The following is a 72089-nucleotide window of genomic DNA, read 5'->3' as shown; positions in this document are numbered from 1 at the left end:
CCTTGTTCCAGGTTTGGATCCTCCAGGGCTGTATTTATTATAAAACTTTAAAAATCAACTGTAACCATAGGTATTTAATAAGCATCTGATATTGCATGTGGGAATATATTTCCGATGGGAATGAAAATATATGCACATCTTCTAAAAATATTGATATGTATAGTTTATATATGTGTGTTATGCATATGTGTTGGAGTTGTCTATTCAATTATCTCTGTAGATAAGATAATACACATGGCACTAAATTATCCGTGAGACTCTGAAAGGAGGGTCAGGAAGGTGTGAACAGTGGTGAGGGTAGCTTGGTACCCATTCTATGACCAACCTTATGTAGAGAACAAGCCAGCTATAATTAACTGTAAGTAATGGGCAGAAAAATTGTTTTCATGATGTGTCTTGTAAGACCAGGAAGACTCCAGGTGACAAAGTTTAGCATAGAGCTGGGGTTCTAGAAAACTATGCTGCCCCCCACACCCATCCCATTCCATGGTGTGATGCCTGAAGGATGAGTAGTGGGTGAATTGTAGCAGTGTTGGCATAGTTTAAGCACTTTGCAGTTTGGGGGGCAGAAATGCACCATAAGCAGGAGCAGGATGGGCAGAGGCAACCCTGCTGAGGCTCCGTCCCCAACTGAGGGCCAGCAGATGCATAGGTAAGAGGCAAGGGGAGATATTTGATAGGGAAGTTTGTGAATGTATTTGAGGCACCTCTGTGAACTCCCCAAAATGACTGGGGAATATTTTGATTGTGTTGGACCATGAATTCATGACCTGATTGGTAATCCACAGGCAGTTCAAGAGGACCAGATTTTTCCCAGTAATTCCAGTCCTCATTCTTCCTTCCCTTGAGTAGTGCTTAGAAATTGTATCAGTAATGTTGTTTGGCATGCTCTCTAAGACCCTTCTCCATTTGTTTCTGCCTATATAACTTCATACTCAAACCATCTTTAAATTGTGACTTTTAGTTTTATTTTTAGTAACTAAAGCACATTATACAGTTCTAAATGGTATCAAAAGGTAGTGAAGAGTAATCCTTCCGTTCTTTCCCTTTACCTCCTCAGAAGCATCTACTATTAACAGTTTCTTATGTGTTCTTCTAGAGAAATGCTATGACTATCATAGTCTGTTTAATGTCTCTTGAGAGCACCATGTACCATATTCCTTAGAAATGACCCAAGCACATACACGGTGCTCAAAATATATGCATTGATTAATTGAAAAGATAAATTGTTTCTGTGTTTGTCAGGATTGTAGAATTCCAAGGATGGGTAAAACCATATAGGTGACAATACTGACCCCAGACTCTCAGGGGTCAGTAACTATACACATCAACACACAGCTCCTATGCTCCTGCGGGTAAAGAGTTAACACTGCTGGGGAATTCAAGATAAATTATGCTATGGAGAGTAACAGACCCTGAAAAAGGAAGCTGAGCTCTGGCATTTTACACCTTGCAGAGGCAAATGCTTTGCAATGTGTATTAAAAGCACTCTTTGGGATAAAGATTTGGCAAGTCACCCAGAATTCTTAACTTTCCCACCACAGCAAAAATCTCATTATGTATAACCTTTTAAATGGGACCAGAGAAACATTTTCAACTTGATTCTCATTGAGCACAACATTTACTAGGAAGTACAGTCCAAATGGAGACAAAATGTATATTATTTTTGCATTGGACATGTAGTGCCAAGAGCACTGTTTCACTGTCCCTTTTATTCAAGAACCAAGTAGCTAGCTCACACTCTCTCTTTCTTTCTCTCTCCCTCCCTACTTCCATCCCTCACACACACACACACACAAACACATATCCTAGAGGCCTTTTATACACTAGCTGGGCAATAATTCTTGCAAGCATGGCCCCAGTATGAAGGTTCACCACTCAGTCTGACCACAGTGGATGTAGTAAATTTTAGTTCTTATCTCCTGGGGGTCCTATAGGGCAAATGTACTTAAAAACATGCAAAGCCAAACCCAAGATATTTTGTGATGATAGTTTTTACCATTGTTTGTGAATTTATCTTGTATACCACCCTAGATTATCTCAGATGCTCATACTAGTTTATAGATAAACCTAGTTTTTTGTTGTAATGTTTGAGTTGTCATTACACTCTTTCACTTATAATAACCTTATAGATTACTACCAGCTACTTTGTCCAGGCTTGGTGCTAGGTGCCGTGAATTAATATTCAAGGCATCACCACAAAAGTCCCATAAGAGATCTGATTATGACCATTTTACACACTAAGAAACCAAGAAACAAATAAGGCCACTTGATAAAATTATGATGTAGTACACAAGATAGAATCTGTATTCAATTCTTCTAACTCCAAGAAAGAAAGGGAATTGATAAAACTAAATCCCTATTGTGTGTGAACCACTGAATGTGTGAGTATATCTCTTCATATGCAGACATATATGTACACATATCTTTCTTTTAATGTAGGTAATGTTAGTCATCTTTTCATCTTAAACTTTTGTACTGATTCAATATAGAAAGATAATTAGATGTTTTGACTTTTCTTGTTTCCTTCGATAACCATTTGGATTAGTAGGTAAACAAAGGCTGAAAGAGCTCTTGGAGTGGTAGATTTTAGGATTATGTAATCAACACATTCTTCAACAAATTCTTATTTAGTGTGCACCATTTACTAGGCAGCTAATAGTGGGAAATGCTGAAGATTCAATCTTGAAATAAAAGCAAAACACCTGTCCTCATAGAGCTTCTGGTCTGGAAGGGTTGGACTGGGAACTGGCGAATATTTTCTGCAAAAAAACAAATAACAAATGTTTTTGGCTTTGTGGGCCATATGGTCTCTATTGCAAATAGTTAGTCCTACCCTTATAGTGCCAAAACAGCCTTAGAAAATGTGGGAAAGAATGAGTGTGGTTGGGTTCCAATAAAAAGATAGTTACGAACATTACATCTTAGTTTCATATAATCTTCATGTGTTATAAAACATTATTTTTCTTTTAATTTTTTGAACAGTTAAAAATATAAAATGCAAACATACTTTCCCAACATGATAAAGTCCATTGATGAAAAAACCCACAGCTAACATCATTCTCAATGGTGAAAGATGGAAAGACTTCCCACTAAGATCAGGAGCAAGACAGGGATGCCCATTTCATTATTACCATTCAACATTATACTGAAATTCTACTCAGAGTAATTAGGCAACATAAAGAAATAAAATGTATCCAGATTGGAAAGAAAGAAGTAAATCTATCTCTCCTCTTAGATGCCATGATTCCATGTATAGAAAATACCAAAGAATACACATATCAAAATCTGTTATAAAGTTATAATATACAAATTCAGCAAAGTTTCATGGCACAAGATCAACACACTTAAAAAACTTGTTATGTTTCCATATACCAGTAATGAACAATCCAAAAAGGAATTTAAGAAAACAATTACATTTATAATAACATTCAAAAGAATAAGATACCTAAGAATAAATTTAACCAAGGAGGTAAAAATCTGTGCAATGAAAACTACAAAACTGACAGTATAACAAAAATTATACTGGCAGTAATAAAAGAAGATCTAAATCAATGGAAAGATATCTTGTGTTCATGGAAGACTTAATATTAAGAAGTCAAAACTACCCAAAGTGATCTACTGATTGAAAACAATTCTTACCAAAATTCCAGTGACCTTTTTTTCAGAATTGGAAAATCTAATCCTCAAATACATATAGAATTTTAATTTGTCCTAAATAGCCAACAAAATTGAAAAAAAGAATGAAAATCACACTTCCTGATTTCAAAACATCACAAAACTATAGTAATAAACAGTGTGCACAGTACTGGCATTAGGGTAGATATATAGAAAAGACCAGTGGAATAAAATTAAGAGTCCAGAAATAAATCCATACATCTATGACCAATTGACTCAATAACTCAATAACAAAATGATAAACAACCTAATTTAAAATGAGCAAAAAACCTGAAGGGCCAAAGACCTCTTTATCCAAAAAAGACACACAAAGGCCAATAAGCACATGAAAAAATGTCAACATCATTAGACATTTGGGTAATGCAAAACAAAATCACAATGAACTCCCACTTCACACCCACTTAGATGGCTATAATATATATATATATATATATATATTTGAGAGGATGTGGAGAAATTGAAACTCTAAATCACAGGCTTTCCAAATCAAAAAGCATTTTATAGACTATTGGATTCAAAATTTTATTCTGTAGTATTTGGGTAAGGTTAGAAGGCCTTGTTGGTGCATCAGTGGCTGTAGGAGAAGAAAAGAGGCAGGGGGGAAAAGAAAGCAAAGGAAAAGAGACAAGACAATGAGACTCTGGGTCCTTTACCCTATTTTGCTTAGATGAGATATCCTTTGCCCTAGGTGATGTAGGCCATCCTTGCTGAGATCTGATTTTGTTTTTCCTTGTCAAGAAAAAAAATATATATATATTTATGAATATGTGTATGTGTGTGCATATTAAATATATATGTATACATTATTGCAATTATACATAGGTGCGAAAATTTAGTATGGAACAATGGGTTTCAGCCTCAGCCATTATGCTCACCACTGGCACACTTAAAACATATGGAAAACGATATGCCAGGTCAACATACTTGGTCTGGGTTGGCCTAAGCATTGTTACACACATTCCTCAGGCAATTCTCATGGGCAGTCTTGGATGGAGACTCCTAGCAGATGCCATGGAACTCTCAGGAATATGAACGGACATAGTTGAGGAAGGCATCCCAGACTCCAGGAACAGCAACCTGAGCTTCAAAGTCAATAGTTTGCAGAGAGACCGGGAAAGAAAGAAGAGGTAGTCTGGAAAGAGCTTTCTGAACCAAGGAACAGATCTGGCAACACAATGTTCATTTGAAGGATAAAGCCAGTGGTTTTGACAAAAGGAGAGCAATAGCACAGGGAAGAAACACAGGCTTTGAACAGTAGATAGGAGTGGCATTTTTTAAACAGCATTTTAAAATTACAGCTATAATACCACTCTCTTCAAAAACCTGTGCTATGAAATTCTTGTAGAGCAACTGTTCTTCCATTGGAAGCTCTGATTTCCATTTTCTTCCAATGTTTTTTACAGAGCCAGGTGCCTGCGGATGACTTTCTTCCAGTCCCATGGTGATTTAGGGACTTGGAATAAACACAGGACTTTAGTTTCCTGTCTGGCACTTTTCATAGGCATGACATTCATTTTGAGATCTAAAAAGAAAAACAAAATAATAGGAGCTATAAATTAAACTCTTCCAGAAAACTGGCTTGAAAGGAACATGCAGCTGATAAATATGTTAAGACATAAACATTATTTTTTTTCTGTTCAAATGAAGTGAAAATTACAGAATTTCTTCAGTAATTTCTAAAATTAGAGTAAATCTATTTTTTTTTTGCTATGAGTTTCAGTACTCTAAAGAAGCTTCCAAAGAATGAAAAATAAAATTATATATGATTTGACATTAAAAATTCACTCATATTGTTCAAAGCACCTATAGATATTCTTTCTACGCTAGAGACATTGGAACGTTCAAGATAGTACCATCATAATGGACAGGGAGAGGATCTTATTCATGGATTTCTTCTGATAAATCTACTTTTTAAAAGTGTAACAGATGGGACTTCCCTAATGGTCCAGTGGGGAAGACTCCACACTCCCAATGCAGGGGGCCTGTGCTCCATCCCTGATAGGGGAACTAGATCCCACGTGCCATAACTGAAAAGATCCTGCATGCCACAACTAAAACCCAGCACGGCCACAATAAATAAATAAATAAATATTTTAAAAATTAAAAAAAAAAAGTCTAACAGAAATCATGCATTTCCCCATGATGGAGTTGCACAGAATTAGCTCACTTTAGTTACTTTTGCTTAGGCTGGAATTTTATCATTTCATTGTCCAGATAATCCATTTGGATATTTTTTATGTTTTTAAGTTACCTAGTTCTGGTTATTTGTTGATGCCATCTCAGATGTGTGGGGTCACAGGGAAATAAAATAAGGAAGGGTGTCTTTGGTGGTTAAAAAGCCTGGATAATGGTTATAACTATGCATAGTTCTTTGTAAATTCTTGTATGTAAATGGTTGAACTATAAAAACTAAATTTGACTCTAGTTTTAAATTCAAGCCTCTTTGGAAATTGTGAGATGACTTTATGACCATGCAATGACCCTTTCAAATCTGAAAATCTGAGAATCAAATCTGAGGATACATACTAAAGTTCCTAAAAAATGAGGGCTTCTGAGGTATTATATGTTGGTCCCAGAAAAATGAATCATAGGAAATTCACCATAGATGATATCCAGGGATACCATGGGAACCACAGGAAATCCCTAGCACAAAACTCTGTTAGGTCATACTCAGTCACCTGTCCATTCATTCATTATGAACAACTTTCAGGCCCTTCTAGATCATAGTTATTCTGCTTTGCTCCCAGGGGTACAAAATTGCAACACACATTGGCTGTCCTTGAGTTCACAGCCTCTAGGAAGTCTGATGTTGTTCATTTAGTTCACATATCGCACTATTCAAATCTTGCTGACATAAATTACTGGAGTTTTAGGATGGTAAAATTAACTAGAACAAAGCAGAATTTGAGTCCTAAAGGAAATGAGAGACTAGAAAGTGAATTGGAGAAGTAACACACACAAAGATTAACAAAGGTGGGATTCATCAGAAAGAATGAACCAAGAATTTTCAGATCTGAGAACTCACACAACATATCTTTCTTGAACTAGTAGTATTTCTGACAGTGCTTAGACTTTTAATTTTGGTCTGTTGTTCTAAAACTATTTATTATTGTGGATGGCATTTTTCTAGAACCTGGAATAGAACTAAACCTAAAATTATTGACTAAACAAAAAAACACATCATGCGAAGTTTGATATGGTAGACAGAACACCAGGCAAATGTGACAGAGGAGAGGTCAGCAGTATAAGCTTTGTGCTGTGGTTGAGTAACTTCACCCTGCATGGCCTGAGCTGGAATTTAGTTTAACTAAATGTTCTCAAGAATTGCATATACTTTATCCAATGAAGGTAGAAAAAGTAGAAGATTGATTCACTATCCCTAGCCCAAATCTGGTCACTTGATAAATGTTCAATCAATATAAAGTAGTATCACACGGTTGTGAATGTATTTAGAGGAATTATATCAGACTAATTATGTAAGATGTGCAAACAAAATTTTCCAGTTCTGGCCCCCAAATCTAGTCAAAATGTTATGAACTCCTTAAAGGGTAAACTAATATTCTGTTTGTCTACTAGACTGTACGAAGTCAGGGAAATGGCCTTAAGTATTTTAGAAATATTTGAAAGGGCAAAGAAAATTTTCTGGTTTGAAGCATAGTTATATTTGAATATTAAGCTAGCCAGAAGTCTCACTCCTTGGGCATTCTAATGATTTTAGTTTTAGTTCATGTAGATAACTTATGCTTAACTCTGCTCTGATAAAAATAGAATATTTTGTTATTTTGGGAGAAGGCAAAGTGGCTGATAGAGACTTAACTCTATGCACTAATTGTGGAAGCAAATTCTTCAGCAGAGAGTTCAATGTGTCTCTTATTTGCCAAGGCAGATGAGGCATATGGGTAAGTTATCAATGATCTATCTCATCATTTAATAAAACTAGGAACATTTTTCATTCACGGCTGTGAGAATTCCCAAGAAGTTTTGTGAAAGTTTGCACTTTGGGGAATGTATTTCCAGAGACCACTCCTATATACATTCCTAAATTCATCAGCAGTCCACTCTGCTTCAGGACTGCAGAATAAAAGATTATCTCCTGGGGTGGGGTTCATAGATACCAGGGCAGACAGACACATAGGCCAGACCCATCACCTCGCAGTTAGATCAGAGGTGTCAGTCCCCCATCATCTTTCACTTTGACAATGTGGAGGACAATTTTGCACTCGATCTTTGGAGAAAATTCAGTTGGTGCAACTTCCTTCTATTTCTCTCTAGTGCTCTGCTCAAGACCTTCAACACACCACTGATTGGAGAAACAAGACTTGTAAAGGAATAGAGCTTATCACCTAATGAAAGAGAAATGTAAACAAACAAACAAGTAAACATTTTGTCACTATCAAAGAAAAGGAAAACAAGCTATAGGCATTTCCTGCAGCGGCAAGAGCAAAGCCAGGTGAAGGTCACTCCCCAGATCTTACCTTTGCTTTAAAAGCTGTGTTTAATTGTTAGTCACAGTGAACTGTGGGCAGAACAATTAGTTGTATCTATATGAGATCTAAGCTGTAATTATTTGTTATATTAATCATGGCTAGAGTGAGAATTAGTAACGAATATTAAGTGAATTTTTCTGAAACGGGAAAAATGTTTTCTGTTGTTTGATGCATCTGATTAAAAAGAGGACACCACAGCTGGCTGGTAAAGCTGGAAGGGGTAGAACCTTCAAGCTTTGCTATCTATTTACTGAGAAATATGGATCCAGGTGATCTCCTGTCACAACATTTGTGTTTTGTATCAAAATGGCAAATCTGTGTGCAGGCTCCTCAGCACAGGTAAGGGAGGATGCTGGACAATGGATGTCATCTAGTAATTCAGTTGGGCCCTCTAATGTCAATTTTACTCAGTTTTTGTTTGTCTCCTTTATGTATTCTATATCTCTGTTTTCATGATGACAAAGATGTTATCAGAGAAATCCCAGGGAATGGGGAAGGAGAGGCCCAGAGGCAAGTTCATTAGATTAGTATTTATTTCTGCACAGTATCCTGAAAGGAGTAACTGGACATTTGGCATTCATCTAATCACTCATAGCTAACATCCAATGCCTCAAAGCTCTGCAATCTGTCCTCTTTTTAAATTAGAAATATAAAGAATTTTGGGGGGTACTTGGGGGAGGAAACAAAGCATAAATGTGGTGACTGTGATAGTGTGGGCCACAATGTTTGATAATGTGACACATTTAACCAGTCACATACGTAGAGCTGTTATAGGCCCAAACAGCTCTACCTTGCTGATTCCAGTGAAAACTTTTAGACAAACTCAGCGTTTTTTTGCTCATTACACTGACCTGTCAGAAATAACAACTTGGCCCAGTCTGGTTATTCCATGCTGACAAGGTACCATTCGGGCTTCACGGCAATAATGTTAGCTTTTAAAGGTACAATGTACTTAAGGAAGCTTATTTCTATGATTTGGCCAAAAACAGCCATTTTCCTTGTCAGTGGTGAGGAATGCCTTAGTTTTCTTTAAATTAGGAGTCATTTTTATGGAGATTGTTCCTAGGAAAACATGCAGACAGGAGAAAAGCTATTTTTTGAAAGGTTTTAAATTTAGCCTACTGAGCAATGGTGTGATTCCCTGGTGGTGTGTTGAAGACAGCCAGGGATGCTGTGCTCTGTCCAAACCATACTTCAAAACTACCAATAATGCAAGAAATAAAACTTCAATTTGGACATGAAAAGTATGCACCATCCCCTGCAAGCAAAGAGTGGTGAGTTGGAAAGGTCTTTCTATGCAGTTTGGGACATATGCAGATTCTATGCAGAATCTGGAGCAAGACCAAAGTGACAATATGACAAAGTGCTATACTTCTGGCCCAGAAGCAAATTTTTCCTTAGATTTCCCCAGGAAGAAGAGACAGAGAGAATATTAAGGCTAGCATTGGGCTTTACAATTCATTCAGAGTAAATGTAAAGAAAACTGGTGATGAACTACTAAATTGGAATAGGAGACAGGAAACAGAAGTAAACTGACACTTCTTTCTTTGACTTTTCCCATTAATACAATGTTGTATTTGTGTCCACCTATATGCCGAGTTCTTGGCAGGACTGGAATTATATTTTGACATTCAAATTAGAGTTGTATTTATTACTTTAACAAAAGTAGATAGATAGATAGATATGTAAATCCATAGATAGATACATAGAAAGAGTTGATTTTGTATCAACTAGGATGTGTAAGCCATGTTCACCAACACTAGTGGATTCAAATTCAACTCTACTTGCCTCATGTTTTGTTTTTGTTTTTGTTTTTGCTCCCTGTTTCAAATTCCCTATTTCATTCTAGGACTGACTGATGTCAATGTCTAATCAACTTCTCTGGCAAGTTACACTAAGGATTCACAGAAGACTATAGAAGCACAGTGGTTTTTTTGGTTTGGGTTTTGTTTGTTTCTTTGTATCTTTTTAAATACCCACTCTCTATTTTAACATGCAAAAACATTTGGGTGGTCTTTAGTTTACATTCACATCATACTCAGACTCTAAGTTTCTGAATATGGCCACCCAACTATTTCCATGTGAGGAAATGTGCGTTGATCCAAAACACCATTCCAATCCCTATGCTTTCTTCTATTTTTCTTATGTTACGAAACTAGAATTTTCCCAAATATACATGACCAAAATATATGAGTCAAAATTTCCACAAATACACATATTAAGATTAAATTACCTGGATAAATGAAGGTAGATTTAATCTGTGGAATAAGTGTTGTGATTAATTGTACTTTTTATTATTTGGACCTAGTAATCAGTCAACCAATACATTTTTATTAAGCAGTCAGTACTCTTGTGCTACAGCAAAGAGTATATTATCCTCAAAATGTTACAATTATGTAGGGAAGGCTACACTGAAATATAGCAAATACAAGAGGAAAACACTGTTTGATGAATAGGTGCCTATGTATGCTATAGACATCTAAGAAGTATAGGGGGTTAAAAAGAAAATGTAGAGGAGGATAATGGTGTTAGTGACTGCCCTAAAAACACAAGTAGATTTGCAAATGTGTACTCAGAAAGACATTTCAGGAAAGAGCTAGTGTGAGTAAAAATTCATGCAAGTTGTGTCTGGGGAGAGGGAATTTTTGTTGACGGGAACTATTACAGTTGTGAAATAGACAATACTGAAAGGAAAATTTGGAACCTCTCTGTAGGGAGCTTTGAACGATAGAAAAAAGAGGTTAGCTGTGCCCTTTGCTTTATTGTATTAAAGTTGATGTACAATAGTATGCTGGTTTTAGGTGTATTGCATAGTGATTTGACATTTGCATACATTATGAAATGACATCCATGGTAAGTTTGGTAACCAACCATCTCCATACAAAGTTATTACAAAGTCATTGACCATATTTTTATGCTGTGTATTACTCACCATGACTGATTTATTGTGTAACTGGAGGTTTGTACCTCTTAATCCCCTATACCTATTTCACCTTCCTCCCCTAACCCCCTCTTATCTGGCAACCACCCATTCGTTTCTGTATCTGTGAGTCTGTTTTCATTTTGTTTTGTTTGTTTTCATTTATAGATTCCACATATAAGTGGGATCATGAGATATTTGTCTTTCTCTGATATATCACAACATAAAACCTAGATCCATCCATGTTGCTGCAAATGGCAAGACTTAATTTTGCTTTTATGGTTGAGTAATATTACATTGTATGTAGTATATACCACATCTTCTTTATCCATTCATAAATCAATGTACACTTAATTGGCTTCTATACCTTGCCTATTGTAGATAATGCTGCAATGAACATTTGAGTGCATATATCTTTTTGAATTAGCATTTTGTTTTCTTTAGATAAATACACAGAAGTAAAATGACAGGATTGTACGGTACTTTTTAATTTTTTGAAGAAGCTCCATACTGCTTTCCATAGTGGCTGTACCAATTACAATCATACCAGCAGCACATGGGGGTTCTCCTTTTCCCACATTCTCCCCAACACTTATTTATTTTCTTTTAGATGATAGCCATTCTTACAGGTTTAATGTAGTATGTGGTTTTGATTTGCATTACCCTGATGATTAGTCATGTTAAGCATCTTTTCATGAGTCTGCTGGCTATTTGCATGTTTTCTTTTGAAAAACAATATCTATTCATGTCTTCTGTCCATTTCTTGGTTGGGTTATTTGGGTATTTTTTGCTATTGAGTGTATAAGTTCTTTGGATAGTTTGGATATTAATTCTTTATTGAATGCATAATTTGTAAATAATTTCTCACATAAAATAGGATGCTTTTTCATTTTGTTGATAGTATTCTTCACTGTCCAGAAGCATTTTAATTTGAAGTAGTCCCATTTGCTTATACTTGAATTTGTTTTTCTTGTCTGAGGAGACATATTTAAAAAATATTGTTAAGATTGATATCAAAGTGTGTATTGCCTATGTTTTCATCTAGGAGTTTTATGGTTCCAGGTCTTACATTTAAGGTTTTTTTTTTTTAACATCTTTATTGGAGTATAATTACTTTACAATGGTGTGTTAGTTTCTGCTTTATAACAAAGTGAATCAGTTATAAATATACATATGTTCCCATATCTCTTCCCTCTTGTGTCTCTCTTCTTCCCACCTTCCTTATCCCACCCTGCTAGGTGGTTATAAAGCACCGAGCTGATGTCCCTGTGCTATGCGGCTGCTTCCCACTAGCTATCTATTTTACATTTAGTAGTGTATATATGTCCATGACAATCTCTCACTTTGTCATAGCTTACCTTTTCCCCTCCCCATATCCTCAAGCCCATTCTCTAGTAGGTCTGTGTGTTTATTCCCATCTTGGCCCAGTTTCTTCATGACCTTTTTTTCTTCTTCTTCGATTCCATATATATGTGCTAGCATACGTTATTTGCATTTCTCTTTCTGACTTACTTCACTCTGTATGACAGACTCTAGGTCCATCCACCTCATGACAAATAACTCAATTTTGTTTCTTTCTATGGCTGAGTAATATTCCATTGTATATATGTGCCATATCATCTTTATCCATTCATCCTATGATGGACACTTATGTTGCTTCCATGTCCTGGCTATTGTAAATGGAGCTGCAGTGAACACTGTGGTACATGACTCTCTTTGAATTATGGTTTTCTCAGGGTATATGCCCAGTAGTGGGATTGCTGGGTCATATGGTAGTTCTATTTTTAGATTTTTAAGGAACCTCCATACTGCTTTCCATAGTGGCTGTATCAACTTACATTCTCACCAACGGTGCAAGAGTGATCCCTTTTCTCCACACCCTCTCCAGCATTTACTGTTTGTAGATTTTCTGATGATGGCCATTCTGACTGGTGTGAGATGATATCTCACTGTACTTTTGATTTGCATTTCTCTAATGATTAATGATGTTGAGCATTCTTTCATGTGTTTGTTGGCAGTCTGTATATTTTCTTTGGAGAAATGTCTATTTAGATCTTTTGCCCATTTTTGGACTGGGTTGTTTGTTTTTCTGATATTGAGCTTCATGAGCTCCTTGTAAATTTTGGAGATTAATCCTTTGTCAGTTGCTTCATTTGCAAACATTTTCTCCCATTCTGAGGGTTGTCTTTTCGTCTTGCTTATGTTTTCCTTTGCTGTGCAAAAGCTTTTAAGTTTCATTAGGTCCCATTTGTTTATTTTTGTTTTTATTTCCATTTCTCTAGTAGGTGGGTCAAAAAGGATCTTGCTGTGATTTATGTCATAGGGTGTTCTGCCTATGTTTTCCACTAAGAGTTTGATAGTGTCCAACCTTACATTTAGGTCTTTAATCCATTTTGAGCTTTTTTTTGCGTATGGTGTTAGGGGGTGTTCTAAGTTCATACTGTTACATGTACCTGTCCAGTTTTCACAAAACCACATATTGAAGAGGCTGTCTTTTCTCCACTGCATATACTTGCTTCCTTTATCAAAGATAAGGTGACCATATGTGCGTGGGTTTATCTCTTGGCTTTCTATCCTGTTCCATTGATCTATATTTCTTTTTTTTGTGCCAGTACCATACTGCCTTGATTTCTATAGCTATGTAGTGTAGTCTGAAGTCAGGGAGCATGATTCCTCCAGCTCTGTTTTTTTTTCTGAAGATTGCTTTGGCTATTCGGGGTCTTTTGTGTTTCCATACAAATTGTGAAATTTTTTGTTCCAGTTCTGTGAAAAATACCAATAGTAGCTTGATAGGGATTGCATTGAATCTGTCGATTGCTTTGTGTAGTAGAGTCATTTTCACAAGGTTGATTCTTCCAATGCAAGGATATGGTATATCTCTCCATCTATTTGTATCATATTTAACTTCTTTCATCAGTGTCTTATAATTTTCTGCATACAGGTCTTTTGTCCCCTTAAGGAGGTATGTTCCTAGATATTTTATTCTTTTTGTTGCAGTGGTAAATGGGAGTGTTTCCTTACTTTCTCTTTCAGATTTTTCATCATTAGTGTATAGGAATTCTACAGATTTCTGTGCATTAATTTTGTATCCCGCTACTTTGCCAAATTTATTGATTAGCTCTAGTAGTTTTCTGGTTGCATCTTTATGATTCTCTCTCTATAGTATCATGTCATCTGCAAACACTGACAGCTTTACTTCTTCTTTTCCGATTTGGATTCCTTTTATTTCTTTTTCTTCTCTGATTGCTGTGGCTAAAACTTCCAAAACTATGTTGAATAAGAGTGGTGAGAGTGGGCAACCTTGTCTTGTTCCTGATCTTAGTGGAAATGGTTTCAGTTTTTCACCATTGAGGACAATATTGGCTATGGGTTTGTCATATATGGCCTTAAAATGTTGAGGAAAGTTCCCTCTATGCCTGCCTTCTGCAGGGTTTTTATCATAAATCGGTGTTGAATTATGTCAAAAGCTTTCTCTGCATCTATTGAGATGATCATGTTTTTTCTCCTTCAATTTGTTAATATGGTGTATCACATTGATTGATTTGCATATATTGAAGAATCCTTGGATTCCAGGGATAAACCCCACTTGATCACGGTGTATGATCCTTTTAATGTGCTGTTGGATTCTCTTTGCTAGTATTTTGTTGAGGAATTTTGCGTCTATGTTCATCATTGATATTGGCCTATAGTTTTCTTTCTTTGTGACATCTTTGTCTGGATTTGGTATCAGGGTGATGGTGGCTTTGTAGAATGAGTTTGGGAGTGTTCCTTCCTCTGCTATATTTTTGAAGAGTTTGAGAAGGATAGGTGATCGCTCTTCTCTAAATGTTTGGTAGAATTCGCCTGTGAAGCCATCTGGTCCTAGACTTTATTTTGTTGGAAGATTTTTAATTACAGTTTCAACTTCAGTGCTTGTGATTGGTCTGTTCATATTTTATATTTCTTTCCAGTTCAACCTCAGAATGTAGTGTATTTCTAAGAATTTATCCATTTCTTCCAGATTATCCATTTTCTTGGCATAGAGTTGCTTGTAGTAATCTCTCATGATCCTTTGTATTTCTGCAGTGTCAGTTGTTACTTATCCTTTTTCATTTCTAATTCTATTGATTTGAGTCTTCTGCTTTTTTTTTTCTTGCTGAGTCTGAGTCTGGCTAATGGTTTATCAATGTTGTTTATCTTCTAAAAAAACCAGCTTTTAGTTTTATTGATCTTTGCTATCGTTTCCTTCATATCTTTTTCAATTATTTCTGATCTGATCTTAGGATTTCCTTCCTTCTGATAAGTTTGCAGTTATTTGTTCTTCTTTCTCTAATTGCTTTAGGTGTGAGGTTAGGTTGTTTATTTGAGATGTTTCTTGTTTCTTAATGTACGATTGTATTGCTATTAACTTTCCTCTTAGAACTGCTTTTTCTGCATCCCATAGGTTTTTGGTCATCATGTTTTCATTGTCATTTGTTTCTAGGTATTTTTTGATTTCCTCTTTTATTTCTTCAGTGATCTCTTGGTTATTAAGTAGCATATTGTTTAGTGGCCATGTGTTTGTATTTTTTACAGTCTTTTTCCTGTAATTGATATCTAGTCTCATTGTGGTAAGAAAAGATACTTGATACAGTTTCAGTTTTCTTCAATTTACCAAGGCTTGATTTGTGACCCAAGATATGATCTATCCTGGAGAATGTTCCATGAGCACTTGTGAAGAAAGTGTATTCTGTTGTTTTTGAATAGAATGTCCTATAAATATCAATTAAGTCCATCTTGTTTAATGTATCATTTAAAGCTTGTGTTTCCTTATTTATTTTCATTTTGGATGATCTGTCCATTTGTGAAAGTGGGGTGTTAAAGTCCCCTACTATGACTTTCTTACTGTCGATTTCCCCTTTTATGGCTGTTAGTATTTTCCTTATGTTTTGACATGCTTTTATGTTGGGTGCATAAATATTTACAATTGTTATATCTTCTTCTTGCATTGATCCCTTGATCATTATGTAGTGTCCTTCTTTGTCTCTTGTAATAGTCTTTATTTTAAAGTCTATTTTGTCTGATATGGGAATTGCTATTCCAGCTTTCTTTTGATTTCCATTTGCATGGAATATCTTTTTCAATTCCCTCACTTTCAGTCTGTATGCGTCCCTATGTCTGAAGTGTGTCTCTTGTAGACAGCATATATATGGGTCTTGTTTTTGTACCCATTCAGCCAGTCTATATCGTTTGGTTGGATCATTTAATCCATTTACATTTAAGGGAATTATCAATATGTATGTTCCTATTACCATTTTCTTAATTGTTTTGGGTTTGTTATAGTACGTCTTTTCCTTCTCTTGTGTTTCCTGCCTAGAGAAGTTCCTGTAGCCTTTGTTGTAAAGCTGGTTTGGTGGTGCTGAACTCTCTCAGCTTTTGCTTGTCTGTTAACATTTTAGTTTCTCCATCAAATCTGAATAAGATCCTTGCTGGGTAGAGAAATCTTAGTTGTAGGTTTTTCTCTGTCATCACTTTAAATATGTCCTGCCACTCCATTCTGGCTTGCAGAGTTTCTGCTGAAAGATTAACTGTTAACCTTATGGGGATTCCCTTGTGTGTTTTCTGTTGTTTTTCCCTTGCTGCTTTTAATATTTTTTTTGTTTTAATTTTGATAGTTTGATTAATATGTGTTTTGGCATGGTTCTCTTTGGATTTATCCTCTATGCGACTCTCTGTGCTTCCTGGGCTTGACTAACTATTTCCTTTCCCATACTAGAGATGTTTTTAACCATAATCTCTTCAAATATTTTCTCAGTCCCTTTCTTTTTCTCTTCTTCTTCTGAGACCCCTATAATTCGAATGTTGGTGGGTTTAATGTTGTCTCAGAGGTCTCTGAGACTGTCCTCAGTTCTTTTCATTCTTTTTTTCCTTATTCTGCTCTGCAGTAGTTATTTCTACTATTTTATCTTCCAGGTCACTTATTTGTTCTTCTGCCTCAGTTATTCTGCTATTGTTCCCTTCTAGAGAATTTTAAATTTCATTTATTGTTTTGTTCATTGCTGTTTGTTTGCTCTTTAGTTCTTCTATGTCCTTGTTAAATGTTTCTTTTTTTTTCTCTATTATATTTCCAAGATTTTACATCATCTTTACTATCATTATTTTGAATTATTTTTCAGGTAGACTGCCTAGTTCCTCTTCATTTGTTAGGGCTGGTGGGTTTTTGCCTTGCTCCTTCATCTGTGATGTGTTTTTCTCTCTTCTCATTTTGCTTAACTTACTGTGTTTTGGGTCTCCTTTTCACAGGCTGCAAGTTCGTAGCTCCCATTGTCCTTTGTGTCTGTCCCCAGTGGCTAAGGTTGGTTCAGTTGCTTGTGTAGGCTTCCTGTTGGTGGAGACTATTGCCTGTGTTCTGGTGGATGAGGCTGGATCTTGTTTTTCTGGTTGGCAGGTCCATGTCTTATGGTGTGTTTTGGGGTGTCTGTGGCCTTATTATGATTTTAGGCAGCCTTTCTGCTAATGGGTGGGTTAGTGTTCCTGTCTTGCTAGTTGTTTGCCATAGGGTGTCCAGCACTGTAGCTTGCTGGTTGTTGAGTGAACCTGGGTGTTGGCATTGAGTTGGAGATCTCTGGGAGATTTTCCCCATTTGATATTACATGGAGCTGGGAGGTCTCTTGTGGACCAGTGTCCTGAACTTGGCTCTCCCACCTCAGTGGCACAGCCCTGACCCCTGGCTGGAGCACCAAGAGCCTTTCATGCACACCACTTAGAATAAATGGGAAAAAAATAGAAAGAAATAATGAAGATAAAATAAAATAATGTTATTAGAATAAAAAAAAATTACTAAGAAAGAAAATTGTTAAAGTAAAAATTTAAAAAAACAAAAAAATGGACAGACAGAACCCTAGGACAAATGGTAAAATCAAAGCTGTACAGAGAAGATCACACACAGAAGCATACACATACACACTAACACAAAGAGAAAAAGTGAAAATAAATATATCTTTGCTCCCAAAGTCCACCTCCTCAATTTGGGATGACTCATTTTCTATTCAGGTATTCCACAGATGCAGGGTACATTAAGTATACTGTGGAGATTTAATCCACCGCTCCTAAGACTGCTGGGAGAAATTTCCCTTTCTCTTCTTTTTTTGCACAGCTCACAGGGTCGGCTTTGGATTTGGACCCGCCTCTGTGTGTAGGTCACCTGGGGCATCTGTTCTTCACTCAGAAAGGATGGGATTAAAGGAGCAGCTGATTCAGGGGCTCTGGCTCACTCAAGTCAGGGAGAGAGAGGGGTATGGATGCACGGCAAGCCTGCAGAGGCAGAGGCTGGCATGACATTGCATCAGCCTGAGGCGTGCCATGTGTTCTCCCAGGGAAGTTGTCCCTGTATCATGGGACCCTGGCAGTGTCGGGCTGCACAGGCTCCCAGGAGGGGAGGTGTGGATAGTGACCTGTACTTGCACACAGGCTTCTTGGTGGCTGCAGCTGCAGCCTAAGCATCCCATGCCCGTCTCTGTGGTCCACGCTGATAGCTGTGGCTCACACCCATCTCTGGAGCTCCTTTAAACAGAGCTCTTAATCCCCTCTCCTCATGCACCAGGAAACAAAGAGGCAAGAAACAGTCTCTTGCCTCTTTGGCAGCTCCAGACCTTTTCCCAGACTCCCTCCCAGCTAGCTCTGGCGCACTAGCTCCCTTCAGGCTGTGTTCATGCAGCCAACCCCAGTCCTCTCTCTGGGATCTGACCTATGAATCCCGAGCCTCAACTCCCAGCCCCCATGTGTCCCGGCGGGTGAGTAGACAAGCTTCTTGGGCTGGTGCGTGCTGGTCAGCACTGATCTGTGCGGAAATCTGTCCACTTTGCCATCTGCACCCCTGTTGCTGTGCTCTCCACCATGGCTCCGAAGCTCCCCCCCTCCACCACCCACGGTCTCTACCTGCGAAGCGGCTTCCTAGGGTATGGAGACCTTTCCTCCTTCACAGCTCCCTCCCACTGGTGCAGGTCCCATTCCTATTCTTTTGTCTCGTTTTTTTCTCTTTTCTTTTGCCCTACCCAGGTATGTGAGGAGTTTCTTGCCTTTTGGTAGGTCTTCTGCCAGAATTCAGTAGGTGTTCTATAGGAGCAGTTCCACATGTAGATGTATTTCTGATGTATTTGTGGGGAGGAAGGTGATCTCTGCATCTTGCTCTTCTGCCATCTTGGAGCTCCTCCCCACATTTAAGTTTCTAAACCATTTTGAGTCTATTTTTGTATATGGTGTGAGACAGTAGTTTCCTTTGATTAATTTGCATGTAACTGTCTAGTGTTCCCAACATCATTTGTTGAAGAGGTGGTCTTTTCCCCATTGTAGAATCTTGCCTCTTTTGTTGTAGTTTAATTGACCACATAAGTGTGAGTTTATTTCTGGGCTCAGTAATCTGTTCCATTCATCTATGTGTCTGTTTTTGTGACAGTTCCATACTGTTTTGATTACTGTAGCTTTGCATTGTAATTTATAATCAGAAAGCATGATACATCCAGCTCTGTTCTTCTTTCTCCAGGTTTCTTTGACAATTTGGGGTCTTTTTTGGTTCCATACAAATTTTAGGATTATTTGTTCTAGTCCTGTGAGAAATGCTGTTGGTAGTTTGATAGAGATTGCATTGAATGTGAAGATTCCCTTGGGAAGTATGGTTATTTTAACAATATTAATCTTCCAACCAATAAATATGTTATATATTTCCATTTGTTTCTGTTGTCTTCAGTGTCTTTCATCAGTGTCAGTTTTCTGAGTACAAGTTTTCTTGTACTCCTTGGTTAAATTTTTTTCTAGATATTGTAGTCTTTTTGATGCAATGGTAAATGGAATTGTTCCTTAATTTATCTTTCTGATATTTTCTTATTATTATATGGAAATAAAACAGATTCCTACATATGAATATTATATCCTGCAAATTTACCAAATTAATTTATTCTAAAATTTTTTGTTGGCATCTTTAAGATTTTCTATATATATAGTATCATGTCATCTGCAAACAGTGACACTTTTACATCTTTCTTTCCAGCTTACTCCTTATATAACTGTTTCTTGTCTGATTGCTGTGGCTAGTACTTTTAATACTATGTTGAATAAAAGTGGCAAGAATGGGCAACATTGTCTTGTTCCTGATCTTAGAGCAAAAGATTTCAGGTTTTCACTGTTGAGTACAATGTTTGCTATAGGTTTTTCATACATGGTCTTTATTAAAATAGAGGTATGTTCCCTCTATACCCACTTTGTTGAGAGTTTTATCATAAATTAATGTAGAATTTTGTCAAAAGCTTCTCCTGCACCTATTGAGATATTTTTAAATTTTTATTTTTCAATTTGTCAATGTGGTGTATCACATTGGCTGATTTGTAGATATTAAAGCATCTATGCATCCCTAGGATAAATCCCATTTGATCATGGTGTATATTCCTTTTACTGTATTGTTGGATTCGGTTTGCTAATATTTTGTTGAAGATTTTTGCAAATGTGATCATCAGTGATATTGGACATTTTTCTTTTTTGTGATATCTTTGTCTGGTTTTGGTATCAAGCTTATCCTAGCTTCATATAATGAGGTTGGAAATGTTCCTTCCTCTTCAAGTTTTTGGAATAGTTTGGAAAAATGTGTTAAACTTTCTTTAAATGGTTGGCAGAATTCACTTGTGAAATCATCTGATCCTGGACTTTAGAATGCTGCGAGTTTTTTTGTTTTTCTTTTTCCATTACTGGTAATGGTCTGTTTCTATTTTCTATGTCTTTCTTGTTCAGCCTTGGGATATTGCACGTCTCTTGGAATTCGTCCATTTCTTCTAGATTGCCCATTTTATTAGCACATAGTTATTCATAGTAATCTCTTATGATCCTTTGTATTTCTGTGGTGTCAGTTACAACTTCTCCTTTTTCATTTCTGACTTAGGCCCTCTCTCTTTTTTTCTTGATGAGTCTGTCTAAAGGCTTATCTACTTTGCTTATCATTTCAATGAATCATCCTTTAGTTTCATTGATCTTTTCTTTTCTTTACTTTTTTTAGTCTATTTCATGTATTTCTGCTCTGACTTTATTATTTATTTCCTTCTACTAACTTTGGGTTTTGTTCTTCTTTTTCTAGTTCCTTTAGGTGTAAGATTAGATTATTTGAGATTTTTCTTGTTTTCTGAGATAGGTCTGTACAGCTATAAACTCTGTTCTTACAACTAACTACTTTTAGTAAGTCCCATAGATTGTGAGCCATTGTGTTTCCATTTTCATTGGTCTCCAGATATTATTTATTTCCTCTTTGATTTCTTTAGTGGCCCATTGGTTGTTGAGTAGAATATTGTTTAGCCTCCACATGATTGTATATTTTGCAGGGTTTTTTTCTTAATATTTCATTGCTACTCCCATACCTTTGTGGTCAGGAAAGATGGTTGGTTATAATTTTACTTTTTAAAAAATTTATTGAGACTTATTTTGTAGCCCAGCATGTGATCTATCCTAGAGAATGTTCTACATGCTTTTGAAAAGAATGAGTATACTGCTGCTTTTGGATGGAATGCTCTCTCTATAGATAGATAGATAAGTTCAATAGATAGATAAATAGATAGATAGATAGATAGATAGATAGATAGATAGATAGATAGATGATAGACAGGTAGATTCCATCTCATCTAGCGCATCATTTAAGGCCAGTGTTTCCTTATTGACTTTCTGTCTGGATGATTTGTCTATTTATCTAAGTGGATGTTAAAGTCCCCTACTGTTATTGAGTAACAGTCAATTTTTCCCTTTATGTTTGCTTTATGTATTTAGGTGATCCTATATTGGGTACATATATATTTACAATGGTTATATCTTCTTGCTGGATTGATCTCTTTATTACTGTATAGTGTCATTCTTTGTCCCTTGTTACAGTTTTTGTTTTAAAGTCAAATTTCTCTGATGTAAGTTTTGCTACCACAGCTTTTTTTTCATTTCCATTTGCATGAAATACCTTTTTCCCCCCCAGTTCCTCACTTTTAGTCTATGGGTGTCTTTATTGTGAACTGAGTCTTTTTATAGGTGGCATATATATGGGTTTTGTTTTGCTTTATCCATTCAGCCATCTATGTATGTCTTTTGATTGAAGTATTTAGCTCATTTACATTTAATTATTGATAGGCATGCACTTATTATCATTTTGTTAATTGTTTTCTATTGTTTTTAGTTCTTTTTTGTTCTTGCTCTCTTCTTTTCTGATTTGATGACTGTCTTTAGTGTTATGTTTGAATTTCTTTCTATTTTGTGTGTGTGTGTATCCATTATAGGTTTTTTGTTTATGGTTAATATGATGTTCATACATATTTTATTTATGATTATTTTAAGCTGATGATATCTTAAGTTTGAACACATTCTAACAACTCTGCATGTTTATTCTCCTCCTCCCATGTTTAATGTTTTTGACACCATATTTTACTCTTTTTTGTTTTGCATATCCCTTAAATTCTTATTGTGAATATAGATGATTTACTCCTTTTGTTTTTAAATTTTCTACTAGTTTTATATGTGGTTACTCTTCTACCTTTACTGTATATTTTCTTTACCAATGAGATTTTCCTTTTGTCATTTTTTTTAATATTTCTAGTTGTGGTCTTTTCTTTTCCACTTAGAGAAGTCCCTTTAACATTTCTTATAATGTTGGTTTAGTGGTGCTGAACTCTCTTAGCTTTTGCTTGTTTATAAGACTATTTATCTCTACTTCAAATCTGAATGAAAACCTTGCCAAGTAGATTATTCATAGTTGTAGGTTTTTTTCTTTCATCACTTTGAATATATTGTGTCACTCCCATCTGGCCTGCAGTTTTTGATAAAAAGTCAGCTGATGGTCCAGTGGCAGTTCCCTTGTATGTAGGTAGTTGTATTTTTTTCTCCTGCTCCTTTTAAGATTACCTCTTTATCTTGAATTTTTCCATTTTAATTATAATTTGCCTTGGTGTGGACAACTTTGGGTTTATCTTATTTGGAAATCTCTGTGTTTCCTGGACCTGGATGTCTGTTTCCTTCCCCAGGTTAGAGAAGTTCTTCAAATACATTTTCTCTGCCTTTCTTTCTCTCTTCTCCGTTCTGGAAACCCTATAATAAAAATGTTACTATGCTTGATTCTGCCTCAGTGATTTCTTAAACTATCCTCATTTATATATATATATATATATATTCTTCCTTTTTTCTGTTCAATTTAGGTGATTTTCACTACTCTGCTTGTCTTCCAGTTTGCTGATCCATTCCTCTGTATCATCTAATATACTGTTGATTCCTTCTAGTGTGTGTGCATGTGTGTGTGTTTTAATTTCAGTTACTTTATTTTTCAGCTCTGTTTGGTTCTTCCCTATATTTTCTAACCCTTTTTAAACTTCTCACTGGGTGCAGCCATTCTTCTCCCAAGTGTGTTAAGCATCTTTATAATCATTGCCTTGAACTCTTTTTCGAGTAGATTGCTTATCTCCACTTTGTTTAGTTTTTTTGGTGGGGTTCTGTCTTATTCTTTCATTAAGAACATACTCCTCTGTTTCCTCATTTTGCCTAATTCTCTGTGTATTTCTATGTATTAGATAAGTCAATTACATTTCCTGATCTTAGAGAAGGGGCCTTATGCTAGAGATGTCCTGTGGTGCACAGAAGTTCATTCCCCTTTGATCATCAGAGCTATATGCTCTAGGGGCACTCCTGTGGGCTGCATGGACCCTTATGTTGTGGTGGGTCTGACTACTTTGTGTGTGCAGGAAGGAAGGTCTGGCCACTGACCTCATTGGCTGCCAAGTCATGCCTCATGAGTTGACTGCTGGCACATTGGTGGCTGGGCTGGGTCCATTGTGTCTGACAGCAGACCTCAGGGGTTCTTGGGGCTGATACTAGCCCACTGGTGGGCAGAGAAGCCCCCAATACTAATTGGCTAGAGAAAGCACTCCAAAATGGTTATTGACAGGAGGACACCAGTGTCCTTGTGGTAGAATGAGCTCCTAAATGGCTGCCACCAACATTTATGTCCCCAGGGGAGTCCCAGTGACCTTTAACTTCTTCAGGAGGCTATCCAAGATCAGCAAGTGAGTCTTACCCAGGCTCCTTTCAAATTATTGACTTTGTGCTAGGACTTGGAGTGTGTGAGAGTTTGTGCACACTCTTTAAAATTAGTCTTTCTTTCCTACAACCCTCCAGCTTTCCCATATGCAAGCCCCAGTAGCCTTCAAAGCAAAGTATTTTGGTAGCTTCTCTTCCCACTGCAGCACCCCAAGGTGGTGTTCAGACATTTCACTCCTCAGGGAGAACCTCTACTATTATGATTATTCTCCCATTTTTAGATCAGCTACATAGGAGTGTGGATCTTGGTTATACTGCATCTCAACCTCCAACATATTTCCTTGTGGTTCCTTCTTTATACCTTTTATTGTGGGTAATATTTTCTGCCAGTCTTCAGGTCATCCTCATAAATAGTAATTCTGTGAATAGTTATAATTTTGCTGTGCCCATGGGAAGAGGTAAGCTCAGGGTTTTCCTACTCTTCTTTCTTAGCCACACCTCTCTGTCACTGTCATTTTACTGTACTTTGTTTAATTTCCTCTACATTGCTGAGAATATTAAGAGTTTGTTTAATTATTTTAATTTTTGTGGCTGAACACACAGTTTCAACTTTCATTACGTGTATTTGTTTCTTAGCTGTTTAAATCCATTGATTTCAGTTCAATCTTTTTATTCAACACCACTGAATGCTTAGCATTGTAGTAAGCTGCAATAGTGATGCTGAAGTAAAATGGATGATTTCTATTCAGTTGATGCTTACAATCTAGTTGCCTTGAAAAATTCTGTCTCTATTAGTGTTTACTTGGAGAGCTGCCCTCAGACACAGAAGTCAGGATAGCAGAGTCAGTAATCAACTTGTGATCTCCAGAATGCATTTCACCTGTTTTGTGGAGGATCATGAAATTAATACTTCTTGTTATTTCTATCATTAATAACAATGTTTCTTTAGTGCATGTAGGGATTTATGGATTAGAAAACATTTTCACATATTTCACTTTGTTTGTGCCTACTTGGGTGGCCTTGTGAATAGAGGGTCACTGGACATTTCTAGGCCTTGTTCTTTTTCCTACCTGCATCTTGGGACACATGCATGCGTCTGTATGACTCATGGGTGTGGAAAAGGGTGTTTCAATAGTTTACAGGAGGGCTTCCCTGGTGGAGCAGTGGTTGAGAGTCCACCTGCCAATTCAGGGGACACAAGCTCTAGCCATGGTCTGGGAGGATCCCACATGCCGTGGAGCAGCTAAGCCCATGAACCACAACTACTTAGCCTGTGAGCCACAACTACTGAACCTGCATGCCACAACTACTGAAGCCTGTGTGCCTAGAGCCCATGCTCCACAACAAGAGAAGCCACTGCAATGAGAGGCCTGCACACCACAATGAGGGGCGGCCCCCATTCACCACAACTGGAGAGGGCCCACACGCAGCAGCAAAGAACCAACAGAGCCAAAAATTAAATAAATAAATTTATTTAAAAAAATAGTTTACAGGAAAGCGTTTAGGGTTTCAGATCACAGTAATCCCCTTTTTAAATGATGCATTTAACTTATTCAGCATACTTCCACATCCTTTCTCCCATTTGATCCTCATAAGTTTATTTTGTCATAAAGTATATTTACATTTTATTCATATTTACAGTTCTTCTCTCATCAAAGGAAACCAACAAAACTTCCACAGGCATTGCATATCAATTTCTTATAGCCCAATACTGTAAAAATCATTGCTTCCCCTCACCTACCTCATCTACAGTTCTGTAACAATAGTTCACCATTCCAGATCCTCCCTTGACTCTTACTCATGTATATGCATCAGTAATTCTCAGATAATCTGTCCAAAGATGATGCTTTTCCCTCTTCTCTTTTAGTGAGAAATGTAAAGATTTTCTTCCTACTTGTAACTTGAAAACTTTCTATTTTCTAAAAACAATTTTTACTAGTTAATGGTAAGCTTAATAAAAAGTGCTATGTGGAGACTAAGTATAGATTTATTTTCCAATGGACAGGCACAGTCTTTCCTGACATGGAAATTTCTTTAGCTAGATACAGTATCTCTGCTGTGTTTAATTTCTTTTGCTTCCATCAACCTTAAAGAACTTTGTTTTTCAATATCTTTTCTCCTGGTGAGAACATAACCATTCTATCAGGGATAGAGTGACTCCTAGGTATTATCCTTTTCCATCTTCAGTTAAAACACAAAATATTAAATATTAAATAACTCTGAATCTTATGCTTTGTCCTTTTTTCCTGTAGGTGATCCATATGATGTTTTCTAAATGCATCCCAGTGTTCCATGGAGCCATACATATTAGATGTACATTATATGAACTACACTAAAACAAATTGAGTCATGATATGCATAAATTCCATTGACACCACATACAATATTATTACATAATATCTCTATATGGTTTTCTATTTATGATTTATTCTTTAAGCTTAATTTTTCAATTTTTCTTTATAATTTTATATTTGAAAATATATCCAAGACGTTCTGATTCACCATACATACACTATTTTGCCTTAAGTCCTACACATATATTCTCTTCTCTTCTCTTCTTTCTTCTTCCTATTCCTCTTCCTTCTTCTCTTCATTTTCCCCTCTTTTCTGTTATTTTTTCTATTATGAGACTCTGCCTTTATTCCCCCTCCTCTTTACTTTCTTTATCACTTTATCATTGTTACATGGTGATTTCTTTTCCTCTACACCAGTGATTCTCAACTGGGAACAGTTTTGCCCTCAATGACATTTGGTGATGTCTAGTGATACTTTTGATTGTCACAACTAGAAGAGGGGTGCTACTGGAATCCAATGTATAAGACAAAGGAGTGCCCGCAACAAAGAATTATCCAGTTCAAAATGTCAGTAATGCTGAGATTGAGAAATACATCTTTACTCTTACCACCGTTTTAGTGCCCTATCCATAAACCACAGCTGTTTCTACCTATACCACACTGTTCCTTTATAAACATTTTCACTGTAGTTTTCTCAAATGTAGCATTTATTTGCTGAGTGTTTCTACAGACAACATATAAAATAAAAGCTTCCATAAAACATTCAACTTGGTATAGAGGTTTTATATTTAAATATCATATCTGTTGTCTTGAACCTATTCAGATACTGATTTCTAATGGTGATCAAGCTACTGATTGTTGGCATGGGACATAAAAGAGGCCTGTCACACGATAAAATAAATGTGCAAAAGTAAAATGAATATTTTAGAAAATTCATTCTTAGCCTCTGATGCACTGCCTTTGCCTCTGAGTTATGGAAGCTCACATGCTGGTATTTTGGGGGGATAAACCTGTCTTTCTCCCTAACTGTAAGATGGCTTTGAGCCCTAGATCTCATTTATCTTTTCATCCTCTGACTCAGTAGGACTTTACAGTAATAAATCTGAATAAATGTTTAAAATAACATACAATGATCATCTCTGACTCATTCCTCTTGTGACTTAATCTCTTTCCCAGTAAACTACTGATTATGGTGTGGGATATTTTACATGAGCTCACCTGACACACCATATATTTACAAGGTTTTAATGGGAAAATTATATAGCCAAATAAAATCTTGTCTTTTTTCAAATAAATATCCACATCCCTTCCCTCTTTTACAGTCCCCCATGATTTATCTTGGGACCAATAGAAATTTTTCACTTCTTTTTGACTTACCATTGAGTCTTCTGAGGATTTCCAGAATTTTTATTAGTGTTTTTGGTCTCCAATCTCTTACACTTTCTTCACTGTAAAATAAAATTGTTAATTTATTTATTTTAATGTCCTGGTCATTTAATTTTTTCCCATGTACAGCTTTAAAGAAGAATTCAAAATTTTTCTCGATGTTGTTTCAAAAATTTTAAAAATGTCATCAAATCAGCAGCACTTTCCCTTGACCAACAACATAATATTTTTTATATATATATTTTTTAACAACATAATATTTGATTTTCAGTGATGATTTTTAAAATTTCTCAGATAGGTTTTCTAGTATGAATGCATAATTTTATCATTTTCCATAAAGATTTTTCTTCCTTCTATAAATACACCCTTTCAACAATACCTTAAACTAAGAATTTCTTATCTCAAAACCAACAATCCTCTATTCTATTATGATTGCATTCTCTGAGCCTTTAGTGGCTTTGCTTTTTCTTTTCCTGCTTTTTCCTTCTTTTTTAATCTTCAGCCTATCTACACAAATTTCCCTCATTCTTTCCTGTTTTTTCCCCTCATCTATGTTTTATTTGTACTTTCTGTGTAATAGTTCTATATTTTGGAATATTTACTTTGTTCATTAAAACCTCTGTTTTAATCCCTCACCTTTGCACGTTTCTTCTACATTCAACACAAATTTATTTAAGCATCTTCTGAATTCCTGAAAAAAAGAAAAAAAGCTATTATAAAATAGCATAGCTTTTGTTTTAAATTATATAATATTATAGGCATTGTTTCTTGTTAACTCAAAAATCATTCCCATCTTTTCCCCCCTTAATGATAGAATCTGTCTTCCAAAATAGTACAGAAAATGCCAAATGCTTGCTGTCCCAATCTTCAGATCTTCATTACAGCTAAGGATGTTTCATAAGTCATTTCTAGCCAAAAATGGATATGAGGGAGTCAGCTTAGAAGATTCTGGAAAAGACCATCTTTTATAAAAACAAGAGAGAGATTTTGAGGAACCCCTTCTCACAGTCACTGTTCTCTTAATCTTGGGCATTATCTTATGAAGCAATGACGCTTGGGACTAGTGATTCCTTGGCCACAGGGAGATTTTGTTCTCCAGACAAGCAGGATACAGTGGTGTGAAAAAACTTGGTTCTTAATGACATTGTTATGTCTCAGAACAAATAATTTATGGTGATACTTATGATGTTGGTAATAATGGCTGATGATTTTTGGAGGGTTTATTAAATGCCAAGCATTTTATACTCTTTACACATATTATCTAATTCTATACATAACCCTAAGTGCTTTTAAGATCTATTTTCCAAATTTTACATCAGAGGAAAGTAAAGAACAAAGGCATTAAGTAGCTTTCCCATGGTCACAGAGCTAGTCAGTGGCACAGCTGGAATCTGAGCACTGACAGGTTGGATCCATCATTTATATTCGTACCATTAAGTTATACTTTCTCATCAATCCAGGAGTCATCTGCTCTAGACTTTGTAGTATGTGAGATAATTGTGCCTGACCTTTTTAAAACATTGTCGCCTAACATTCTTCTTCTAAGTGAAAGCTCCTTAACACAATGGTTCTTCAGTCTGTTGCAGACATTGGTTGTCCTAATCTACACCCCTTAACTAATTAATTTGTCTATTGGAAATTATATTCCCTAATGTAGCTTGTATAAATGAGCCATCTTAAATTCTGTCTTCCTACCTCTTTCTGTTATGTGCACTGTCTGCTACTCACCCATTCCTCTACTATTCCTCCTTCTGTTACCCAGTTCCATATACTTTTGTACAATTGTTGTTATTTTCTTTGTCACTGCTATACATTAATATCTATGAATATTTCCCTTACTTCCTTATTCTTAAAGTTCAGGCCAACTATCTCTTTGGGAGGAAAATTGGAGGGGGTCCTCTCTCCATTACCAGCTCTTTCCAGATCCTTACATTTGTTTGTCTCTGAGTACTCTGCCTTTTCTCCCATCTTTCACTTTACAACTTCATCCTCATTACCCTTCTTTCTATTTTCTGAAACTCTCATCAACTATTTTTAATAGCATATTATTACTAAATGGTGAGGTCTTTAAATGCAGGGACTATCTTATATACTTACTTCTTTGTTATTTAGGGGGGAAAGTTTGCATCCCTAGAGAACCCAACACCTGCTAGGAGCTCAGTGGCACCCATTAAAAGGAAAAACAAATGAGTGACTGTGTTAACAAGACTTTGAGAAATTTTCCTGCATTAATTTCCACAGATACTACCAACACCAAGACTCTTTCTCTCCCATGAAGAGTCCTAGAGTCTACTGTCATCCTGGGTTCTTTCTTATTATTTCACTTTCTTGTGCAGTTTGGATAGATGTGTCCTTTTTGTCCCCAGAAACTATCAAGAGTTACCTTTAAAAATGGTACTTATTCTCTGGACCTAAAATATTTTACCTGATTGTGCCTTTTACTTAAATGGTTTCCTGAGCTTCATCAATAGCTGAAATTTAGATGTGCTCTGTGCAGCTATAATTCAACTCAGTTCTTAAACAAAAAGTGCCCATAGACACTGCTTCATCCTCAAGCGAGTGAACAGGGTCTTTATCCTTAGCCTATTAGTAGAATCATCACAAAGTTCTCTGAACAGTATTGGTCCGTTTTACATCTGATGCCATCTCTATAATAAATTCAATTTATCTTCTCATCTAATGCTCATATCAAATTTCTTGTGTCCTAGATTTTGAATTACAGCAAGTATGTCCCTTGGTATATCCAATAGAATTAATAATCAGGGTCTCCACTGTGTGATCTCCCACCAGGCCTCTGCCCTTATCACTGGTGTTACTGTTTTCCACAAATCTTCCCACAAAATGATTCCTCCCCCTGCCAGAGATATTTATAATACATATGCTGATCTTCTCTTCTTCCTCCTCCTCTTTTAAAGAACACGTATAAAGCCTGCTTTCTTTCTCTTTACTGTCATCTTTTTACTTTCTCTCTTATCCCAATTATTTGGATTTTCTCTGTGTTTTCTCTAGTATTATCAATATTTTTACTATGTAATAATGAGGATTAATGTTGTTACTGCTATGCATGAAAAACCTATGATAAGCCAGGAACTCTTCCTGGTATGTATATATTTGTGTGTTTGTGTATTTTAAAACTCATAATAGCTAAAAAAACTTTTTTAAATTAGAAAACTGAGACAATTTTTAAGTAAGTGTCTCTGGATCACATCTGATGATAAATACGTGTGAATGTATGTATTTTATTTAACTCTCATATGTATGTACATCATAACTCACCAATGAGATGCGTTATTATTATTATTATTTTTTTAATGAGGTAACTAAGGTTAGGTGAGATTGAGAACATTGACCTGTAGACAGCATACTGAACACTGGATAAATGCAAACATATGGTCACATGGAGTCCAGGAAATTTAGTTTCCATCCAAAGCTTGAGGCTACAGACAATAGACAACCATTCCCGTCTCTTGCCTTCCTCTACCCAGTATGAATTTGAGAGTCATATATGTAAACTTTCTGTTTGCTCCTGCCTGCAATTCTGAAAAGTGAAGAAATCCTACTCCGCTGTCTAGGTGAACTTTGAACTGATAGGGTGTGAGAGGCAACATAATTATACATTAGTGTCTGTTCTCTTAGAAGAAACTCCGAGGGTGTCTTGTCTCAAGGGTGTCACTTGCTCTGGGGTTTGGGGCAGGGGTTGTCAGATGGTATTTTAGGGGATTTAGGTGCTTCTAAAATTCCAAATAGTGACTTACCAAAAAGGCCGTAGTACAATAATAAAATTGGACATGTTCAATAGTTAAAACAGTGCAGAAAACAAAGCTGATAGAAACAAAAGATTGCAAAAAGGAAAATAGGTCTGAAAGTCAGCATGGAAGTTTCTGTATGGTTTATATTCTCATTAATAGGAGAGATGAGTGTCTGGGGTTGTGAACTTATTTATAATCTATATAGAGTCTGACTTCCACTTAACATAAACTAGCACTCTATTAGCCCTTCATAACCATTTCTGAGATGATTTTAACCCTATATTATAAATCATTAAAAACTGTTGCTAACTGACATCATGTTAGTATATTTCTGAGACAGGAAAAATATTGTTGTGGAATACATGCTCCAAATAAAATTTTGAGTCTAGAATTTCATCTGAAACAACATCAACTGTGACTCCTTTCATGTGAACATTTGGCATACCATGGCCCCAGTGTCTTTTGTACCATAACTTGTTTCTACTTGATTTAGAAATATCTGGATGCAACACCGACCCTGGGGCAGAGCTTGGAACACTTGTCCTGGCATCTCAAAATTAGACCAGTAGTTAGTGGATGAACAACAGTACTACCCTTTCACATTGGCTTCTCTGAATGTGTCCTCTCAACTTAAGTTTTTTAACGTGGTCTTTTCAATAGAAGAGTATCTCCTAAGTGGGGTTGAGTGTGTGATATTTCTCTAAAGACTTTATCTTAATAATTAGCATTCATAAATTGCAAAGTATGGTGAAGCCTTTATGATTTTTAGCCCTTTCCCACTATAATATAGATAGGAAATTAAAAATTCAAGAAGGAGAAATTATGTATTAAAAGACACATAAAATGTTGGTGGAAGTCTGCTCAACAGGGTTGAGGAGCTTTTTCAGTCTTCAGGTGGTAAAACTTAATGTCATTTCTTGAACAGTTGGATAAGTTAAGTTTTTCTTCTTAAAGAGAAATTATTTTTGATTTCTCCAAAGTCTTCTGAATTGATTCCTGTCAGAGAGGTCTGAGGAAAAGGCGAAAAAACATGAATAGAGTCAGAAAGATCATCACAGCCATCTGTCAACTAGGAATTCCTGTTTATAACATGGAATGGCAATGGTGATAATATTCAGCTTGGACATAGAATATGATAGCTTCAAAGTTCATAGTAATAATGCAGCTAGCCAAAACAACTAAAACTCTTGGGGTTGATCTACATATCTATCTATCTATCTATCTATCTATCCATCCATGTATGCATGTATCTATTGAACTGTCTGTTTATATCCTTAATGCATCAAACACAATGTATAATAAGAAATCCCCTCCTAGACACTGTCTCATTAAACTATAGAACATGAAGATGAAGAGAAGAGCAGAGAGTGAGAGTGATGGAGAAAGAGACTATGATTACTTTCAGAGAAGCAAGAGTGGTAAGTGACTTCCTATCACCACCAAAGAAAAGCAATAAAACAGGAGAAGGAGGTACTGGGGGAATATAACTCTCAAACATCTGATAAATGCAATGATTTGAATAGAGGAAGTCTGAGTTCAAAGTCCTCGCTTAAAACTTCAGTGCTATTATGCCTTTATTTCAGCCAAAGTCAAACAAATATGGAACTTACTGATGAAGGAAAGAAAGATGATGACTATCATCATTGGCTGTAAGACTTTAACACTGCATTTATCCTCTTTCCTCCAGAATTAACACTTCTCCCACCTTCATCATCTTTGTCTGTGCCACTTTTCTTCTCCACTTCCCTTAGTTTGGATTTTGACTAATCATTTATTTCTATTCTTCACCATCTTCTTCATTTGTTTCAATAACTTATTAGCAATTCTTTCTCATAATATCAATCAGAGGTGACCTCTGTTCTTCAAGTCAACAATTACATGCCAATCTCTATGATCATCTTATTGCTAGAAAAATAAATCCCAGGTAACACATTTTATATTTCTTAGGGTCCCCACTACACACTCTTCTTCTAAAAACTGAATTTATTCTTTTAAACTGCAAAAATAAAATATAAATACATTAATTAATTAAACAGTATTTTTTTCCTTTTTTTTCCTCCCTACAAAATGCTTTCAGGGGCATTACCTAACATGATCCTCATAATGATCTTGTGAACTAGATGTTGCCTTTATTCTCATTTTATAGGTGAAAACATTGGTTTTATAGAATTACATGATTATCCAATTCACACAATCATTGAATTAAAGCTAAAACCTAAGCCATTTGAGTAAAAATTCCATGTACATTTTAATTTACCAGTGAAGCCCCTTCTATCATACCTGATTTATGTTTAAGGAGTTGGTTTTCTAAGGGACAATCAATATAGAAAGCCTGAGAATTATCCCAGGGGAACACGGCAAGTTTCAGTAGCTTCTTCAGAAACTTAGAAATGGAACTAGTAAAGATATTACTACTATGGATCTCCCCATCCTGAGTTATAAATGCAACAAGCTGATTATTATGATGATACTTCATTCTAATAAGAACTGAAATAGGACAATGAAATCATGATACTTGGCACTTATATAGCACTATTCATCTTCTTAGTTCTTTACAAAACAGTAATTAATTAAAGGAGGGCAACAGAGAGTTCGCTGATCAGGTGGTGCACACATAAAAATAACTCCTTCAGAATTAAGATGCAGAAGGAAAGTGCCTACTTGAGATCCAGACTGAAACTGCAGGAGCTGTGGTAGTGAGGGGTGAGAGGACATTTTAGGAAACCAAAATCTCTCCTCCTCCTGAGTTGTCAATATAATCAGCCTTTGAAACCAGTCTTCTGCCACATGAATTATAAGGGAATTTCAAATAGGGCAGAAAATGGAAACTAGTGGACTGAAAGGAAGATCAGATAAGAAAATGAAACCCTATGTTGAATTCCACTGTAAGCAGATAGTCCTTAAGATGACAAAAATAATTATTTGATTATCAAAGAAGGAAAATGTGCAGCTCATCTGCCTTTGTATTACCTAAAGTTTCTCCCTTGAATCTATTGTTTAGCAAAATGTGTCCTGGTGGCTAAATAAGGCTGCTGATTACTCTCATCTTAGGAAGAGGTGGGGACAAAGAAATAGAAAAAAAAATCAACCTCAGCCTCATAAGATTTTTCCCTTTCCTTTGATTCAGATTACTCCAAAAAGTAGTTGTGAGGTCAGGTTACTGGTCCTGTGTCTACAGAATTACTAAAGGACACTCATTCCTCATCACACTCTTAACAAAATAGAAGGCTCCTGATATTGGGCATTTATAAAAAGATATACCTTTTTTTTTTCTCAAGCACTTAAATTTGGTTTTATGTATTTATCTTCTTGGTTCAATTGCAGAGGCATCATAAAAAATACTAAAACACAATCAAAATTCTCACCTCTGTTCCACAACTTGCTGGTCATTAGTAGGAATTCTGGTAGTGAGTGACAGTGCCTTTGCTTCCACAACTGTTATGGAAAAATGGGATTTTGGTACTGGAACTTTTGGCTCTCTGTAAAGGTCTGAGCAACTAAGACCCACAATCTAGTTCAAATCCTAGCTCTGTAATTTACTAACTGTATGATGATAGTAGGCAGATATCCTGATTTTCTGATATTCAATTTCTCCACTTGCAAACTGGAAGCAGGGTTTCATTTGATCATGACATTTATTTAAAGCTCTGCCTTAGATGTGACAGTACAAAAATGAAGTACACAATTTCTCCTTTTCAGGGGCTCACAATTTGGTGGAAATGACAAATAAATAAACACATCAAAATATGGTTCAGTAAACTGCTGGGTTCTACAGAAGCTCAGAGGAGGGAACTCTGAACTGAACTAGCAGGTGAGGGAATGATATGATGATAGATATTTAACAATTAACCATGTGGGCAAGTAGTGCATACATTTATATACAAACATGCATTTATTATGAATCTCCCTGATACAAAATTGTACAGCAAAACCATAAGAAAATAATACAATATAAAATATTTAACAAAAATTCCAAAGAATCCATTGATTCTAAGGAGAGCAGAACTTGCCCCGCCCTCCCCAAAATATACCTTTTTGTCATAAGGATTACCTTGAGATGTTTATTAAGAAACTGCAGGTTTGGAACAAGATGGTGGAGTAAAAGAATGTGGAACTCTCCCCTCCATGAAGACATCAAAAATACATACAAATGTGGAATAGTTCTTCACAGAAAAATAACTGGAAACTGGCAAAAGGAATCCTGTACAACCAAGATTCTAAGAAAGATACACAAGTAATCAGGTAGAAAGGGAAGAAAGCAATAGGGTAGGGACATGTGCCTGTGAGAGGGAACCCAGAGAAAAAGGGAGATTGCATGGGCAGACATCTGTTCTGAGGAGTAAACAGTGAGAGACACAAATAGGATGCTTCAGTCCTGGGGCCCTATGTGGGGAAGACGAGCATCCTCGGCTTGTTAGAGGACTGTTTGGACAGTTTGAACGGCTGTGGGAAGCCTGAATTCCACTCATGAGGAACTCATGCACAGTCTTGGCCTTACGGCAAGGTAGAGAGAGGTCTCCTCTAGCAGCTGCCAGGTGAATGTAGACCCACACCAAGACATATCATAATTAAAATGGCAAAAGTTGATAAAGAGAGAATTCTAAAAGCAGAAAGATAAAAATAAAGTCATATACAAGTGGATCACTAGGAGGCTATCAGCTGATTTCTCTGGGGAAACTTTGCAGGCCAGAAAGGAATGGCATGATATATGCAAAGTTCTGAAAGGGAAAAACCTGCAACCTAGGATACTCTGCCCAGAACAATTATCCTTTAAAATAGAAGGAGAGACAAAGAATTTCTCAGACAAGCAAAAACTAAAAGACTTCATCAATAATAAGCCTACTCTAAAATAAATGTTAAAAAGACTTCTCTATGTGGAAAAGAAATAAGAATCTATAAGAAAGGGAAACTCACACTGGGAAAGGTAAATGTATGGTGAGGACTGAAGAACAACCACTTAAATAAGCCATTACAAAGATTAAAAGACAAAAAAAAATTGTAAAAGCAACAATAACTACAATGAATATTTAAAGGACAATCGAGAAGAAATGGACAAACTTCTAGAAACATACATGCAAAGACCTAAGAAGAAACAGACAATTTTACCTCAAGTGAAGTTGAATTTGTAATAAAAGAAACTCACAGAAACAAAAGTTTAGGACTGGATGGCTTTGTAGGGAATTCTACCAAACATATAAAGAAAAACTAATAACTAGCCTTCTCAAACTGTTCCAAAAGATTTAATTCAATGGAACATTCCCAATTTCATTCTATGAGGCCACCATTTCCTTGATACCAAAACCAGAAAAATACACTCCAAAAAAGAAAAGAAAAAAGAAAAAGAAAAAGAAAAGGAAAGAAAATTCCAAGCCAATATAGCTGATGAAAATAGATGCAAAAATCCTCAACAAAATATTAGCAAATTATATCCAACAATATATAAGAAGGATCATACACAATAAGTTGGATTTATTCCAAGGGACACAAAGATAGTTCAAAATTTACAAATCAATCAGTGTGGTACACCACATTAACAAAAGGAAGGATAAAAATCACATGATTATCTCAATAGATTCAGAAAAAGTTTTTGAAAAATTCAACATCCATTTATGATAAAAACTCTCATCAAATTTGGTACAGAGAAAACATACATCAACATAATGAAGGCCATTTATGACAAACCCACACCTAACATCATACTCAATAATGACAATCTGGAAGCCTTTCTTCTAAATTCAGGAACAACACAAGGATGCCCACTCTAAATACTTCTATTTAACTTAGTATTGGAAGTTGTAGCCTTAGCAGTTGGACAATAAAAAGAAATAAAAGGAATACAAATTAGAAGGGAACAATGAAAACTGTCACTGTTTGCAGATGACCTGATACTTTATATAGAAAACCCTAAGGTTTCCACACCAAAAGTACTAGAACTAATAATGAACTTATCAAAGTTATAGGATACAAGATTAATATAGAGAAATTAGGTGCTTTTCTATACATTAATAATGAAATATCAGCAAGAGAAATAAAAACAAAACAAAACAATCTTGTTTAGAATTGCATCAAAAAGGATAAAATACCTAGAAATAAACTTAACCAAGGTAGCAAAAGATCTATACTCTGAAAACTATAAAGCCTTGATGGAGGAAGTTGATAAATAAATGGAAAACTATCCTAGGTTCATGGATTGGAAGAAGTAATATTTTTAAAGCATGCATACTACCCTAAGAATATACAGATTTAATGCAATATCTATCAAAATACCTGTGCCATTTTTCACAGAGCTAGAACAAATAATCCTAAAATTCATATGGAACCACAAAATACCCTCAAATTGTCAAAACAATCTAGAGAAAAAATAGCAAAGCTAGAGGTATCACTCTCTCAGGCTTCAGAATATACTGCAAAGCTACAGTAATCAAAACAGCATGGTACTGGCACAAAAACAGGCAAATAGATCAATGAAACAAAAGAGAGAGCCCAGAAATAAACCCACACATCTATGGCCAGTTAATATACAACACAGGAGGTAAGAATATACAATGGAGAGAAGACACTCTGTTTAATAAGTGGTGCTGAGAATACTGGACAGCTACAGGTAAAACAATAGATGAGAATATTTTCTCACACAGTATACAAAATATACTCAAAGTGGATTAAGGACTTAAATGTAGGACCTGAAACCCTAAAATTCCTAGAAGAGAACATAGGCAGAACACTCTTTGTCATAAATTGTATCCATATATATATATAAACTCAGATTGACACTGGAGAAATTCGGGATATCTTATTTGTAGCAGTAGTTAAATGTGAATGTGTATGGACAAACGAATTGCTCAGTAAGCTGACTAATTTCAAAGGCAGTTATGACCCTATAAATAAATATTTCAAAATTTTGACTCATTGAATAGTATAAGTCTCAGTACAGGTATTAGAGCACTGTCAAAGAAGTTAGGTCTCAGTTCTGACAGAATTGGAGAAATAAACTAAAAATTAGATGTCTTTATTTTTTTTTATCCTAATCAGAACAGTCTGTCTTTGTAATCTTTCAAAAATAATTTTAATTTATAAATCTCTGCCTGTAACAAAATGGACATCTTATGGATTAGGTTTTCTCTCTCCTGAGCTGCAGAAAGAAATGAGTGGGCTGCTGCACTGCTCAGCCTAGGGTGCTGTCCCCTCAGCAAGGACAGAGCCACACATGATGTGCAGTGAGCACAGTGGGCACAGTACCAGAGATGAGGGAGCATTCAAACACCTCAGATCAGCATCTATGCATGGTAAACATTTGTACTTTATCTTTACTGTGAATAAACTAGTAAATACAAAAAAGGGCAAAAGAAAAGATAAATAGGATCTAATTAAATCTAGAAGGTTTTGCATAGAAAAGGCAACATGAAAAGATGGCCATTATGGAATGGGAGAAAATATTTGCAAATTATATGACTAACAAGGAGTTGAAATTTGAAATACATAAACAGATCACACAATTCGATATTAAAAAAGACCCAAAAACAAACAACCCAATCAAAAAATTGGCTGAAGACATGAATAGACATTTTTTCCAAAGAAGATATACAGATGGCTAACAGGCATATGAAAAGATGCTCAGCATCGCTAATCAACAGAGAAATACAAATCAAAGCAACATAGAGATATCACCTCACACCTGTTGTAATAACTATCATCCAAAAGACCACAAATAACAATTGTTGGTGAGAAATTTGAGAAAAGGGGACACTTGTACACTGTTGGTGGGAATGTAAATTGGTGCAGACACAATGGAAAACAGTATGGAGATTACCCCCAAAATTAAAAATAGAATACCATATGATCCAGCAATTCCACTCTGGGTATATATCCAGAAAAAAATGAAAATACTAATTCAAAAAGATACACGCACAAAAATGTTCATACTAGCACTGATTACAACAGCCAAAACATGGAAGCAACCCAAGTATCCATCAATAGATGAATTATTTAAAAAGATGTGGTATATATGTACAAAGAAATATTATTCAGCCATAAAAAGAATAAAATTCAGCCATTTGCAGGAACGTGGCTGGACCTAGAGAATATTATGCTTGGTGAAATATCATAGAAAGACAAATACTGTATGATATCACTTATATGTGGAATCTAAAAAAATAATGAAAGTATATAGCAAAACAAAAACAGACTCACAAATATTGAAAACAAACTAGTGTTTACCAGTGGGTAGAGGGGAGGGGAAAGAGGCACACTGGTGGTATGTCATTAAAAGATACAAACTGCTATGTATAAAATTATGTATAAACAACAAGGATATATTGTATAGCACAGAGAATTATAGCCATTATCTTATAAGGACTTTTAATGGATTATAAATTGTAACAATACTGAATCACTCTGCTGTACCCCCGAAAGTAATATAATGTAAATCAACTATACTTTAATTTAAAAAAAAAAAAAATGAAAGAAACTCCAGACATGGGAGAAGCTCTGAAAACCACGAAGCAGCTCTTCCCTTTTGTAAAGGGTATTTACATTTCTAAGGGAAATCTTCATTTGTAAGGGTGTCTCCCTCTCTGTACTAAGAGAAGGATGTCTAAATCAAAAGAATCTCTCATTAATGGAGAAGTCAATGACTTAAATCTGCATAACAACCTTACCCTTGTTTACTGTACTTTTCCTTGCTACCTCCAATAACTGGCCTCCAACCACACCCCTCCCCTAACCGTAAGAACATAGATAGCAATATAATGTAAAATATTTAGAAAGTTATGAGTTTATATATTTATTACTGTGGCTTAAATGTAGTTTTAATTTCAAGTTTTTTGTTTGTTTGTTTGTTTGTTTTTAACAATAGCTGTGCTTAACAATGGTTTAACAGGCTCATATATTTCTAAAGATGTAAAAACTGGCTATAATGAGCTAGTGTGGATTCACTTTATTACACCATTGGGTATGAGGAAAATCTTTGAATCCATGGAGGTAACTATTGAGCAGTCCACATGAAGGTGATGGCAAGGACTGTTTCTCCAATAGAGAAAATATGTACAAAGAATGCGACGTGAGATAATATGAAACCTATGGGCAGCAACAAAAAGATAGAACTTACTATGATATTTGCCTGTCCTGAGATGGTTCAGTGATATGAAGTATGTGAAAGTTACTCTTCCACAACAAGTACTTGGAGTTTAAGGATAATAATATTTTTAATTACACCTGTAATACACAAAAGACTTCATCACAGATAACATTATGATACATGATTCAAACGTATTTAATTTTTGAGCAAAAAAGAGCAAGCCCACTTCATCTACATGACTCATTTTAACATAATCTGAAATGGAGACTAACTTCTATTTATGTTTGGAGATGGTACAGGTTTTGGGTGTGTTGATGTTGCTGTTTTCAACTCTAATGAGAGTGAAAGAAAGAGAGAGATTGAGATTGAGAGTGAGAGAGAGAATCACACATGATGCAGTTACATGGCACAATCACTGGCACCCTATGTCTGACTAAGAGTCAGTAATGCTTTCAGAGAAGGACTCAAGCTGGAAATTAAAAAAAAAAAAAAAAACTGTCCCGAGATAAATGGTGATTCCAGAGAGCAGTGGAGACCATAGGGTGGGGAAAGGGAAGGAAGAAATGATATTTCATGTCACAAATTTGGTCCTTTGTGATCTCATTAAGTGTTGGACATTTTTGGTAATTGAAATTTTTGCAATAATTGGAAACACACAAAACACACACACAACACATGTTTAAATATTTCTGTTATTTATATGTCCACAGTGTAGTAACATTTATATTAAGAAAATACTATTGATTAGCCACCTAAAACCTATTTCCATTATTGTTCTCCTTTGTTTTCCTCCCACTATAAACATTAGAATGTTTTTCCAGACTATTCTGAAGATAGCAGTGACTCTGTGACCCAGTCTGGCCCATAAGGCATAGCAGATATCTGTTCTAGAGGGGAAGAGACATCTGGAAAGGGTTTATTTTCCTGATAAAAAGGGAACAGCTGGAGCTTGTATGGATTTTCTTGTTTACTCTCCATCTTTCTTAAATACAAACATGATGTCTGATACGGAGGGCAAACATGTTGCAACGATGAGGTAGTAGATATAAAAGAAATGCCAAAACAAACCCACCTTGACCATGAGCTACCAAACCAGAACCAGTAGCCACCTCCCACTCAACTTCCTATAATGTGAGATAAACAAATCTCAAAAATTTAAAATACTTCAAATAGTGATGTATGTACCTTGAGGATAATCCAGAGGTCAATAGAGCACTATGCCTTCAACTAATAATTAGGATTTAGGGTTAAAACATATTGAAGGGTGCAGATTAAACAGGTACTGAAGGTTCATAGCACATATCAGGGTTAACTTCTTTGCCACCTCTACCCTCAATAAATTTCTTAGCCCAAATTATTGGTTATAAGTACAAAACCCAAAATACTTAAATTAGTTTTCTTGAGAAGAAGATTTTCTGAGTCTACCAGTGATCTGCCATTGGAACCCAGGATAAGGAAGTTTGGCTTGAATTCAATAAGATTTGGAACAAAGGAGCTTCTTTTCACATGCCACATGGCATGCTCTCCCATTTCTGCTTCTTCCTAAACACCTACTTCACTTCTCTCTCCTCTCTCTCTTTTCCCAAACTTTATTTTCATCTGTTTCTTGATTTTTATAATTTCAAACACAATAAACCAAACAGATGACAAGGGTTGCCCTTGGATATCTTATGTGTCACTTTAGTATCAAAGACAAAGATTATCACTTTATCTTAGAAAATAGACACTCTAATGTCTTAGTTTGCTATGGCTGCCATAAAAAAAAGTCACACACTATATGGCTTAACCAACAGAAATTAGTTATCTTACAGTTCTGAAGGTCCATGATCAAAGTGTTGGTAGAATTGGTTTCTTCTGAAGCCTCTCTCCTTAGCTTGTAGATGGCTGCCTTCTTGATGTGTCCTCACATTGTCTTTCCTCTGTGCACACATATCCCTGGTGTCTCTTTTTCTGTCCAAATTTCCTCTTCTTATAAGAACATCAGTCAGTTTGTATTAAGATCCACCCTAAAAGTCTCATTAATTTACTCACCACTTTGAATACCTTTTCTCCAAATACAGTCACATTCTAGGGTACTGTGATTCAACGTATGAATTCTGGGGAACACAATTCAACTTATAAAACCAATATTAACTATGTCCCCTTTTGGTTAAAAGCCCCATCCTATGACTTCAGTAGGAAGGAATGTGGCATAAAGGCAGCAAAGATGGTAAGGCAAAAAGGCATTTGTGACACAAGGAATGAAAGAATCAGCAATTACTTCACTCATACTTCCTTCCATGTAAAATTTGCTACCTTAGGCAGAGAGATAAATCAAATTATTAATTAATTGATTATATGGAAAAAATGGATGAATTCAACCTTAGGGATATCTTATAGAGAAAGATGTTAGGATGAGGTTGCCATGGAAAGAATTATTATTAACTCAGCAAGGAGTTAGGAAGTAGAGGGTCCTTCAGTGGTCTGGAACAGCATCAGTGAAGGTAAGAGGCAGAAAGAAAGGATGACTTTTTCCAAGAAAGGTGAGTATATTAATTTTTTTTTTTTAACATCTTTATTGGAGTATAATTGCTTTACAATGGTATGTTAGCTTCAGCTTCACAACAAACTGAATCAGTTATATACATACATATATTCCCATATCTCTTCCCGCTTGCGTCTCCCTCCCTCCCACCCTCCCTATCCCACCCCTCCAGGCGGTCACAAAGCACCGAGCTGATCTCCCTGTGCTATGCGGCTGCTTCCCACTAGCTATTTACCTTACGTTGACACAAGGGAATTTGTGCAGAGAGGAATGACAAGCAAGGCTGAAAAGATAGGTTGGGATAGGATTGTCAAGACTTTAGATATCACTGTAATGTGTGTCTGCTCATTCAGTGTTGCAAGAGTTAAGCTGAACACTTCTGTTTGAATTTTCTGATGTCTCTGAGTTGTCCATCTAAGCTCTCCTCCTGAATTAATACAGGGTTTGGGGTGACTTGGAAGGTCAATGCTTAAGATAATTAGTACCAAACAGCTGCACTCTTGCCATGCTGCCATTTCAGCCTCCTCACAATCTAGCAATTTTTCATGATAAATTGAATCTAATAACATATTTTTGCAGCCGAGATACATGGTGGATCATTGTCTTGTCACTTTGATGAAATGTTTGTGGTTTTTCTTCTCTGGTCCAGACTTCATGATACAGCAGGTGAAAAATCTACAGTTATATCAAACCAAATACAAATATAACAATTTCCTGAAATCACAGACTTGAGTAAAATCATTAATTTTCTGAGAAAAATAATCCATGGATGTTACCTGTGCTTCATGATTTAAAATTCATTTTGTTTGTGTATTTCAGTTTGTAGGATTCCTTTAGAGATAAACAGCTATGGCCATGAAGATATGTAAATGAGAAGCAACACTGACTATGAAGGGTATCAAAAACGTATTCAAATGTGTTGAAAGTATGTTTCTGGTATTCTTAACCCGAATCTACACTCTATATAAGTATAGGTCTTCTGTGATTCCAGAAAGAGATTTGTATAGTGAAATGGATCACAACTTAGCGTTTGCAATCTAACAAATGGGATAAATCTTGGCTCTGTCAATGAACTCATGTACAGGGTTCAGTCAGGTAGCCTCTCTACATCTAGTTTCTGTCTCTATATGTGTAAAATATTGCTGAGACTAGAAGTGAACACAATGCATAAAATAAGAGCTTAGCACAGTACTTGGAACATAGCAAGTGCTCATAAATTTATATATTTATAAAATGTCTTTGTCTCTACATTCAAGATATTCAGTTTAAAATGGATGATAACTTTAATTTTTTGTTTGTTTTTAATACACAGAATGAGATTTTTTTTCCCCTTTGAAGATAAATACTACTTTGAAATCATTAAAAAAAATACCCTCTTGGTCACAGCCACTTCCAGTGTCAAATTTAGGTATGTAGAAGAGCTAGTAGGAGCTGGCAGCAGTTAGTTGAGATGTGCCTTGAGGCCTTGGGCATCTCTGCTGCCATCCTTGAGCCTGCTGTCCTTGCAGCTCGCACTCCAACTGTAGCTGTTGTAGTGTGTTGAGATGCCTTCACCCATTAATAAGGCCACTGTGCTTGCTACAGTGCATTTTTTGATTGGCACCTTTCTCATTAAGGCTCCCTCCTGTTGATGGGCTATGTTAGCAAAAGAGAGACAGAAAAGGCTGGGCTGCTCCTGTCCTGACCTTTGACATCCTGGTGTTTCTGTGGGGATTTTCCCCTATATATGTTGTCTATTACGTGTCCAAAGGCCACTGGGGTTACTCTTATGGTGAAATTCCAGATTTGATGCTTAGCTCCCAGCTCAAACCTGAGGAGAAGAGTCACAGCTAGGACTCAGCCTGGCTTTAAGACATAGAGCAGATACTATATCTAAGGACTAAGGAATTCTGTAGTTTGCATATGTTTAACAGAACAATGGACAGTAATGTTAATTGTATGGGAAAGTGGGAGGTCATTCTCTAATGGAAAATGCTGCTGCTATCACCCTTTTTAGAGTTGAATGTTTCTTTTATATAGTCCTCCATGTCAATTTCTTCTTGTGGCAAATAGAAAAATCTCAGTATTGTTCCCAGTGAATTAAGGTTCTTGCTTCCTCACGAAAGAATTTGGAGACAACGTGATAAGTAAGTAGTGGATTTATTTAGAGAGAAACACACTCCACAGACAAAGTGTGGGCCATCTCAAAAGGCAACAGAGTCCTGAAATATGGTGTGGTTAATTTTTATGGACTGGGTAATTTCATAGGCTAACGAGTGGAAGGATTATTCCAAATACTTCAGGGAAGGAGTGGAGATTTCCAGGAATTGGGTCACTGAACGCATTTTGGCCTTTTATAATCAGCTTCAGAACGGTCAAGGCCCTGGTGGGTGTGTCATTTAGCATACAAATGTGTTACAATGAGCGTATAATGAGGCTCAAGGTCTACTGGAAGTCGAATCTTCTGCCATCTTGGACCTAGTTAGTTCTAACCAGTTTTTGCCATGTCCTATGGTTCTGTCATTCTTTTAAAGGCTGTGCCCTGCCTCATTCCCTTCTATTTCAGTATGTCAAATTTCTCATTACTAAGTAATTTATTTTGAAATAACTCATCTCTAACTTTGTGTTCTTATGGAAGACCTTGGCAAAATGAAGTATCAATTTGTGTACATCTGTACTATTTTTTTTTCCTTTCTTATTAACAGATTGGAAAATCTAAATTATTTGTAATTCTAAAGTATGAAATCAGCTTTTTAAATAAATATAGGACTATTAGGTAATCTTGGATGATTATTAGTAGTTGTGTCTCTTAAGAGATTCATCCATTTTATGTAAATTGTCAAATTTATGGACAAGTTTTTTATAGTGTTTCCTATTGTCTCTTAAATATATGTGAGTTATGTGATGACATTCTCTCATTTATTTATGATATTGGTAAATGTCATGGGTAATATGATAGGGATCACCATAAATCCCTATCAGATTGTTTGTTAAAATTGCCATTTATCAACATTAATACTTCCAATCCAAGAGCATGTGATATCTTTCTATTTCTTTGAATTATCTTCAATTTCCTTTTTCAATGTTCTATAGTTCTCAGTGTGTAAGTCTTTCACTTGCTTGGTTAGGTTTATTCCTAGGGGTGTTTTTTTGTTTGTTTGTTTGTTTTGATGTGACTTTAAATTTTATTTTTATTTTCCATTTCTGATATTTCATTGTTAGTGTAAAGAAATACAACAGATTTCTGTTTACTAATCTTGTATCCTGCTACCTTGCTGAATTCATTTATAAGTTCTTGTGTGGAGTCCTTAGGGTTTCCCACATAGAGTATCATGTTATCTGAATATAACAACAATTTTATCACTTCCTTTCTGATTTGGATACCTTTTATTTATTTATTTTTTTACTTTTATTTATTTTTATTGCTGTGACTAGGACTTCCAATACTATGATGAATAGAAGTGGTGATACTGGGCATTCTTGTCTTGTTCCAGAATTTAATGGGAAGGCTTTCAGCTTTTCACCATTTAGTATTATGTTGGCTGTTGGTTTGTCATAAATAGCTTTATTATGTTGAGATATATTCCTTCTATACCCACTTTGGTGAGAATTTTTATCATGAATGAATGTTGAATTTTATCAAATGCTTTTTTTCCTTTATTGAGATGATCATGTGGGTTTTGTCTTTCCTTTTGTTGATGTGGCATATCAATCACATTGATTGATTTACATATGTTGATCCATCCTTTTGACCCTGGAATTAATCCAACTTGATAGCAAATTTGAACTATGATTAATATAGTAAGATCACTAATGGATAAAGTAGACAAAATGCAAGAATAGATGAGTTATATAAGCAGAGATAGAAACTCTAAGATTAGAGAATGAAAAAGAAATACAAGAAATTAAAAAAGAATGTAAACATAAATGAAGCATGCCTTCATGGTCTCAAAAGTAAAACGAATATAGCTGAAGAAAGAATCAAGGAGCTTGAAATTACATCAATAGAAACTTGCCAAATTGAAATACAAAGGGCAAAAAAAAGAATGACAATGACAGAACAGAGCATTCAAGACTTGGTGAGGGCAGCAATTTCAAAAAGTGTAACATAAGAATAATTAAAATACCAGAAAAATAAAAAGACTAGAGCAGAAGAAATGTTTGAATGGTCAAAATGTCCCAAAATTAATGACAAAACATCAAGTTATAAATCCAGGAATTTCAGAGAACATCAAGGAGAATTAATATAAAAAATCTACACCTGAGCATGTCATATCAAACTGCAGAAAAACAAAGACAAAAATCTTGAAAAATTTGGGGGAATGGAGACCACCTTTTCTATATAGGAAGAAGGATAAAATTATAAAACATTTCTCATCAGAAACTATGCAAGCAAGAAGACAATAAAATGGAATATTGAATTTTATAAAACAAACAAATAAAAAAACAACATGAGTGTAGACTATTTTATCCAACAAAATTAACACTTAAGATAGAAGGAGAAATAAAGACCTTCTTGGGCAAACAAAAATTGAGGGAACACATTGACAGCAGACCTGCTCTGCAAGAAATGTCAAAAACGTTTTATAAGGAGAGGAAAATCATATAGATCAGAAACATGTATAAAAATACATGTTTTATATATATATAAAAAAGGAGGAGCAACAGAGAAGTAATTTTAAAAGTTATAATCTTTTATTTTTCTTATTCTTAATTTATGGAAATGATAAATGTTTGCTTAAATTAACAATAGTAAAAATGTGTGGAGTGATTGTAGCATATGGGTAAGTGAAATTGGTAACAGAAATGTCATTAGGGGTGGGGAAAAAAAGGACTTGGGAATGTGAAATACTCTGATCTAAAATATCTGCATTCCACATGAAGCAGTAGTTATTTGAAGCAAATGTGGATTAGTTAAAAATATATATTATAAACTCTAGGGAAAAGACAAAGAATTTAAAAAATAAATATATTGATATCTTAGAGAGGATATAATCTGGAATCATATTTAATACTCCATTAAACCAGAGAAGGAAGAAAAAGGGAAGAAAGTAGAAAGAACAAGTTCAAGAAATAAAAAAAAAATCGGCTACAAATATGGTAGATATTAACCCAGCTATATCAATAATCACTTTCCATGTGAGTGGTCTAAATAACCACCCCCCAAAAACAATAAAACAGAGATTATCAAAAAGGATTAAAAAACCCACAACAACTGACTATATTTTATCTACAGAAAAGATAAAACAGCTCTTTAAAGACTCAGGTAAGTTAAAACAAAGAATGCAGAAAGATACACCCTGCTAAAACTAATCAAAATAAAACTGGTATAGTTATATTAATTTCAGACAAAGCAAACTTCAGAACAAGGAAATTTATTAGAGATAAAGACATCCATTGCATAATGAAAAAGTCAGCTTACTGAGAAAATATAAACATTCTTAATGTGTACGCCCCCAACAACAGTGTTGAAATAACATGAGACAAGAAATGATAGCATTGTAAAGGAAAAAAGTTTTAAAGTGCACTTATAAAGTTAAAAACTTCAACATCCTTCTTTCAGTTTTTGATTGATCAAACAGAAAATGTCTATCCTTAGTCTATAACTAAGAGTATTGTTAACTCAAACTGCATCATCAATCAATTTGATGAGATTATCATTTATAGAATACAGTATTCCTATGTGAAACAGCAAAATAAAAATTCTTCTTAAGCTGATATGAAATATTCACTCATAAAATACACTTAACAAATTTGAAATAAGAGAAAGAATACAAGATATGTTTCCAGACCACAACAGAATTAAACTATTAAATTAATTTAATTGAAATTAATCTATTTCTATTAAAATAATAGAAAGATAGATAGAAAATTCCCAAGTATTTAGAGATTAAACATACATTTCTAAATAATACATGAGTCAAAGAAGAAGACAACAAAATTTTTAAAATAGTTGAACTAAATAAAAATACAACTTATCAAAGTTTGGGGGTATAGTGAAATAGCATTTAAAGGAAAATTTATGGCATTAGAAGCACATATTAGAAGATAAGAAAGATCTAAAATCAGTAGTATAAGATTCCACCATAGGTAAATAGAGAAAGAAGAACAATTTAGGCATAAAGTAAGCAGAAGAAAAGAAATAAAAATTAGAGGTGAAATCAAGGACATTTAAAAGGTGGAAACCATAGATAAAAGCAACAATGCTCAAAACTAGGTCATTGTAAACCTCTATCCTGGCTAAAGAAGGCAAAATATGAGAGAAGATATAAATTATCAGAATCAGAAATTAAAGAGGGAACATCACTACTGATCTCTTGAGTATTAAAAGAAAAATAAGGAATGCTATGAAAAACTATTTATGTTCACATATTTGATGACTTAGAGGAAATGGATCAATTACTTGAAAGCAAAAATTATCAAAACTTACACAAGGAGGAAGAGATCATTTGTATAGATCTATATCTGTCAAAGAAGCTGGATCAATTACTTAGTAAATGTTCAAAAGGAAAGCTCCAGGCCTAGATGGTTTTGTGGAAGAATTATATCAATGTTTAAGGAAGAAATGATACCATTTTTCAACTTCTTGTTGACCAAAGAAATGTGCACAACCTAAAAGTTGAGAATTTTGTTTATTTTGCAGGAATTTTTAGGACTTCAAGCCTGGGAGACAGCACCTCAAGTAGCCCTGAGAGAATTGCTCCAAGGAGGCGAGGGGATAACTAGGATTTATAGGAGTTTTGAGACAAAGCACAGGTAGTTGAGAATATCAAAATATTATTGTTAATGAAAGAAAACCAGATATCCCAAGTTAAGGAATTTAGTGCTTTTCTATGTATAGGAAGATGCAAGAGTCTGGGCTCACTGAAATCATTCCTTTGATATGAACCTCAGCTATCTGGGGCCAGTATCCTGTGTTTTCACATCCTGAGTTTCCTCAGGGTTCACCATAGGGAGTGGCTGCACTCTGATGGCTGCTAGATGGCAGATATTCTTTCCTTCCTGAATTTCCTCAGGGCTCACCAGCTCACTGTTGGCAGTGGCTGCAATCGCTGATGACTGACATCCTTTGTTTACTGATACGTCAGGAAATATTTCATTTCTCATTAAAAAAAAATAAAATCAGAGAAACACTTCCTAACTCATTCTATGAGGTCATTAATACTCTAATACCTAAGCTAGATAAATATAGTAGAAGAAAGGAAAACTACAGACCAATATTTCTCATGAACATAGACACAAATATCCTTAACAAAATACTACCAAATCACATGCAACAACGTGTAAAAAAAAATTATATTCCACAACCATGTTATATTTTCCCCTAGTATGCAAATATGGTTCAACATTTAAAAATCAGTGTAGTTCACCACATCAACATACTAAAGTAGAAAGCTCATATAATCATATCAACAGAGATAGAAACAGCATTTGACAAAATTCAACACCCACTCACGATTAAAAAAAAAAACAGAATAAAAACATTATTCATATGTAGAACCCCAAAGTTTAAGACTAAATCGGGTAGGAAGTGAGGGAATGGCACTGGATGATTTTCCTAGATGGCTCAGGAACTTGATGGCACATTCATCAATAGGTGAACAAATGATGGTGAAAGATAGAATTGTGAGGTATTTGGGGAATGAGCACCAAGTGAAATCTACCCTTTCCTTGGAATTCTTTAGATTAAGTGCGAAATCAGTCAAGTCTTTTAAAAGTTAAGATATAAAACAAATGACAAAGATAAATGTAGAATTGATGATGGTTGAACAGAATCACCCATTTTACTAATATGGAAGAGTAAAGATAGGAGGATTAAATAAGAGGAAGTTTAATCAAGACTGCATTGGCCAAGGCTGAATTAAACTCTCCTAGACTTACTTCTCCAAGTGTCCACTTCCTTAGATCACTGCATCATGATTCTTCAGTCATCTCCTTGGTTGAATGCAACTTACAGGATAATTTAAGTTATCAGGAGCAATACAACAAACACTAAGTAGAAACCCAAACAAACTTTCATATTTATTATTTTCTTCATGTGTTATCAGAATGTTTCAAGAGATAGTGTGATGAAACTGTTGAGAGGCCCCATAAGTGTGCTGTGCATCATGCTAATTATGGAGCTTATCATACTCCAGTAGATGTGTGATTGTAACAATCATTTTTTATTAAAATACTCCTCTCTCTTTTTTTGTTATAGCTAGAGATTTTGGAAAGAGTAAACAGTTAATCATAATTCTTTGAAGAGCAAAAAACAAGAGACCCTGGATTCTTGGAATGCTTCAGTGTTTTTGAGCTGAGGCTGAACATGACACAGGAAAAACGGTCAATAGGATAGGATTTCATTCTTGTCTCTGATTAATTTTGTCACTCTGAACAAGTCATTTCATTTGACCCTCAGTTTCATTTTCTGTCAAATAGAGATGACAATCTATGCCAAACTTTACCTTGTAGCATAAAATGATGAATATAATTAACTATTTGGACAAGTATAAAAGTTGCATGGAATTTACATGGAAATGATTAAGGATTAAGTTACAGTAATTATTAACAATATCACAGCCAAAAAAAGGAACTTCAGTTCCACTGCTTTATGTTTGTCTGGACTCTCAAGATCAATGTCCTATAATTTATAGTATTATATACTAGTTTGAACTGGTCATCTTTCATTCTTTATATGCTACCCATATTGAAAATACCTAGCATTTTCATATCTCAGTGATTTTACACAAGTCCCTCCACCTGGTTTGAAATGTTCTCCAGCTATCTGACCACTTGGAAATTTTCTATTTATTTTAAGTCTTAGTTCTGTGAATCCTCCCCAGACTCATCCAAGCCAAATGTGTGACTTTATCCTCCTGCCATTGTCAATATTCCTCAACTGTATGATCCTTTAGCATAGGAAATATGTCTTTTCATCATTATATGCTTGCAAAGCTCATTGTAAAGTTCATGCCACATAGCAGGTGATCAATACATATATTTAACTGTTTTATTGAGGAATAATTGATACATGATGAATTGCACAGAAAGTGTACACTTCAATGAGTTCCGATGTATATGTATGCACCTGTGAAGCCATCACCACAATTATAATTGTGATCATATTTATTAAACAAACCAAATTCTGAAATAAATACGTTGAGTATGTACTCCATGCCAGTCACTGCAGAGATTGTGGGTGTGCAAAGATGAATAGGGAACTAACCCTGCTTTTAAGAGGTTTGTTTCTGGTCCTGATTGTAGAATAGAAATGACATTTTATACTCACCAAGTATTGTCTATTGCATGTCAAATCCTGTCTGTGTATGTATTTCAGAAAGGATAGAAGGCTATCCTCAGAAGCAGCTCATAGAACAAGGGGCTGGAGATCCCAGAGACCAAGAAGAGTCAAGTTGAAGACTTCTCTGAGGTGTGTACATAAAGGTATCCAGTCATCAGGTGACAGAAATGAGGCCAGGCGTATCAAGGTTATATCTAGAATCAGGATGAAGTAGTAAGTGGAAATGGATTAGTAATGGAGAAATTAGGTTATTAGTCAGAAGGAAAATAATAAAGCAAGTTTTACAGAATGGAATTGATTGAAAAACTCATGAAATTAAATCTACAAATGCTGGTAAAGAGATAGTACGCACTTATTTTTTTTAATTTAAAAAAAATTTTTTTTTAATTTTATTTTTTAAGCTTATTAAGTTTGTTTCTGAAAAATAGAAATTAAAAAGCATCTTTTGATGTGATCAAACTTTTTAAGTGTTTTTTATGCTAATACATTGTTGATAAACTTTCTTTTTTCTGAATTTTATTTTATTATTATTTTTATATACAGCAGATTCTTATTAGTTATCTACTTTATACATATTGGTATATATATGTCAATCCCAATCTCCCAATTCATCCCACTACCCACCACCCATTTCCCCCCTTTGGTGTACATACATTTGTTCTCTACATCTGTGCCTCTATTTCTGCTGTACAAACCAGTTCACCTGTACCATTTTTCTAGATTCCACATATATGTGTTAATATACGATATTTGTTTTTCTCTTTCTGACTTACTTCCCACTCTGTATGACAGTCTCTGGGTCCATCCATATCTAAAAATGACCCAGTTTTGTTCCTCTTTATGGCTGAGTAATATTCCATTGTATACATGTATCACATCTTCTTTATCCATTTGTCTGTCAATGGGCATTTAGGTGGTTACCATGACCTGACTATTGTAAACAGTGCTGCAATGAATATTGGAGTGCATGTTTCTTTTTGAATTATGGTTTTCTCTGGGTATATGCCCAATAGTGGGATTGCTGAGTCATATGGTAATTCTATTTTTAATTTTAAGGAACCTCCATACTGTTTTCCATAGTGGCTGTATCAATTTACATTCCCACCAACAGTGCAAGAGTGTTCCCTTTTCTCCACACCCTCTCCAGGGTTTGTTGTTTGTAGATTTTCTAATGATGCCCATTCTAACCAGTGTGAAGTGATACCTCATTGTAATTTTGATTTGCATTTCTTTAATAATTAGTGATGTTGAGCAGCTTTCCATGTACCTCTTGACCATTTGTATGTCTTCTTAGTAGCCACTTTTTATATATAGACTTCCATACACTTCTGGATCAAGTCTTGGATAGAGAAGATTCCATGGGACTTCATAATAGTATCTGAATGATTTGGATGTACAATATTTATGTCTAACTGATTTTGACTTCAACCTACAATTCTCCTGTCCTTCCAATGTCTCTGTCCTGTTAGAATATATTCACACTCTCAACTTGAAATTCAGTGCAACTGAAAAACATATGTAACTTTTACTCTACGCCTCTATTCAACTGGTTATCTTCTTTCATTTTCTTTCTCAACCAAGCTCATGATATTTTAATTATATTCTCAAATTGCTCTCTTATAATGTTCTCCCCATCCTGATTACCTTCGTCACTGTTTGTTTCTTTTCAGTATCCTAGCTATTATTCAAAGCATACACTGGTCTGAACTCTCTGTTGATGCTTTCTACTAGCTCTATAACCACCATGTCCCTCCGTTTTCTTTCTTTCCACACACAGCACTGAGTATTTGGACCACCCATTTTGTTTCTTTGTTATTGTCAGTTTATTCCAAAGGCTGTTCATTTCAAACGATCTTGCTTTGGTTTCAATTGGATGCAGGTATATTAGTTTTCCTCTACAACACGATTTATGAGCATTAAAGTACAGAAAAAATATCTCAAGTCTCTTACAGAATGGTAAGGTTAGATGATTATAGTGTCCTTGTTGATTACAGATATTTAAAATCTCATATATTTTCTTGGATGCATTGAGAATAGTTTAGTGATGGGCCTTAATATTTCTCATGGCTTCCAAACAAGGAGTTGTCTCCCTCCTGAGAGAGGTGAATCATTGAAAGGAGTGAGCAAGGAATACAAGTTAAAGCAGTGTGGATGGACCTTGAGTGAAAACAGGAAGATTTAGGATACCTGTAGAAAGACAAGTCAGCATTATATAGAGACAAATTAATACTTTGGGATTAAACTGTCTGTGAAGGATAGAAGCATGGCAGACTAAAAATAGGCATGGAGTAATTCAGAGGCTAATCAGGCTCTGTCACACATAATAAGTAAAAAAGTTTTAACAAAACATTAGCCATCCGAGCAGCCCAGAAGACCTGCAGAGGAAGATGAGAGTATTACGGCTGCAGTATTAATATCACTGTTATTAGGTTGGTGATGATTAACAGGATGTGGCCCCAAAGGGACAAGGTGAGCTTTCATAGGACATCATTATGTCAGAAGATGATGGTCTCAAATTGGATAGCAAAGCTGAACTGTCTTTCAGGAGAGACATCAGTCCCAAGGACACAAAAATGAAACTGGACCAGCCTGAGCAGGAATTGGAGTTATACTAGCAAAAATACATGTGATATAAAATTAAATTGAGACATAAATTTATGACAAACAGTCACACCTGTTTCATTCAGATTTTATGATAATGAGTGAATTGAAACTATGAAGCAGAAAACCAAAGAACTTCATAACCAATTCACCTAGGTAACTAGGGGAATGTTTTATATCATCTATCATCAGGAGAAATTGATTAAAAACCCCTTGCACTTAGAGTCTGGTGCTAGGTGCCATGGGAAATGAAAAGGAAACCTCAAGCCTAACTTTTCACTGGAGCTTACAATGTAGTGGAAGAGGAAACACCAACACAGATTAAAAACACTGGTAAATAAATACATAACTGCTGACAGCTATATGTAATTGTGAAAGAACTGTCTTTTGGAATATGAGTATATTCTGGTATTTTTAGAATATCCAAAGTGGGATTAATACGTTGGTACGGAAATTTTTCCCATAAATGAAAAATTTTAAATATCAGCGGCAATGGATATGATTTGGTGGGAAGGAAATAATAAACTGTAAAAGGCTGGTAAAAGCCTGAAGGTTCAGAGAAATTATGTTGGTTGATAAAATGTGTTTGCATTTAATCAAACATCCCTTTGTGCTCTGTAAAGTTGGAGATAAACTCTTAGAAACAAAATACTGTATTATTATATCAGGTTCTGTAACTTGTATTAAAAAATCTTTCTGATATAATATACATTTTATCAACCAGCATACTTTCTCTGAACCTCCAGAAAGGTTTTTAAATACAAGTTATAGAAACTTATTTAAAATGGGCTTAAGGTGTGAGAAATATTACATAATTATGTAACACATCTAGAAGTGGAGAATCTTCAGACCTCATATAGTCAGGACTCTAACTCTGTTTCTCTGTGAATTTGTCTCAGCAATGCCTCATTCTGTGTATTCACTTAGTCTTCAATCACTTTCAAGGTTGCCACCAAAAGCACATATTGTAAGAGAGAGAGAACCTTACTTCCCAGGCATTTCTCCTAGGAGAAAGGAAATACAGTTGACTTCTGAGCATCATGGTTTTGAACTGCACAGGTCCACTTATATGTAGATTTTTCTTTTCAGTATAAATACTACTGGAAGAAGTGGAGGAGTGGTGATATAGTCAAGTTCCATACCCCCAGGTGGGGGACACCAAAACAGGAGAATAATTATAATTGTAGAGGTTCTGCCAAAGAAGCAAGGAGTCTGAGACACACATCAGGCTCCCCATCCCAGGGTTCCTGCACCAGGAAGATAAGCCCCAAGAATGTGTGACTTTGAAGGCCAGTGGGGCTTAGTTTCAGGAGTATCAGAGGGCTGGGGAAAAGAAAGATTCCAATATTAAAAGATACATACAAAATCTCACATGCTCCAGGAACCAGGGCAGAATCAGCAATTTGAAGGGAGCTTGGGTTGGACCTACCTGCTGATCTGGAGAGTCTTCTGGAGAAGCAGGAGGAAACTGCAGCCCACCCTGGTGACATAGACACTGGCAGAAGTCACTTTTGGGAGCTCATTGTAACATGTGGACACATGTTCTTCCCCTGGACATGACCCTGCCCACAAGAGGGCATATAACCTGATCCCACACACTAGTGCACAGACACTAGATTCAGGACCCCTAGGTCCCTGCAGTCAGAGACCCCAGGACCCAGATCCACCCACTAGTGGGAAGATACCAGCCCAAGAATCCCTGGCCCTGTTCACCAGTGGGCCTGCTCTAGTCTGGGACCAGCCTGACCCACCAGCAAATGGACACCAATCACAGGACAACCACAGCCCCATAGCCTGTGGAACCAGCCCAGTGATCAACAGGCCAGCATCTGCCCTGGCACCTGCTGGACCCTGGCCGCACTTACCAGACAGTCTGGTCTAGCCTTAGGACCAGGCTCATCCAGCAGCAGGTAGACACCAGTGCAGTACAAACATAGTCCCACAGCCAGTGGACCCAACCCACCTACCAGCAGGCCAATAATTTCTCTGGGACTGGTTGGCACTAGCCCTACCCAATAACAAGCCAACAAAATCTTCAGGACACCCTCGACACTTCAGACAGCTGTGTCTGGAACCAGCCCCATTCATCAGTGGTCTGACACAGCTCTTGGACCCCTGAGTCCTGCAGCCAGACCCTAGGACCCAGCGCTGGTCACCAGTGGTCTGGCAATAGCCCCAGGATCTGGCTTCACCTGCCAGTGGGTGGACACAAGCCCAGGAGTCTCCTGGACTCTGATTCTGCCCAAAAGTGAGCCAACAGTAACCCCAGCCCCCTGCGTGCCCCACCCAGTGTTCTGCAGCTAGTTGCCACATGACCTGGCTGCCTCAACCAGAGGCTAGCAGCCTCGGCACAAGGCAGGGCCTGGCATCCAACTGGACTAGGGGCTAACCAAGCCCAGACCACAACAGTAGTAAGTTGCCATAACAGTAAGACCCATGCAGCTTACACAGGGGGCACCCCTAGTGCATACAGCTGTGTTGATAGGAGGGGAGTGTGCCTCTGTGATGCATAGGACATCTCCTACAAAAGGTCATTTTTCCAAGGCCATGAAATGTAACCAACATACCAGATACATAGAAATAAAAGGCAAGTTAGGCAAAATGAGGCAACAGAGAAGTATGTTCCAAATGAAGGAACAAGATAAAACCCCAGAAGAAGAACTAATTGAAGTGGAGATAGTCAATCTACCCAAGAAAGAGTTCAGGGTAATGATTATACAGGCGATTAAAGAACTCAGGAGAAGAATGGATGCACAGAGTGAGAAGTTAGACAATTTTAACAGAGTTAGAAAATGTAAAGAACAACAAAGAGATGAAAAAATATAATAACTGAAATGAAAAATACACTAGAAGGAATAAACAGTAACGTAAATGATACAGAGAAGTGGATCAGTGAGCTAGAAGATAAAGTAATGGAAATCACTGATGCTGAAAAGAAAAAAAGAACAGAAAGAAATGAAGACACTTTAAGAGACCTCTGGGACAACATTGAATGTGTTAATATTTGCATTATAGGGGTCCCAGAAAGATAAAAGAGACACAGAGGGGCTGAGAAGATATTTGAAGGCATAATTTATGAAAATCTCCATAACCTGGGAAAGGAAACTTACATCTAAGTCCAAGAAGCACAGAGCGTATCAAATAGGATTAATCCAAAGATTACATTGTAATTTAATTGACAAAAAAATTAAAGCTAAAGAGATAATGTTAAAAACAGCAAGGAAAAAGGCAACAAGATACATATAAGGAAAGTCCCATAAGGTTATTAGTTGACTTTTCAGCAGAAACTCTACAGGTCAGAAGGTAGTGGAATGATATATTTAGAGTGATGAAAGGGAAAAACGTACAACCAAGAATACTCTACCTGGCAAAGCTCCCATTCAGATATGATAGAGAGATCAAAAGTATTACAAAAAAAAAAAGGTGGGGACTTCCCTGGTAGTACAGTGGTTGAGAGTCCACCTGCCGATGCAGGAGACATGGGTTTGTGCCCCAGTCCAGGAAGATCCCACATGCTGTGGAGCGGCTAGGCCCGTGAGCCAAGGCTGTTGAGCCTGCACGTTTGGAGCCTGTGCTCCACAATGCGAGAGACCACAACAGTGAGAGGCCCATGTAGCGGAAAAAAAAAAAAGTATCACAGTGGCACATACATACAATGGAATATTACTCAGCCATAAAAACAAATGAAACTGAGTTATGGTAGTGAGGTGGATGGACCTAGAGTCCGTCATACAGAGTGAAGGAAGTCAGAAAGAGAAAAACAAATACTGTATCCTAACATATATGTATGGAATCTAAGAAAACAATGGTTCCAATGAACCTAACAACAGGACAGGAATAAAGATGCAGACATAGAGAATGGACTTGAGGACACAGGGAGGGGGAATGGTAAGCTGGGACGAAGTAAGAGAGTAGCACTGACATAGACTACCAAATGTAAAATAGAAAGCTAGTGGGAAGCAGCTGCATAGCACAGGGAGATCAGCTCAGTGCTTTGTGACCACACTAAAGGGGTGGGATAGGCAGGGTGGCAGGGAGGTGCAAGAAGGAGGGGATATGGGGATATATGCATACATATAGCTGATTCATTTTGTTATACAGCAGAAACTAATGCAACATTGTAAAGCAATTATAATCCAATAAAGATGTTAAAAAAAACACACACAAAAGTATTACAGATAGGCAAAAGCTAAAAGGGTTCAGCACCACCAAACAACATTATAAGAAATGTGAAAGGGACTTATCAAAGCAAAAAATAAAAAGCCACAGCTAAAAATATGAAAGTTGTGAAAGGAAGAATTTCATCAGTAAAGGAAAATATATAGTAAACGTAGCAAATTATACATGCTACAAAGCTAGTAGAAAGGTTAAAAGACAAAAGCAGCAGAACTAGGAAGATGGTGGAAGAGTGAGACATGGAGATCACCTTCTTCCCCAAAGATACATCAGAAATACATCTACACGTGGAATAACTCCTACTGAACACCCACTGAATGCTGGCAGAAGACCTCAGACCTCCCAAAAGGCAAGAAACTCCCCACGTACCTGGGTAGGGCAAAAGAAAAAAGAATAAACAGAGACAAAAGGATAGGGATGGGACCTGCACCAGTGGGAGGGAGCTGTAAAGGAGGAAAGGTTTCCACACACTAGGAAGCCCCTTCATGGGCGGAGACTGTGGGTGGTGGAGGGGGGCAGCTTCGGAACCGAGGAGGAGAGCACAGCAACAGGGGTACGGAGGGCAAAGTGGAGAGATTCCCGCACAGACGATCAGTGCCGACCAGCACTCACCAGCCCGAGAGGCTTGTCTGCTCACCCGCCAGGGCGGGCGGGGGCTGGGAGCTGAGGCTCGGGCTTCAGTCGGAGTTCAGGGAGAGGACTGGTGGAACGAACAGAGCTTGAAGAGGTTAGTGCACCATGGCTAGCTAAGAGGGAGTCCAGGGAAAAGTCTGGACCTGTCAAAGAGGCAAGAGACTTTTTCTTCCCTCTTTGTTTCCTGGTGTGTGAGGAGAGGGGATTAAGAGAGCTGCTTAAAGGAGCTCCAGAGACAGGTGTGAGCCGCGGCTAACAGCGCAGACCCCAGAGACAGGCATGGGACACTAAGGCTGCTGAGGCAGCCACCAAGAAGCCTGTGTGCGAGCACAGGTCACCATCCACACCTCCCCTCCCAGGAGCCTGTGGAGCCCACAACTGCCAGGGTCCCGGGATCCAGGGACAACTTCCCTGGGAGAACGCACGGTGCAACGCAGGCTGCTGAAACGTCACACTGGCCTCAGCCGCTGCAGGCTCGCCATGCACTCTGTGGCCCTCCCTCCCCCTGGCCTGAATGAGTCAGAGCCCCAGAATCAGCTGCTCCTTTAACCCCGTTCTGTCTGAGCTAAGAAAAGACGCCCTCCGGCAACCTACACGCAGAGGCGGGGCCAAATCCAAAGCTGAACCCGGCAGCTGTGAAAACAAAGAAGGGAAAGGGAAACCACTCCCAGCAGCCTCAGGAGCAGCGGATTAAATCTCCACAATCAACCTGATGTACCCTGCATCTGTGGAATACCTGAATAGACAATGAATTACTCCAAATTGAGGAGGTGGACTTTGAGAGCAAGATTTATTATTTTTTCCCCTTTTCCTCTTTTTGTGAGTGTATATGTGTATGCTTCTGTGTGAGATTTTGTCTGTATAGTTTGCTTTCGCCATTTATCCTAGGGTCCTCTCCATCCGTTTTCTTTTTTTTTACTTAAAAAAATTTTTTTTCTTAATAATTATTTTTTATTTTAATAACTTTATTTTATCTTTTTCTTTCTTTCTTTCTTTCTTTCTTTCTTTCTTTCTTTCTTTCTTTCTTTCTTTCTTTCTGTCTTTCTTTCTTTCTTTCTTTCTTTTTCTTTCTTTCTTTCTTTCTTTCCATTTTTTCTCCCTTTTATTCTGAGCCATGTGGATGAAAGGCTCTTGATGCTGCAGCCAGGAGTCAGTGCTGTGCTTCTGAGGTTGGAGAGTCAACTTCAGGACACTGGTCCGCAAGAGACCTCCCAGCTGCATGTAATATAAAACAGCGAAAATCCCACAGGGATCTCCATCTCAACACCAACACCAAGCTTAACTCAATGACCAGCAAGATACAGCGCTGGACACCCTATGCCAAACAACTAGCAAGATAGGAACACAAATCCACCCATTAGCAGAGAGGCTGCCTAAAATCATAATAAGGCCACAGACCCGCAAAAAACACACCACCAGACGTGGACCTGCCCACCAGAAAAACAAGATGCAGCCTCATCCACCGCAACACAGGCACTAGTCCCCTCCACCTGGAAGCCTCCACAAACCACTGAACCAACTTTAGCCACTGGAGACAGACACCAAAAACAACAGGTACTATGAACCAGCAGCCTGCAAAAAGGAGACCACATGCACAGTAAGATAAGTAAAATGAGAAGACGGAAAAACACACAGCAGTTGAAAGAGCAAGATAAAAGCCCACCAGAACTAACAAATGAAGAGAAAATAGGCAGTCTACTTGAAAAATAATTCAGAATAATGATGGTAAAGATGATCCAAAATCTTGAAAATAGAATAGAGAAAATGCAAGAAACATTTTACAAGGACCTAAAAGAACTAAAGAGGAAACAAGCAATGATGAACAATACAATAAATGAAATTAAGAATACTCTAGAAGGGATCACTAGTAGAATAACTGAGGCAGAAGAACGGATAAGTGACCTGGAAGATAAAATAATGGAAATAACTACTGCAGAGCAGAATAAAGAAAAAAGAATAAAAAGAACTGAGGACACTCTCAGAGACCTCTGGGACAACATTAAACACACCAACATTCGAATTATAGCAGTCCCAGAAGAAGAAGAGAAAAAGAAAGGGACTGAGAAAATATTTGAAGAGATTATAGTTGAAAACTTCCCTAATATGGGAAAGGAAATACTTAATCAAGTCCAGGAGGCACAGAGAGTCCCATACAGGATAAATCCAAGGAGAAACATGCCAAGACATATATTAATCAAACTGTCAAAAATTAAATACAAAGAAAACATATTAAAAGCAGCAAGGGAAAACAACAAATAAAACACAAGGGAATCCCCATAAGGTTAACAGCTGATCTTTCAGCAGAAACTCTGCAAGCCAGAAGGGACTGGCAGGACATATTTAAAGTGATGAAGGAGAAAAACCTACAACCAAGATAATTCTACCCAGCAAGGATCTCATTCAGATGTGAAGGAGAAATTAAAATCTTTACAGACAAGCAAACGCTGAGAGAGTTCAGTACCACCAAACCAGCTTTATAACAAATGCTAAAGGAACTTCTCGAGGCAAGAAACAGAAGAGAAGGAAAAGACCTACAATAAAAAACCCAAAACAATTAAGAAAATGGGAATAGGAACATACATATTGATAAATACCTTAAATGTAAATGGATTAAATGCTCCCACCAAAAGACACAGACTCGATGAATGGATACGAAAACAAGACCCAGGGCTTTCCTGGTTGCGAAGTGGTTGAGAGTCTGCCTGCCAAGGCATGGGACATGGGTTCATGCTCTGGTCTGGGAATATCCCACATGCCGCAGGGCAGCTATGCCCGTGAGACATGGCCACTGAGCCTGCGCGTCCAGAGCCTGTGCTCCACGACAGGAGAGGCCACAATAGTGAGAGGCCCGCATATGGAGAAAAACAAACAAATAAACAAACAAACAAACAAACAAACAAAAAACAAGACCCATATATATGCTATCTACAAGAAACCCACTTCAGACCTAGGGACATATACACACTGAAAGTGATAGAATGGAAAAAGATATTCCATGTAAATGGAAACCAAAAGAAAGCTGGAATAGCAATTCTCATATCAGACAAAATAGACTTTAAAATAAAGACTATAAGAGACAAAAATGTACACTACATAGTGATCAAGGGATCGATCCAAGAAGAAGATATAACAATTGTAAATATTTATGCACCCAACATAGGATCACCCCAATACATAAGGCACATCCTAACGGCTATAAAAGGGGAAATTGACAGTAATACATTCATAGTAGGGGACTTTAAAACCCCACATTCAGGGATGGACAGATCATCCAAAATGAAAATAAATAAGGAAACACAAGCTTTAAATGATACATTAAGCAAGATGGACTTAACTGATATTTATAGGACATTCTAACCAAAAAAAAACAGAATACACATTTTTCTCAAGTGCTCATGGAACCTTCTCCAGGATAGATCATATCTTGGGTCAAAAATCAAGCCTTGGTAAATTTATGAAAATTAAAATTGTATCAGGTATCCTTTCTGACCACAATGCTACAAGACAAGATATCAATTACAGGAAAAGCTCTGTAAAATATACATATATACGGAGGCTATACAGTACACTACTTAATAACGAATTGATCACTGAAGAATCAAAGAGGAAATCAAAAAATACCTAGAAAGAAATGACAATGAAGACAGGACGACACAAAAGCTAAGGGATGCAGCAAAAGCAGTTCTAAGAGGGAAGTTTATAGCAACAAAATCCTACCTTAAGAAACAGAAAACATCTCGAATAAACAACCTAAACTTGCACTTAAAGCAATTAGGGAAAGAAGAAGAAAAAATCCTCCAAAGTGAGCAGAAGGAAAGAAATCATAAAGATCATATCAGAAATAAATGAAAAAGAAATGAAGGAAAAAATAGGAAAAGTCAATGATAATAAAAGCTGGTAATTTGAGAAGATAAACAAAATTGATAAACCATTACCCAGACTCATCGAGAAAAAAAAGGAGAAGACTCAAATCAATAGAATTAGAAATGAAAAAGGAGAAATAACAACTGACACTGCAGAAATACAAAGGATCATGAGAGATTACTACAAGCAACTCTATGCCAAGAAAATAGACAACCTGGAAGAAATGGACAAATTCTTAGAAAGGCACAACCTGCCAAGACTGAATCAGGAAGAAATAGAAAATATGAACAGAAAAATCACAAGCACTGAAATTGAAATTGTGATTAAAAATCCTCCAACAAATAAAAGCCCAGGACCAGATGGCTTCACAGGCTAATTCTATCACATATTTAGAGAAGAGCTAACACCTATCCTTCTCAAACTCTTCCAAAATATAGCCGAGGAAGGAACACTCCCAAACTCATTCTACAAAGCCACCATCATCCTGATACTGAAACCAGACAAGGATGTCACAAAGAAAGAAAACTACAGGCCAATATCACTGATGAACATAGAAGGAAAAATCCTCAACAAAATACTAGCAAACAGAATCCAACAGCACATTAAAAGGATAATACACCATGATCAAGTGGGGTTTATTCCAGGAATGAAAGGATTCCTCAATATATGCAAATCAATCAATGTGATACACCATATTAAAAAATTGAAGGAGAAAAACCATATGATCATCTCAATAGATGCAGAGAAAGCTGTAGACAATATTCATCACCTGTTTATGGTAAAAACCCTGCAGAAAGTAGACATAGAGGGAACTTTCTTCAACATAATAAAGGCCATATATGGCAAATCCACAGCCAACATCATCCTCAATGGTGAAAAACTGAAACCATTTCCACTAAGACAAGGAACAAGACAAGGTTGCCCACTCTCACCACTCTTATTCAACATAGTTTTGGAAGTTGTAGCCACAGCACTCAGAGAAGAAAATGAAATAAAAGAACCCAAATCAGAAAAGAAGAAGTAAAGCTATCACTGTTTGCAGATGACACAATACTATACATAGAGAATCCTAAAGATGCTACCAGAAAACTACTAGAGCTAATCAATGAATTTGGTAAAGTAGCAGAATACAAAATTAATGCACAGAAATCTCTGGCATTCCTATACACTAATGATGAAAAATCTGAAAGTGAAATCAAGAAAACACTCCCATTTACCATTGCAACAAAAAGAATAAAATACTAGGAATAAACCTACCTAAGGAGACAAAAGACCTGTATGCAGAAAATTATAAGACACTGATGAAAGAAATTAAAGATGATACAAATAGATGGAGAGATATACCATGTTCTTGGATTGGAAGAATCAACATTGTGAAAATGACTCTATTACCCAAAGCAATCTACAGATTCAATGCAATCCCTATCAAACTACCACTGGCATTTTTCACAGAACTAGAACAAAAATTCCACAATTTTTATGGAAACACAAAAGACCCCAAATAGGCAAAGCAATCTTTAGAATGAAAAATGGAGCTGGAGGAATCAGGCTCCCTGACTTCAGACTATATTACAAAGCTACAGTAATCAGGACAGTATGGTACTGGCAGAAAAACAGAAAGATAGATCAATGAAACAGGATAGAAAGTCCAGAGAAAAACCCACACACATATGGTCAACTTATTTTTGATAAAGGAGGCAGGAATGTACAGTGGAGAAAGGATAGCCTTTTCAATAAGTGGTGCTGTAGAAACTGGACAGGTACATGTAAATGTATGAGATTAGGACACTCCCTAACACCATACACAAAAATAAGCTCAAAATGGATTAAATACTTAAATGTAATGCCAGAAACTATCAAACTCTTAGAAGAAAACATAGAACCGTCTATGACATAAATCACAGCAAGATCCTTTTTGACCCACCACCTAGAGGAATGGAAATAAAAACAAAAATAAATAAATGGGACCTAATGAAACTTAAACACTTTTGCACAGCAAAGGAAACCATAAACAAGACCACAAGACAACCCTCAGAATGGGAGAAAATATTTGCAAATGAAGCAACTGACCAAGGATTAATCTCCAAAATTTACAAGCGGCTCATGCAGCTCAATAACAAAAAAACAAACAACCCAATCCAAAAATGGGCAGAAGGCCTAAATAGACATTTCTCCAAAGAAGATATACAGATTGCCAACAAACACATGAAAGAATGTTCAACATCATTAATCATTAGAGAAATGCAAATCAAAACTGCAGTGAGATATCATCTCACACCGGTCAGAATGGCCATCCTCAAAAAATCTAGAAACAATAAATGCTGAAGAGGGTGTGGAGAAAAGGGAACTTTCTTGCACTGTTGGTAAGAATGTAAATTGATACAGCCACTATGGAGAACAGTCTGGAGGTTCCTTAAAAAAACTAAAAATAGAACTACGATATGACCCAGCAATCCTATTTCTGGGCATATAACCTGAGAAAACCATAATTCAAAGAGTCATATACCAAAATGTTCATTGCAGCTTTATTTACAATAGCCAGGACATGGAAGCAACCTAAGTGTCCATCATAGGATGAATGGATAAAGAAGATATGGCACATATATACAATGGAATATTACTCAGCCATGAAAAGAAATGACATTGAGTAATTTGTAGTGAGGTGGGTGGACCTAGAGTGTGTCATACAGAGTGAAGTAAATCAGAAAGAGAAGGACAAATACTGTATGCTAACACATATATATGTAATCTAAGAAAAAAAAATTCATGAGGAACCTAGGGGTAAGACGGGAATAAAGACACAGACCTACTGGAGAATGGACTTGAGGATATGGGGAGGGGGAAAGGTAAGCTCTGATGAAGTGAGAGATTGGCATGGACATATATACACTACCAAACATAAAATAGATAGCTAGTGAGAAGCAATCACATAGCCCAGGGAGATCAGCTCAGTGGTTTGTGACCACCTAGAGCAGTGGGATAGAGAGAGTGGGAGTGAGGGAGATGTAAGAGGGAAGCAATATGAGAACATATGTATATGTATAACTGAGTCACTTTTTTATAAAGCAGAAACTAAAAAATATACATATATACTGGATTAATAAAGGGTTATAAATATGAAAAAAAGGACAAAAGCAGTACAATTATCTTTATCAATAATAAGAAGTTTAGGGATACATAAAACATTTAGATATATAATATGATTGTGAAAAGAGTAGTCATGAGGGGATGAGAGTACAAATGTAGGAATGTTAAAATGCATTTGAAATTAAAAGATCAGCAACTTAAAGCAATGATGTATATATATATATATGGATATTGGTATATCGATATAGAGATAATGGGTATAGATATATATAAACCTCATGGTAACCACAAGCCAAAAATCTGTAATAGTTACACACACAAAGAAAGAGAAGGAGGTCTAGATATAACACTAAAGACAGTCATCAAATCTCAAGGAAAGAGAACAAAAGAAGAAAATAATAAAAAAGAATTACAAAAGGAACCAAAAACAATATGTAAAATAGCAACAAGAATATAAATATCAACAATTCCTTTTTATGTAAGTGGACTAATGAGCCAAACAAAAGATATAGAGTGGCTGAATGGATATAAAAACAAGACCTGTTTATATGCTGCCTATAATAGAATTACTTCAGACCTAAAGACACACACAGACTGAAAGGGAGGAGATGAAGAAAGGTATTCTGTGCAAATGTAAATCAAAGGAAAACTGGTGTAAAAATACTTATATCAGACAAAATAGTCTTTAAAAAAAGACTGTTATAAGAGACAAAGAAGGATATTACATAATGATTAAAGGATCAATCAAAGAAGATATAACAATTATAAATATATATGTACCCAACATAGGAACACTTAAATACATAAAGCAAATATTACAGACATAAAGGGTGAAACTCACAGTAACACAATAATAGTAGGGTACTGCAATACCCCACTTACATCAATGGACAGATCTTCCATACAGAAAGTCAATAAGGAAACACTAGCCTTAAATGACACTTTAAACAAGATGGAGAATATATATATATATATATATATTCAATTGATGTGATACACCACATTAACAAATTGAGGAATATAAAGCATATGATCATCTCAATAGATGCAGAAAAAGCTTGTGACAAAATGCAACATATATTTATGATAAAACACTCTAGAAAATGGATATAGAGGGAAGATTCCTCGAAATAATAAAGATCATATATAATAAGCCCACAGCTAACATCATTCTCAATGTTGAAAAGTTGAAAACATTTCCTCTAAAATAAGGAACAAGACAAGGATTCCCATTCTTGCCATTTTTATTCAATACAGTTTTGGAAGTCCTAGCCACAGAAATCAGACAGGAAAAAAGAAATAAAAGGAATCCAAGTTGGAAAGGAAAATGTTAAATGGTCATTATTTGCAAATGACAGGATACTATACAGAGAAAATCTGAAAGATGCCATCATAAAACTACCAGAGCTCATCAATGAACTTGGTAAAGTTGAAGGATACTAAATTACTCTACAGAAATATGTTGCATTTCTATACACTAAGAACAAATTATCAGAAAGAGAAATTAAGGAAACAATTCTACTTACAATTGCATGAAAAAGATAAAATACCTAGAAATAACCTACCTAATGATGCAAAATATCTGTAGTCAGAAAACTATGACACTGATGAAAGCAGTTGAAGATGACACAAACTGATGGAAAAATATAACATTCCTGGATTGGAAGAATTAATATTGTTAAAATGACTATATAACCCAAGGCAATCTTCATATTCAGTGCAATCCCTCCAAAACACCAATGATATTTTTCAAAGAACTAGAACAAATAATTCCAAAATTTGTATGGAAACACAAAAGACCCAAAATAGCCTAAATAATCTTGAGAAAGAACAGAGCTGGAGGTATCAGGCTCCCTGACTTCAGACTATACTACAAAGCTACAGCAATCAAATCAGTGCAGTGTGTAGTGCTGGCACAAATACAGACACATAGATCAATGGAACAAAATAAAGAGCCCAGAAATAAGCCCATGCTCTTATGGTAAATTAGTCAACGGCAAAGGAGGCAAGACTGTACAAAAGAGAAAAGGCAGTCTATTCAATAAGTGGTGCTGGGAAAACTGGACAACTACATATGTAAAAAAATGAAAATGAGATTAGAACACTTTCTAAAAACATGTAATTAGGACATTTTCTCACACCATGCAAAAAATAAACTCAAAATGTATTAGAAACCTAAATGTAAGAACAGATACCATAAAACCTCTTGAAGAAAACATAGGCAGAACACTCTTTGATGTAAATTGTGACAATATTTATTTTTGATCTGTCTCTCAAAGCAAAGAATATAAAAGCAAATATAAGCAAATGCGACCTAATATAACTTCAATCTTTTGCACAGCAAAGGATACCATTGACAAAATGAAAAGAAAAACTGCTGAATGTGATAAAATATTTACAAATGATATGACTGATAAGTTTTTTTTTTTTAATTTTTGATTGGGGTATAGTTGTTTTACAATGCTGTGTTTGTTTCTGCTTTACAAAAAAGTGAATCAGCTATATGCATACATATATCCCATCCCTCTTGGACCTCCCTCCCACACCCCACCCCCATCCCACCCATCTAGGTCACCAGAGAGCACTGAGCTGAGTTCCTTGCGCTGTACAGCAGGTTCTCACTAGCTATCTGTTTTACACATGGTAGTATATATATGTCAGTCCCAATCTCCCAATTCATCTGACCCCCTCTTGCCTACCTGTGTCCACATGTTCATTCTCTATGTCTGTGTCTCTATTCATGCCCTGAAGAAAGGTTCATCTGTAACATTTTTCTAGATTCCACATATATGCGTTAATATATGATGTTTGTTTTTCCCTTTCTGACTTCACTCTGTATGGCAGGCTCTAGATCTACCTACATCTCTACAAATGACCAAGTTTTGTTCCTTTTTATGGCTGAGTAATATTCCACTGTATGTATGTACCACATCTTCTTTATCCATTCATCTGTTGATAGACACTTAGGTTGCTTCCATGTCCTGACTATTGTAAATAGTGCTGCAATGAACATTGGAGTGCATGTGTGGTTTTTTAAAAATATTTATTTATTTGGTTGCATTGGGTCTTAGCTCTGGCACATGGGATCTTCGTTGTGGCATGCAGGATCTTTTAATTGTGGCATGTGGGAATTTTAGTTGCTACGTGTGAGATCGTTAGTTGTGGCATGTGAACTCTTAGTTGTGGCATGTAAGATCTAGTTCCCTGACCAGGGGCTGAACCTGGGTCTGCTGCATTGGGAGCACAGAGTCTTAGACACTGGACCACAGTGTTTTCTCAGGGTATATGCCCAGGTGTGGGATTGCTGGGTCATATGGTAGTTCTATTTTCAGTTTTTTAAGGAAACACCATACTGTTCTGCATAGTGACTGAATCAGTTTGCATTCCCACCAACAGTGCAAGAGGGTTCCCCTTTCTTCACACACTCTCCAATATTTATGTGTTTAATATCCAAAATATATAAACAGCTCATACAGCTCAACATCAAAAAACAAACAATATGATTTAAAAAATCAGCAGGAGACCTGAATAAACATTTTTTTCAAAGAAGACATACAGATGATCAACAGACACATGAAAAGATGCTCACCATTGCTAATCATCAGAGAAATGCAAATCAAAACCACAATGACATATCACCTCACACCAGTCAGAATAGCTATCATCAAAAACACCAAAAATAACAAATGTTGGCAAGAATGCAGAGAAAATTGAACCATACTACACTCTTGGTGGGGATGTTAATTGGTGCAGCCACCACTGGAAACATTATGGACATTGTTCAAAAAACTAAAAATAGAACTACCATATGATCCAGCAATTCCACTCCTTGTTATATGTCCAAAGAAAACAAAAACATTAATTCAAAAAGATATATATACCTCAATGTTCATAGCAACATTATTTACTATAGCTAAGATATAGAAACAATCTAAGTGTCCATCAATAGAAGAATGGATAAAGAAGATGTGCTTTATATACACATAAAATGAAATACTACTCAGCCTTAAAAAAAATGGAATTTTGCCATTTGCAAAAGTGGTGGTTGGACTTGAATGGTATTATGCTTAGTGAAATAATTCAGACAGAGGAAGACAAATACTATATGATATCACTTATATGTGGATATGTGTTTATTACTTATATGTGTTTATCTAAAACATAAAAAAAACAAAAAACAAAAAAAACCTAGTGAATATAACAAAAAAGAAACAGACTCACAGATACAGAGAACAAAATAATGGTTACCAGTGAGGAGAGGAAAGGGGGCAAAGTGCAAGATAAGGATAGGTGATTAAGCAGTACAAACTACTATGTATAAAATAAATAAGCTAAAACCATATATTGTACAGCACAGGGAATATAGCCAATATTTTTTAATAACTTTAAATATAGTATAATTTATAAAAACATTGATTCACTTTGTTGTACACATGAAGTTAATATAATATTGTAAAAAAACTCTATCTGAATTAAAAATAAACAAAGATATATATGCAAAGATGCTCACTGCAACAGTGTAAGAATGACTCTAGTCTCTATGCATAAGGATGGTCTACTGAATTATATTACAATCAGTCTATGGATTACTCTGCACTTATTATATATGATATACTGATATTGAAATAGCTATAAGATACTGTCAGAGATAGTAATACAGTAAGTTCCCTACATATGAACAAGTTCCATTCCAAGAGCATGTTCTTAAGTCCAGTTTGTTCATAAGTCCAAGCAAGTTAGCTTAGTTATCCAACTAACACAATCGGCTATATAGTACTGTACTGAATAGGTTTATACTTTTCACACAAATAATACATAAAAAACAAACACAGAAAATAAAGAAAACATTTTCAATCTTACAGTACAGTACCTTGAAAAGTACAGTAGTATGGTACAACAGCTGGTAAACAGGGGCTGGCATCGAGTGAACAGGCAAGAAAAGTTACTGACTGGAAAAGGGAAAGGAGGTGGGAGATGGTAGAGCAGAAGGATCCACAGCAATAGGAGATGGAGGGCAAACTGCATTTTCACCCATGCCTGACATTGATGTCACAGGTTCCAGTTCCTTGCTAGATTCAATTCTATCTACAATCTTGAAAAAAATGATCCAGAGATGTCTGGGTAGTAGCTCTTCTTTTCTTGTCATAGATGACATGGTTGCACTGGACTGTATTCGGAATGGCCATTGCAACCTTTGCTATAAGTTTGGGTTCTGTGCCTCAAAAACTAACAGTGCCTCCTCAGATAAAGAAAATCCCCTTGCTATTTCCTGCATTGTGAATCTTTTTGGTTATTCAGTTACTTCTTTTTCATCTTGTCTCTCTTTGTCCTTTCTCTGGGCCTCCAATTCCATCAT

General features: G+C 36.1%; 1 long non-coding RNA gene across 1 annotated transcript; it reads right to left on the bottom strand.

Moving 5' to 3' along the window:
* Positions 1–32405: 32405 nt before the first annotated feature.
* LOC132504551 (uncharacterized) lies at positions 32406–60251 on the bottom strand. Its single transcript, XR_009534945.1, has 4 exons — positions 60130–60251; positions 56403–56453; positions 52361–52566; positions 32406–32522 (listed from the first exon to the last, which is right to left on the bottom strand). It is a non-coding gene; the product is annotated as an uncharacterized LOC132504551 (long non-coding RNA).
* Between the last annotated feature and the right edge of the window lie 11838 nt (positions 60252–72089).

Source organism: Lagenorhynchus albirostris, chromosome 14 (assembly GCF_949774975.1).
Source record: "Lagenorhynchus albirostris chromosome 14, mLagAlb1.1, whole genome shotgun sequence".
Taxonomy (NCBI): Eukaryota; Metazoa; Chordata; class Mammalia; order Artiodactyla; family Delphinidae; genus Lagenorhynchus; species Lagenorhynchus albirostris.
This window is presented reverse-complemented; position numbering and strand designations above follow the sequence as displayed.